General features: G+C 42.0%; 2 pseudogenes; both read left to right on the top strand.

Moving 5' to 3' along the window:
- Window positions 1-38,444: 38,444 nt before the first annotated feature.
- Window positions 38,445-38,563, top strand: LOC148505674 (5S ribosomal RNA; annotated as a pseudogene).
- A 4,593-nt stretch (window positions 38,564-43,156) lies between these two features.
- LOC148505673 (5S ribosomal RNA) lies at window positions 43,157-43,275 on the top strand (annotated as a pseudogene).
- The last annotated feature ends 28,814 nt before the right edge of the window (window positions 43,276-72,089 follow it).

Genomic DNA, 72,089 nt, shown 5'->3' with positions numbered 1-72,089 from the left:
CAGCACAGCAGCACCCCAAAACATTGCATAGCACCCATATTCCCCCAGCACAGCAGCACCCCCACATTGCATGACACGGCTATTCCCCCTGCACAGCAGCACCCCAACACATTGCATGCCTCCAATATTCCCCCAGCACAGCACCCCCACATTGCATGACATGCCTATTCCCCCTGCACAGCAGCACCCCAATACATTGCATAGCACCCATATTCCCTCAGCACATCAGCACCCCCACATTGCATGGCATGCCTATTCCCCCTGCACAGCAGCACCCCAACACATTGCATGCCTCCAATATTCCTCCAGCACAGCAGCACCCCCACATTGCATGACACGGCTATTCCTCCTGCACAGCAGCACCCCAACACATTGCATAGCACCCATATTCCTCCAGCACAGCAGCACCCCCATATTGCATGACATGGCTATTCCTCCTGCACAGAAGCACCCCAACACATTGCATGCCTCCAATATTCCCCCAGCACAGCAGCACCCCCACATTGCATGACACGGCTATTCCCCCTGCACAGCAGCACCCCCACATTGCATGACACGGCTATTACTCCTGCACAGCAGCACCCCAACACATTGCATAGCACCCATATTCCTCCAGCACAGCAGCACCCCCATATTGCATGACATGGCTATTCCCCCTGCACAGCAGCACCCCAAAACATTGCATGCCTCCAATATTCCCCAAGCACAGCAGCACCCCCACATTGCATGACACGGCTATTCCTCCTGCACAGCAGCACCCCAACACATTGCATAGCACCCATATTCCCCCAGCACAGCAGCACCCCCACATTGCATGACACGGCTATTCCCCCTGCACAGCAGCACCCCAACACATTGCATGCCTCCAATATTCCCCCAGCACAGCACCCCCACATTGCATGACATGCCTATTCCCCCTGCAAAGCAGCACCCCAATACATTGCATAGCACCCATATTCCCTCAGCACATCAGCACCCCCACATTGCATGGCATGCCTATTCCCCCTGCACAGCAGCACCCCAACACATTGCATGCCTCCAATATTCCCCCAGCACAGCAGCACCCCCACATTGCATGACACGGCTATTCCTCCTGCACAGCAGCACCCCAACATATTGCATAGCACCCATATTCCTCCAGCACAGCAGCACCCCCATATTGCATGACATGGCTATTCCCCCTGCACAGCAGCACCCCCACATTGCATGACACGGCTATTACTCCTGCACAGCAGCACCCCAACACATTGCATAGCACCCATATTCCTCCAGCACAGCAGCACCCCCATATTGCATGACATGGCTATTCCCCCTGCAAAGCAGCACCCCAACACATTGCATGCCTCCAATATTCCCCCAGAACAGCAGCACCCCCACATTGCATGACACGGCTATTCCTCCTGCACAGCAGCACCCCAACACATTGCATAGCACCCATATTCCTCCAGCACAGCAGCACCCCCATATTGCATGACATGGCTATTCCTCCTGCACAGCAGCACCCCAACACATTGCATGCCTCCAATATTCCCCCAGCACAGCAGCAGCCCACATTGCATGACACGGCTTTTCCCCCTGCACAGCAGCACCCCCACATTGCATGACACGGCTATTACTCCTGCACAGCAGCACCCCAACACATTGCATAGCACCCATATTCCTCCAGCACAGCAGCACCCCCATATTGCATGACATGGCTATTCCCCCTGCAAAGCAGCACCCCAACACATTGCATGCCTCCAATATTCCCCCAGCACAGCAGCACCCCCACATTGCATGACACGGCTATACCTCCTGCACAGCAGCACCCCAACACATTGCATAGCACCCATATTCCTCCAGCACAGCAGCACCCCCATATTGCATGACATGGCTATTCCTCCTGCACAGCAGCACCCCAACACATTGCATGCCTCCAATATTCCCCCAGCACAGCAGCAGCCCACATTGCATGACACGGCTATTCCCCCTGCACAGCAGCACCCCCACATTGCATGTCACGGCTATTCCCCCTGCACAGCAGCACCCCAAAACATTGCATAGCACCCATATTCCTCCAGCACAGCAGCACCTCCATATTGCATGACATGGCTATTCCCCCTGCACAGCAGCACCCCAACACATTGCATGCCTCCAATATTCCTCCAGCACAGCAGCACCCCCACATTGCATGACACGGCTATTCCTCCTGCACAACAGCACCCCAACACATTACATAGCACCCATATTCTCCCAGCACAGCAGCACCCCCACATTGCATGGCATGCCTATTCCCCCTGCACAGCAGCACCCCAAAACATTGCATGCCTCTAAAATTCCCCCAGCACACCAGCACCCCCACATTGCATGACACGCCTATTCCCCCTGCACAGCAGCACCCCAATACATTGCACAGCACCCATATTCCCTCTGCACATCAGCACCCCCACATTGCATGACACGCCTATTCCCCCTGCACAGCATGGCAGTCAGATCCCCTCTGTCCTCCAACACCCCCGCATAGCATGGCTGTCAGATTCTTCACCCCCGCCCGCCCGCACACTTTGCTGACACATTCTCTCCCTCCCCCCCCGTTGCATGTCAGCCAAACACACAACCATTTATAGCCAGCCATATGTGCCCCTAAACATTGGTGGTCAGTGGGGGGAGGGATAGATGGGTACTTACCTTTTTAAATAGCTTGTCCAGGTGTCCGCGTAAATGTGGTATCTGTAGCCTCTGCAAGCTTGGGAATGACTGGAGTCCGGCGGGGAGTGTGGTGGGAGGGGCCGTCATTCATCGTTCATTCTGCCAAAAATGAACGATTTTCTGAACGAAAGTCGTTATGTTGGACAGTCAGAATGGACGATGAACGAAAACTACAAACTACAAATGGGAGCGTGCTTGAACGATTTACGTTCATCGTGCAACCACAAAAAATGTATGAGTTTTTTGAACGATTGAATGATAATGACGTTGTTAACGACAAATTGTTAAAAATATCGTTATGTGTGTACGCACCTTTACCAATCTTTGTTATCAGTGCACTCTTGCACCAGCTGAATTCTGCTTAGCCCGCAAATCTGTTGAAAAACCTTGATACACCCTCTCTACACTTGAAAATACTACGTTAGATGCATGTGCAGTATGAAAAAACACACAAGGTGCAAGACTGATTTTAACTGGCTTGAGTTCTAGGAAGCAGCATCATATTTTAAATATAAACCTCTTGTCCTTTTTGCGGCTTAAGAAATACTGCCCACCCCAGAGCACCTGTGGCCCCTCTTTATATCCCTTTGCTCCTCCACCCCATTTACCCTTTACCATGTTCATATTTTTGTTTATTTGTATCAAAAATGTGAAATACTCATGTGAATGTGCTACCATTTATTTTGCCCGTCCCACGTACTATATCATATTTTTATTCTTGTCAGTTAATAACAAAAGTTTGCAAACAAAAAGACACATGGAATGACCACTGGTAGTCTATTACCTTCTGTAAAGATAGAACACTACACTTATGCATTATACAGTAATATAGCTAATGCGCATGTTTAGAATTCAATGCTATGACACTCTACGCTGACATAAGACACTACACCCCACTCCCCATTTTCTCCCTTTCAATTAAATCTGTGTATGCACCAACACGGTCAATGCTCAGTGACGACCCAAACTTTTATACTAGGCATACATGTAATGTAGCATTCATGCATTAATAGTTGTATACAAGGATGGACTGGGGCTATATTTCAGCCCTGGCAGTCCGCCCTGCACTTGCGTGTGAAGGGGTTGTGGTTAGATTCAGAGGGGCGTGCCATGAGTCACGGGGCTGGCCTCGCTCCACGCCCCCGTCTTTCCCCAACCCAGCACAGCAGCCATCGGCCCATCCATGCCTCCACCCTTTCTGTCTCCGAGATATTTACAGTGATTCCGGAGCCATGGGATGGAGGGTGGGGGACTCTTCATTTCCCCCTCCTCGAGCTGGTCCTTAAGCCGTCGGCCCTTCTGGCATATGCCAGAAGCGCCCGATGGCCAGTCCGGCCCTGGTTGTATGAGCAATTGTTTGATTGTAGGTTACAGCTACGTGGAGTAATATCAGTCCAGCATATGATTATAAAATTAACCAGAACAGGTTAAATCCAATTTCATGTCTAACTTACAAAAGTAAATAATTGAAGACAAATACTTCATCTTGATGTAACAAAAACATGTTTTGCATTAAGCTTCCAGTAATCTAAATACAAGGCCTGTTCTTCTCTGTGTAATCTTGCAATTAAACATAAAATATTTTTTTGCAAATAATTTCTCATCTGTATATAACCCGCAGTCACAATAATTCTTAAAAAAAAAAAAATTGACTTGTAGCTTCAGAGAAATAATGATTTATGTATTGGTGATCTATCAATTTTTTATGTCTTGTTATCAAATGTTGTGATACATGTTGATATGTATTCTGACCGTTGGCAAAAAAAATAATAATAATAATCACAGTTTCCTCATTGGTAATAAAGGGATGGAGTGTAAACAGCCTTTGGCATCGCTAATTAAAACGGCAATTCACAAAAGGAATCCTCAGAATGTTTCTTTGTGCAGTTGCAGAATAATGAATGATTCTGTTCTCATTTGTTGCCTCTGATAAATAAGGACTGAAAGTGTCTGAGAATGTGGAGAAGTTCAGCTGACGAATTACAATGCTTAACACATTTTCTGCCTGCAGCTGGCCCATTTACTCAGGTTCCTTACACAAACCTGATTTTATGAAATAAAGACTGGAAATCACACACAATTGGAGCATATATTTGTATGGTGTGGAACAGCCATGCTATTGCCCATATCTTGTATGACATTTTTTTGGTGTGTTTCACTAGGCTCATAGCATGTGCTACATATACTACTTACAGCAGATGCTGGCTTGTGCAAACAGCACCTTGAACAACAGTAGCAACTTAATATCGACACAGACAACAGTTATGGCATTTACATTTATTCATCAATTTATTTGGTAACAATTAAACTAGAATAATAGGAGAAAAATGGCAAAGAGGAGGGGTAAGCAGATTAACATATACTATCAGGCCCTGCCCCACAGCAGCCTTAAAAGGCATATACTATCAGGCCCTGCCACACGATGTCTAAGAAGTGACAAAAGTCAGACAGCTTGCTATCATTCCCCTCACCTCACCCTAAACCGTGTGGTGCCCATCTCAAAAGGCAACTCCTCTCCTCCATATTCATGTCTAAAGGAGACCTTTCTGGCTAGATGGAGTCGCTGACCCATGGATAGAGGCTATCAGATAAAAATGCCACTGTGGAGGAGAGTGTATCTGCTATGTATATGTACCTGCTATGTATTTGCACAACCAATTATTTCTGATCTGCCAAACTCCTCACCACTTGGAAAAATAGCTAAAGAAGACCAACTAAAGACCTAAACAATGCCCAGCTGTCAGCAGCACAATGCATTATGGTTGGGTGGTGGAAAAAAGGGGGGTTTGCAAATCAGAATCATGCTATGGCAGACCACAGAACCCCTCCCTCCCACCAAACTGAAAACCAAAATAACAGGCAGCATCACAGATAACCTCATGATGAGCTGTATCAAAGCACTCAAATAACCCCCTCCAAAACATTCAGGACCGCTGGATGGAGGTGCCTTGTACTGCTAAAGACATCCAATTACACTTCTTGTGAATCCAAGAATCAAGGACCCCACCAAGAACTGGGCCACTGAGACACCCATGGGGGTTGGGTACTGAAGGGGTGTGGCCAAATCTGGGAGACATGACCACGCCCCCTCAAAAAACAAAATCTCTTTAATGTATGGTGCTGCATGCTGCAAAGGGGGCCAGCAGGTGGCCCAGACTGTGCTAGGCCTTTTCAACTGGCCCAGACTTGGGTAATTAGTACCCACGCCCTCTGTGCCACCGCAAACTACACAACTGCTGCAGGTAATTTCCAGCCTAAAGTATCCCAACAAAAACACTGACTACCTGTAGATCTGAGCAGAAAATTGGAAGAGGGCAGTGCCTGAGGCAATGGGGACTGAGAAGCCCAACATACAAAAGAGTGACCAAACATTCACCAGGAGAATGTCTAAAGTCAAAAAATAAGTAAGAGTAATCAGCTCAACAAAACCACAATCAAAAGGCACTAAACATCAAAGACAGAGGGAATTAAAGGAGGGAGAGAGGACTAGAGATGGGAAAGGGTCAGGGAACTGATCTAAGGTAAAAAAAAAAAAAAACAATTGAAATACCTATTAGGTACCTTTATATTTTTTTCAATATGGTCCCAATACGCCTGCCAGGAGCTCATACCCCCGGGAAGTGAGTGGGAACAGTCTCAGGTACCCACATTCATTGGTGCTGCAAACAAAAGGAAAGGCCTCAAACATATTAGGAAAAAGCCCCTGTGTGAAAATGCAGCAGATGTAATAACACTAACAGGGGTATTCAATTTGGAGCGAAAAGTCCGTGCTGGACTTTTCGCTCCACATCGGAGATTTTCCTGGGCTAAAGTATCAGGCGCACGCCCTCTTTATTCCCGTATTCAATTAAAAAGCTACGAAAACGGGAGCCGGCGAAATAGGATCGGCGAAAAAAACGGAATTTACCTGGAATAATTGTAGGACCCCCCTAAAGCTGTCAAAACATGGGGGATCACTATGGGTACCCCGTTTTAGCCTGCAAATGAAAGTTGGGGTGTTAAATAGCTGCGGCAGGTGTTTTTTCTCCGACATTGAAGAAGTGTTGCAGAAGAGCACTTCCGTTATTGTTTTCATTTTTTTAAGTGGTCCCATCAAATTTGGGGTACATGAAAATGGGTACTAGCATATTTTTATGTCCCTAAAGTAATTTAAAAAAAATTCTGCAAAAATGCGCCTGCTTATTCTAGAATACACCTGCCGCATACTTGCAGAATACCCCCGAACCTATTTCCCTATTTTTAAGCATTTTTTTCCATTTTTTTTTTCTTCACCCCAATTTTTAAATAATTTTTTCGGGGTGTCCCTAATATTTTTTTTTTACTTTTTTTGACACAGTTTATTTTTAAATGACATTCCCAGGGTTGCAGGCTATTTTTTTTAAGCCTGCACCCCTAAACCCCAATTCTGCACTTTTTTTCGCCACCTATTCAGTGGTGAAAAGTTATCCCCGTTTTTTTTCAAAGACTTTTCGAACCTGCGAAAAGTCTTTGAAATTGAATACGGGGATAATTGAAATCAGCGAATATGACGTCATCGGCGATAATTTATCGCCGATTCCGAAATTTTCCCTCCAAATTGAATACCTCTGTAAATATCAAGTGAAGGAGGTGCTATCTCGGAGCACTCCTATGGAAACCCCAACCAGACGCCATACAAAATACAATGCAGCCAACGACATCAGGCACATCCAAGTGTCACTCTCTCTTCAGAGTGCTGCAAAATACAAAAAAAGGATCACATCACTCAACACAGCATACTAATAGGTGGTAAGTGGCCGCAGCCGTAGACTCTGCCACCAATTTGTGTAGCTGACATAAGCCAGGGTAATGCAGGTGTAATGCCCAAAGCAGCAAACAAAACCTACACCCCTATAGCTCATCACTAGATAAGCAAAGGCAACAACACAGGGCAGATCTGCATGCTAATTTAATGCCAACAGGCTGGGTCCAGCAAGAATTGCCAACCTAAACAAGCGATTGTCATAAGCTTTGCAAGCTTATGGATGAATATTAGGCAAGGGCACACAATGAGCAAAACAAAGAGCAACAGAGAAGGAGTACAAAATCCTCTCCATGTAAAACAGAACAGAGCAAGGCTATCAGCAGCAATTGCATAGTAAGCCACCATAAGTATGGGGGTCATATCATGATTTTGCAGTGACAGAAGGCCGGAACACACATCTTACAGTATTTATTTGTTTATTAAGATTGTCTAAAGATGGTGAAAGCAAAACTATGGCACTGCCCAGCAGTGCCAGATTAAGGTCTTCATGGTCCTGGAGCTGAAATTTATGAAGGGCCTATTGTGTGCTGCCGCAGGGGGCGTGATAACTGCTATGAGAGTGTATCTAGTGATATGAGAATGTGTCCAGTACTGTGGAGGTGTGGTCTGTGCTGTAGGGTGTGGCTAGCACCATGGAAGGTATAGCTACTCGCCTACCTTCATCAACCTCAATCTCCCTCCTGTCTTTGCTAGTATAAATCATAGATTAATACCTGTTATATTACTGACCACTGAATAAAAAATAAATAGTAAAAATACATATTAATAAAATGCAACTATTTTTATTTTATTAACAGAAATATACCTGACAATGATAAATTTGCCTTAGACATTGGAGCGCCATATAGACTGCATTTTGCATATTGGCAGAGATCCATTGGGTCCACTCTTCCCATTCCCCACAACAAAATTAACTGTTTGTCAACACTCAGGGCCTGATCCAAACGCTAAGCCGCGAACGCTCGCTATGGGCGATTGTCACCCGTCTGCGCATGTGTCAAAATACGCATGCGCAAACCAGTCACTGCATCTGGGAATTGTGCGCTCGTAGCACACAGACTGGACTCCACTTTGAGTGACAGAATGTGCCGTTTGTGGGTGGTAACTGGGGAAGGTGCTTGTGAACGGGAGAGTGGAGGTGTGAACGCAGGCGTGTCTGGGCGTCAAAACTGAGTTTAATGGGTGTCCATAATTAGCATGGATGCGTCATTGTACACGTCTCTTGGTTGTATTTCAGCCTGCAGTGATCGCAGTGTTTGTGGCGGGATATGGGCTACCGCAAGCGCTGTGTGCAGCTCCGATGGCTCTCGATGTTACTGATTAATCATACACTTCCTGGAGATGACGTGTGCTAAGAAAGAAAAGTGGGCATCATTACACCGGCGTGTGCTCGCTCTGCCGTCGCTCTCTAAAACATAGAGGGCGTCCTTAAACCAGACAGTCCGATCGCGGAATTTGCATACCCGCTCCCTGACCGCAGCAAGAGAGCGCAGCATAGCATCCGGGTCTGAATCGACCACTCAGACTTTTACATTTCTGATGCAAGAAATCCAAAAGCTGACACAGAGCATATTTGTGCGCAGTAATAGCCACCTCCCAGTCTCTGGCCAGGAACGCTCATCACTTTCCCAAGACAGTTCTGAAACCATGCATCTCAATCAGAGAAGCGTCTTTGTGCGTACACACAGTGTGACGCATGCGTCATACCAATTTATAGTGATTTTCATGCATCCACAGTAGCAAAACATCGCTCAAATATGACAACATCTGCATTGTGTGCAGCCCTGAATCAGGCCCATGGTGCATTATATACACATGTATTACGCACAAATATCAGCCAATTTTAAACATACTTTGGATAAGAAATGGCTCACTTATCAGTGACCGTTACCAGCCATCCATTTCATGCCAGATAACCACCTTGACGGAAATAGGAAATTGTCTTTCAATGGGTACAATAGAGTACCCAGAGGAAACAAAGACAAGTATAGTATAGGGAGAATATACAAACTCCACACAGTAGGGGCCATGGTGGGAATGAAACCCTGGACCTCAATGCTGGGAGGCAGTAATACTGACCGCTACACAATCTGTGCTGCCCCAGTGATATATATAATTGCCAGTACACACAGCATTGCCCCCACAGATGTAATATACATAATATTACCCCAATACCAACAGTAGATACAGCATTGCCCCCGCAGATGTAACATACATAATATTACCCCCATACCAACAGTATATACAGCATTGCCCCCACAGATGTAATATACATAATATTACCCCCATACCAACAGTATATACAGCATTGCCCACACAGACGTAATATACATAATATTACCACCATACCAACAGTATATACAGCATCGCCCCCACAGATGTAATATACATAATATTACCCCCATACCAACAATATATACAGCATCACCCCCATAGATGTGATATACTGTACATAATATTACCCACATACCAACAGTATATACAGCATCGCCCCCACAGATTTAATATACATATTACCCCCATAACACTGATATTGGGGTACTATTGTTGTATATATTACATCTGTAGAGGGAAATGCTGTGTATACTTCTGTTATGGGGCAAACATTGTGTATATTATATCTGTGTGGCCAATGCTGTATTTATAGCATTGCCCCCACAGATACAATGTACACAATATTAGCACAGCAGTATATACAGCATTTCCCCATCAAATATAATACGTATAATATTGCCCCAGCAGTATACACAGTATACTGTCACTCTCCAAACTCGTATTGTCTGTGCTTCAGCCCTCAGCCTGCATGCCTCAGTTATGATCAGCAGCTGACCTCACCTCATGCCAAGTCTTCACCTTGCTGCCGGTCAGTCTTCACGCAGCTGCTTCCTGTGCTGCTTCAGGTAGCGAGGCAGCACTGTGGAGGCACTGTGTCATTATGAGTATCCTGGACTAGAGAAGCCCTTTCCTGCACTGCCATCCCGTGTAACCGCCGCTATGTGTGCCGCGCATGACCCACCAGTGACGCGACAGGGGGGAGGGGGGGTCGCGGCTCGTAGCTGGGGGACGGGACCTTGGACGGCCACTGGCAGGCTGCTGTAGCAGGAAATTACAATCCTGTCTACAGCAGCAGATTAGTCACAGATGCTGTGGGCTTGTTTTGATTGGGGGCCTGGAGCTATAGCTCCATCCACCCCATTAGTAATCCTGCCCTGCTGCCCAGACACCAAGCACAGAGATCACAAAAATTTAAGGAAACAGGATGGGTTTTAGTTAGGGATGTGCGCCGGACCATTTTTGCTGGATTTGTTTCTGATTCATTGTCTGGCTTTGGGTTTGGATTTGCCAAACCTGCCATGACTGGTTTTGGATTTGGATTTTTTGACAAAAATTTACAAAAAAAAAGCTAAAATCACATAATTTGGGCTTTTTTTGTTCTTAGGGCGGAATTCAATTGATTTCGTGGCCTGCATCTCCCGTCTAAAGTGATAGGAGATCGCGGGCCGCTATTCAATTGCGCCAGCTTTTCACGCTGATCACACCCATAGAGGTCAGGTTTAGCCGTGTAAAGCAGCTAAACCCGACCAAAGTGCTGGGCGCGGTCGCGAAAATTGATGTTTGGGCGCCCAAACATGTCACTTTTCGCACATTTCAGCTCTCATCCCCCAGGGGCTGCGAGCTGAAATGTAGCGCTTGGCAGCTGATCGCGCCCGACAGGAGCAAGAATAGAATGGCTCCGTCGGGCGCGATAGGGGCTGGAAAGAATTGAATTCTGCCCTTAGAGTATTATTAACCCCAATAACATTAATTTCCAGTCATTTACAGTCAATTTAGACCACCTCACAGCTCACAATATTGTTTTCACCATTATTGGCCAAAAGCTGCAGCGAGCTGGCTGGTTACTAAGCGACAGCCACAGCAGTTTAAAGCACATCTATGAAACATTGCCACTCACAACCACTCACTACTGAGTCACAGTACTTGTGTGTTATGGACACATAGAGGGTTAAGGCCCAAGGAGTCACGGTTCTTGTATACACAAAAGGCTACTGCCCATGGAGTCACGATTCTTTTATACACAGTGGGCTAAGGCCCAAGGAGTTATGGTTCTTGTATACACAGAGGACTACGGCCAAAGGAGTCATGTTGCTTTAATACACAGAGGGCTACTGCCCAAGGAGTCAAGGTGCTTTTATACACAGAGGGCTATTGCTCGAGGTGTCACGGTGCTTGCATACACAGAGTGCTAAGGCCCAAGGAGTCATGGTGCCTGTATACACAGTGGGGTACAGTACCAAAAAATAATATTTTTTTTTCTTTTTAACTTTTGACTGAAATTTTTTGTTTACTTTTTTAAACTTTTTTTTTTTGTACACAGCCACTTGTGAGTCTTGACACTTTAATCAGCAGAGTATAGCGCAGCATACATCAGCGTGCAGTGTGCCCTCTATACACAATCACTTTGCCAGCACAGGCACTTGTAAGTCTGGACACAGTCACTTTAATAAGCAGAGTATAGCGCAGCATACATCAGCGTGCAGTGTGCCCCCTATACAGTCACTTTACCAGCACAGCTACTTGTGAGTCTCTGGACACAGCCACTTAATCAGCAGAGTATAGCACAGCATACATCAGCATGCAGTGTGCCCCCTTACGCAATCACTTTGCCAGCACAGCCAATTGTGAGTCCCTGTACACAGCCAGAGGGTATCACTTTTAGCAGAGCAGTGCGCAGCACGCGGAGCGTGGGAGTGAAAGAACGCAGAGTCCCGATCTCGGCGACTTATGTAGAGGCGAAGTCTTGCGAGAATCCGACATCAGGAGGATGACGTTCGGCCTCACAGTGGGATCCGAGTCAGGCGGGAACACCCGAGCCGCGGATCCCCGCTGTTCGTAGCAGTTCGGATTCCACAGAATCCGAACTGCTCATCCCTAGTTTTAGTGTATATAGAAATAGCAAAACTGTTATCATACTGATTGATAGTAAAACTATACTGTAGTAATTATGTGTACTCATGCAAATAAAACTAATAAAATCTCTCATTTGTGTCCATGTTGTTGTGTACTAATCACACTGAAATGCATATTAAATTGTTGAATAGACTCTATTTGACCACCACTAAATTGCATGAGATGTGACCCACTTGCTCAATAGCACTGTTGGCACCAATATGATATGGAAGGCACTATCATGCATGTCTTCTCTGAATGCCCTGTCCTTTGCCCCTTCTGGAAGGAGGTTTATACCCTTATTACCAATGTCTTGAAATTTACGCTTCCCCCTGACCCAGTGCTGGCCTCACTCCATTGGCACCCATTTGTGGTCCCTAAGTCAGATCACTATCAGGGGTATTCAATATGGGAGCGAAAAGTCCATGCTGGACTTTTCGCTCCACATCGGAGCTTTTCCTGGGATAAAGTATCGGGCTCACGCCCACTTTATCCCCATATTCAATTAAAAAGCTACGAAAACGGGAGCCGGCGAAATAGGATTGGCGAAAAAAAAACGGAATTTACCTGGAATAAATTGTAGGACCCCCCGAAAGCTGTCAAAACATGGGGGATCACTATGGGTACCCCCATTTTAGCCTGCAAATGAAAGTCGGGGTTTTAAATAGCAGCGACATGTGTTCTTTTTACGACATTGAAGAAGTGATGCAGAAGAGCACTTAGGTTATTTTTTTCATTTTTTAAAGTGGTCCCATCAACTTTGGGGTACATGAAAGTGGGTACTAGCATATTTATAAGTCCCTAAAGTGTTTGTTTTTTAAATTCTGCAAAAATGCACCTGCCGCTAATAGCCTATTTTAGAAAACACCTGCCGCATATTTGCAGAATATCCCCGAACCTATTTCCCTATTTTAAAACACATTTTTTCTTTTTTTTTTTAACCCCAAAATCTGTAATTAATTTTTTTGCGGTTTCCCTATTTTTACTTTCAACTTGTTTTGACATAGTTATTTTTTAAATGTCATTCCCAGGGGTGCAGGCTATTTTTTTAAGCCTGCACCCCTAATCCCCAATTCTGCACTTTTTTTCGCCACCTGTTCAGTGGTGAAAGTTATCCCCGTTTTTTTTAAAAGACTTTTCGAACCTGCGAAAAGTCTTTGAAATTGAACATGGGGATAATTGAAATCGGCGAAAATGACGTCACTGGCGATAAATTATGGCAGATTCTGAAATTTTCCCTCCAAATTCAATACCCCTGCAAGTCTTTGGTCATATTTTAATATTGCTTATGTATAAACTATGGAAAATAGGGGCTTACTCTGTCCAATTTTAGGATAGGGCTAAGTCACTCACTTAGTTCTATATAATGTTCTTTTTAATATTCAATGGACTAGGGAGCTGATTCAGACCCTCTTGCTAGATGCATACGTTCGCTCAATGCGTATGCAAATTCGGCTAAGTGACAGCAAGGTAGGCGATTGCACGGGAAGGCATTAGCACGCCCACTATGTCTTGGCATGCGATCACTATGAGTATGCAGACGCCCACCAGCCATTCATAAGACGCCCTCTTGCGCACGTCATCTCCTGGAAGTGCATGAAAACATTGGTACATCGAGCATCATCGAATGCAATCACAGCACTTGAGGTTGACAAAACCCTGCCGCAAGCACTGCGATCACTTCAGTGTGAAATCCCACCAAGTGACGTGTACTATGACGCTGCCTTTTAATTATGCATGCCTCTGAAACGGCGTTGCAACACTCAGGCACGCCTGTGTTCGTGCCTTCACTAGTGGTCTGCCCCTGTCACCACCCACAAACAGCCTCTCCTGTCACTCATTCTGCTGGGCTGTCTATGCTGGGCGAGCGAACGCTTCCCGATCTTTTGCAGTGGTTTGCGCATACACATGCGCACAATGCAAACCATCAGCAGCTACGAGCGAACGCATCCTAGCGAGAGAGTCTGAATGAGCTCCTAGGTCTCTCAATGTCAGCATACACAGTGTTACAGGTTGATAGTATTATTACTCCCCAAGGTATTTTTAGGTGGATCACTTTTTTCAAGAATAATGACTCCACTTCCACTTCCACGTTAATCCCAAAGATGCTTCTGATGAAGAACCTATATGGTTTGAAACGCGTTAAGCTGTACTGACTCGAGAAGACTCTGCGTGTGACAGGGATTAAGATTTCCATCTGGTCTAGGAGGAGGACTTGCCCTAAAGCTTGCCCTAAAGCAGGGTACTTCAACCCACGGGCAACGGGTGGCCCACGGAGCCATTACCCGTGGCCCGCCGATGATTACTGTAGTGCAGACCGCAGTAAGTGCAGTCTGCACTACAGACAGAAACAAACACACTGTCGCCGGCGCCGGCAGCAGTGTGTTTGTTTGATAGCTAGCCAATGAGAGTCAGACAGACTCTCATTGGCTGCTGCTGCTGCAAACACATCGCCACCGCCCGGCGGCTATGTGTGTGTTAATCAGTAGCCAATGAGAGTCAGAGAGACTCTCATTGACTGCTGCGCCCACTGCAAGAGCCGGGCTGGAGCTCACTCACGAGCTCCACCTTCCGGCTCCTGCAGTGGGTAATGGGAGAGACGTCATGACGTCTCTCCCATAATTCAGAGCGGGTCGGCCCGGGAGGACGGAGGAGCGGACGGCGGCGGGAGTGGGGATTCAGGTAAGTTTTTTTTTTTTCTTTACGTGTGTGTTTGTCTGCTGCACTGCTGCAGAGGGGGGTTGGATTACTGCTGGGGGCACTGCATGGAGGGAATACTACTTGGGGCACTGCTGGGTGGGACCACTACTGGGGGAACTGTATAGGGGGGAGGACTACTACTGACGGCACTATATAAAGGGCACTACTGGGGGCACTGCATGGGGTGACCACTACTGAGGGCACTGCATGGGGTGACCACTACTGGGAGCACTATATAAGGGGCACTGCATAGGGGGGACCACTACTGAGGGCACTGAATAAGGAGGACCACTACAAGGGGTACTGTATAAGGGGAACTACAGGGGGCATCTTTACTGGGGGCCTGCATAAGGGGGACCAAAACAGGGGGCACTGTATAAGGGGCACTGCATAGGGAGCATCACTACTGGGGGCCTGCATAAGGGGGACCACTACTGGGGGCACTGTATAAGGGGCACTGCATAGGGGGCATCACTACTGGGGGTCTGCAAGGGGGACCACTACTGGGGGGACTGCATAGGGGGGCTACTACTGGAGGCATTATATAAGGGGCACTACTGGGGGCACTGCACAGGGGGACTACTACTGGGGGCACAGCAGGGTGGGACTACTACTGGGGGCACTGCATAATGGGGACCACTACTGGGGCCACTGCATAGGGGGGACCACTACTGGGGGCACTACTGAGGGCACTGCAGAGGGGGGCAATTATGGGACATAATTAAAATTGCAAGAGGGTGCAGTTATGGGTCATAATTGTGTGAGGAGGGGGCAGAGTTTAAATACTGCAGTATAGCTTAGTGACCCTCGGCTTCGTTTAATTTTTTAATGTGGCCCACCCTGCTGTAAAGGTTGAAGACCACGGCCCTAAAATGTACATCACCTATGAAGTATCCACTTTTAGCAGGAGATAGATTTGCCTGTTGTTTTTTTATAAAATGTGAGTGCATTATATTAATACATCTTAAATTGTTTAAAGCAGTGGTTCTCAAACTTTTTCACTTCAGGGCACCCTTAGTGTTACTACCGGTTTTTCGCTGCACCCCTAGGAGAAAAGAGTGATTTTTCTCTACATTATCTGCATAGGCAAACGCAGGGGGGGTTTCCGTCTGCCTGGAAACCCCCCTCCCCAGACCACACCATGACCGCAATAGAAATAGTAATATAATAGAATGTTACTATCGCTGCATGTTCTTCTCAGTATCACAAACTAAATAATTAGCACCACCTGTGGATCTTTTAACAGGTATCAGCCAGTAATAAATTACCTGTGCACCAACTAGGAGACCTGGAAAACATGCACTGTTAGAGATGTACTGCTATAGAGCCCAATATGTACATATTCTGTATGTCCAGGGCAGTGCTATGTTCTTCTGCTGCTCCTCCAGGCTCCCGGACTTGCTCCAATAGTCTGGAATGGTGCACACATCTAAAATAAATACATTCAGCTCAGGCAGGACTGCCTACTGCCGCATCTAATGGCTTATTGTGATCACTGGTCCTGTATATGCTGGAATTATTACACACAATACACTTTGTATGATGCTTATTAAAGCTGGTTAAGTACCAATTCTGCCCTCTTCATTGACAGGCCACACTCGCTCTAAAATGAGGCATTTTTTAAACCCCTCTCTGAAAATCCTGCGTTTGCCACTGATCTGTTTTCATACTTTGTGATGTTGGTTTAAGTGTCAAATAGTGCTGCTTATAGAGCATTTGGCACTTACCACCTCTTCTTACATCTCCCCACACTGTTACTGACTAAACTGTATTCAGCACTGGTGTGGGGTGGAAGGTAGTATTGAGGACCATGGTAATGATATTATTACATTGTTATAGATATTTTAACTGAAAATAAAGTGCAAAAGAAAAAAAGTAAAAAGTATGTAAGTCATATGCACTTTATCTCTTTTTAAAACATCTACAGTATAACCATGTAATAATATGTTTGCCTTGGTCTGCAATACACCCACCCCACACCAATGCTAAATATACAGATAATTTAACAATTGCACACATAATAAAAAGTAGGGGTAAAATAAATATTAAATGACATATATTAAATTGTAATAAATAATAACTACACTATCTCTACACTTCAGACACTCTCTGACAGAATATCACTAACCTAAGCAGAGGCAAGGAGCCACGCTGTGAGGTGCAGCCTGCGTGAGAAGAAAGGAGTCCAGGAAGTGTAGGAAGGGGGCGGGGCCACACCGCTCTGACTGACTGTCAGTGAGCCAGCCCAGCAGCACAACATGGGGCCGGGTATTTTTGTAAATGGCAGCAGGCTGCTAAGAGAGGCAGCGCGTGGCCCAACCAGCTTACTAGGAGCTGCATAAGCGCTGCTGCTCCCCTGGGAGTGGCGGCGCACAGTTTGTGAACCGCTGGTTTAAAGGGTTTTGCACTAACTTTGTTTTTGCTTTCTTTTTGCTTTTTGGGATTACCTTGAGAGTGAAAGTGGAGTCATTATTCTTGAAAAAAGTGATCCACCTGTAAACACCTTGGGGAGTAATAATACTATCAACCTGCAACAATGTGTATGCTTGTAGAGAAAAATTTGGGTAGAGTCTGCACTAATCAATCAGAACCATTGTTACTGAAAAGTATAATATAGTCTGAAAACCAACATTCCAGTCTTAATCAAAAATTATAATAAAGTAAGACTAATCCTTGGTTGGTGGTGCACCAGAATTATTTGTGAAAACACAATATCAACTGTTTATGCAAAGACGCAAAATAACAAATATAGTCTGACTGGTGCACTCTTAAACAATAAAGAAGCAATTGAAAGGAAAAAATGTATATAGAATTATTAATATTTAACCTTTAATAATAATACAGTAAAAAGGTATTATATATATACTAATTAATACCTGGGGATCACAAACAACAATTAATAACAAAAATACACATAAATAATAAGTATAGTATTAACATATGGCGAAAAAATTCTTCACCCAGTTCCTTAGTATAATCTCAAAATGAAATAAATAAATTATAATTCATCTAGGAACCAGAGTAGATACACCACCTACATTAAATGCAGAGTATTTGAGATGATCTCGTTAAATATCTTAGAGACCAATCAATACAAAATTCAGACAAGCTGTACATTATAACTGAGTCATAATGCTCATCATTCCTAATATCACAATTCTAATTGGAATAAATGTGAACATATATGATACATAACCACCATGTAATTATAATTGAAGCTGGTATCATTGTTTATATAGTTCATATAAAGTATATCTCTTAGCCTGATTCTAATCCTATAATAAACAGGTCTGTAACAAAGTTCCCCTGAAAAACCACAAATAAGGTATATATAACAATCTTTAGGTAAACTTAGTGATGCAAAAAATATCCACTGAAAATATCAATACCACAGGGCAAGATCTATAAATTACAGAAATTAAAGAAATTAAAGGAAAGCCTGGGGATAAGCTATATATCACACCTTCTACTTTCCCTTGTCTATATAAATATTGAACAAGGGATGAGAGAGGAGTGGGCAAGATCCCCAAGGAAACAACAGTTAAAGCGCTTCTGCTGTCCCTGCTCCTGACCGTATCTCCCCTCTGTTACTGTCATAGCATTGCAGAGGGAGAGTGTCAGCCCGGCTTGAATGAGAGAGCGCCGGAGTGAAAGGCAGAAAGAATACCTGTTATACCATCAATACGATATTGTGGCTATAATAAAGATTCCAGCAGAGCTGTTTGAGGTTAGGCTGCCTGTCGCGTATGGCTGCGGGAGAACAGCTGTTCGTGGTGTGTCAGACTTGGGGCTGTTTGTGTATGAACAGCCCGTCGGAAGGACGCGCGTTTCGCCTCTACAGGCTTGGTCACCTGATCGCCGTGTGATAATCCTCTTTCTCCCTCTATCTAGTGGTGCAGTTCCACTAGATAGGTGGTGTATCTTCTCTGGTTCCTAGATGAATTATAATTTATTTATTTCATTTTGAGATTATACTAAGGAACTGGGAGAAGAATATTTTCGCCATATGTTAATACTACACTTATTATTTATGTGTATTTTTGTTATTAATTGTTGTTTGTGATTCCCAGGTATTAATTAGTATATATATAATACCTTTTTACTGTATTATTATTAAAGGTTAAATATTGATACTTCTATATACATTTTTTCCCTTTCAATTGCTTCTTTATTGTTTAAGAGTACACCAGTCAGACTATATTTGTTCTTTTGCATCTTTGCATAAACAGTTTAAACACTGTGTATGCTCACATTGAGAGACCTAGGGCCTGATTCAGATCCGGTCGCTAAGGCACGATTGCTCGCAGCTGCTTTGAGTGAGAAAATGCAAAATGAGCGATCACTCACAACGTACAGCGCAAGCGGGTAAACACCCATCACAGTGAAAATACACCTACCGGACCACGTAACAGAACGAGCGACGACTACACTCGCAGTAGTCTGATGGACGCAGCCGTCACCCTACGTCATGTGTTCTCATCAGAGCTTTCGATATACCCTGTAATTGCTTATGATGCGATTGCAATCAGTGTAAAACCGCATCCTTTTTTTTTCTGAGGCTGGACTTGGCTAATTTAGCTTCAGGCAACTTTGTACATCTAATTATATATTTACTCTCTGAAGATATATATATATATATATATATGTATATATATATATACACATATATATAGATATATTCACACACACGCATATATATATGTACAGATTAGGGGTGTGCACCGGACACTTTTCGTGTTTTGTGTTTTGGTTTTGGATCTGGATCTTTCTTCGTGTTTTGGATCTGGATTGGTTTTGCCAAAACCACCCTTCGGTGTTTTGGGTTCTGGGTTTTGTGTTTTGGATCTGTATTTTTTTTTAAAAGAGCATAAAAACAGCTAAAATCACAGAATGTGTTGATTTTTCTGCTCCTATGCTATTATTAACCTCAAAAACCTTAATTTCCACTCATTTCCAGTCTATTCTGAACACCTCACACCTCACAATAGTGTTTTTATGTCCAAAAGGTTGCACCGAGGTAGATGGATGACTATGCTAAGCGACACGAGTGGGCGGCACAAACACGTGGCCCATCTAGGAGTGACACTGCAGTGGCAGACAGGATGGCAGTTTGAAAACTAGGCCGCAAACAGTACATAATGCAAAGAAAAAAAAGAGGTGCAAGATGGAATTGTCCTTGGGCCCTCCCACCCACCCTTATGTTGTATAAACAGGACATGCACACTTTAACAAACCAATCATTTCAGCGCCTGGGTCTGCCACACGACTGTTCCTGAAATGATTGGTTCGTTTGGGCCCCCACAAAACAAGCTGGCAATTAATGTGTCCCTGCACAAACTGGCTCTACGGAGGCAAGATGTCGTCCTCATCCTCCTCATCCACCGATTCCTTGGATAAAACAGGAAAAAGGGATTTAGGTGTCCCTGGACTGCTTACAATCTTAGCCAAAGTTTCTGAACTTGACAGTAACTTTTTATGAATGCGCTGCAGGTGCCGTATAAGGGAGGATGTTCCTAGGTGGCTAACGTCCCTACCCCTACTTATTTCACCTTTACATATGGTACATATGGCAAGACAGTTGTTGTCCAGATTTGGATAGAAATATTGCCAGACCAAAGAGGTGGAATGTTTGGTCTTCTGCCCAGGCATGACCGTGATGGACTTTTTCATCCCACGGACAACAACTGTCTCCCCCGGAGCCTGATTTAAACAAACCACATCACCATCAGAATCCTCCTCGCCAACTTCCTCCTCAGCGCCAGCTACACCGGTATCCTCATCCTGTTGTACTTCAACAGTGACATCTTCAATTTGCATATCAGCAAGTGGACTGTGGGTGCTCCTTTCAGCACTTGCAGGGGGCGTGCAAATGGTGGAAAGAGCCACCTCTTCCCGTCCAGTGCTGGGAAGGTCAGGCATCGCAACCACCACCACACTTGGACTCTCCTTGGGGATTTGTGATATCTTCTTAGAACGCACAGTTCTTCGCTGTGCTTTTGCCAGCTTAACTCGTTTGATTTTTTTAGTGGGAGGAGGGCTTCCATCGTCATGTGAAGCTGAACCACTAGTAATGAATATAAGGAAAGACCTTAGCCATTCCTTGCCACTCCGTGTCGTAAATGGCATATTGGCAAATTTACGTTTCTCTTCAGATGATTTAAATGTTTTTTTCAAGGTCATTTTCCTGAACTTTGTCATTTGGGATTGTATGTGCCCTCTACTATGACATTGGGCATCGGCCTTGGCAGACGACGTTGATGGCATGTTATCGTCTATGTCATGACTAGTGGCAGCAGCTTCAGGACTAGGAGGAAGTGGTTCTTGATCTTTCCCTATTTTATTTTTATCGGAGAAAGTTTGGTCATCCATTTATGTTATATTGATTTGATATATACGTGCGGCTAAGGCGCACACAAACACAGAAAATATTTTTTTATTTTGTTTGGAGTGTACTTTGGGGGTTACAGCACCCTTTAATGGTCAAGCCAGCCGGCCCTTTACTTATGACACAGGCGCACGCTTGGCACTACTTTGTTGATGCACGTGCGGCTACTGCGCACACAATTCACAAACACAGAAAATATTTTTTTATTTTGTTTGGAGTGCCCTTTGGGGGTTACAGCACCCTTTAGCGGTCAATCCAGCCGGCACTTTATTTATGGGACACAGGAGCACGCTTGGCACTACTTTGTTGATGCACGTGCGGCTACTGCGCACACAATTCACAAACACAAAAAAATATATTTTTTTATTTTGTTTGGAGTGCCCTTTGGGAGTTACAGCACCCTTTAGCGGTCAATCCAGCCGGCCCTTTATTTATGGGACACAGGCGCACGCTTGGCACTACTTTGTTGATGCATGTGCGGCTACTGCGCACACAATTCACAAACACAAAAAAATATATTTTTTTATTTTGTTTGGAGTGCCCTTTGGGGCAATTATCACCACCTCCCTCCTCAGAACATCCCGGACTGGCTCCTCTTGTTCAACTGAAATATAAATATAAATCGAATTAATTTATTAAGTATTTGATATTATATCTTAATATTTGGACACAAAACCCACCCACCATAGCCATGAATATTTTGTGTGTATCCCTTCGCCGGATAGTACTGCACAGTGTTGCACATTGGCAACTGTGGTTAATGCTGCTTTCACATGGCATTATTTTATGGTTCCTAAATTTGATATACATTGAATTATGGCATCTGTGACATATGTACCTTCATCTCCTTGGCCCGGTAATTCTTGGGCAGAAGCAGCCCAATTTGAGCTTCCAGAGGAGTGGGTGTGGAGGCAGCTTCAGGGATGGGTGATAAGGAGTGTGGGGGGGGGGAGGCAGCTTCAGGGATGGGTGATAAGGAGTGGGGGGGAGGCAGCTTCAGGGATGGGTGATGAGTGGTGGGGGAGCCAGCTTCAGGAATGGGTGATGATGAGTGGGGGGGAGGCAGCTTCAGGGGTGGGTAATGAGGAGTGGGGGGAGGCAGCTTCAGGGGTGGTTGGGGAGGATGGTTGGGTGGATGTAACTTCAGGGGTGGTTGGGGAGGATGGTTGGGTGGATGCAGCTTCAGGGGTGGTTGGGGAGGATGGTTGGGTGGATGCAGCTTCAGGAGTGGTTGGGGAGGATGGTTGGGTGGATGCAGCTTCAGGGGTGTTTGGGGAGGATGGTTGGGTGGAAGCAGCTTCAGGGGTGGTTGGGGAGGATGGTTGGGTGGATGCAGCTTCAGGAGTGGTTGGGGAGGATGGTTGGGTGGATGCAGCTTCAGGGGTGTTTGGGGAGGATGGTTGGGTGGATGCAGCTTCAGGGGTGTTTGGGGAGGATGGTTGGGTGGATGCAGCTTCAGGGGTTGGTGGGTAGGGTGGTTGGGTGGATGCAGCTTCTGGGGTTGGTAGGGAGGATGGGTGGGGGGAGAAGGCTTCAGGGGTTGGTGGGGAGGATGGTTTGGGGGAGGCGGCTTCAGGGGTGGGTGGGGATTCGGCATGTCGTGCCCTTTCTCTTCTTCAACGTAATCCTAAGAGTTGGTAAAAAAAATATATATATATACATTTAAAAACTTGGTATGACTCAGTATACATTTAAGAATGTTGTAGAAATATAAATGTCCAACAGTGGGGGTTTTTTTGGTTAACCCCATCAAAATCCTTACTCAGGCTGTGCAGAATTAAACATGATTTTTGAAACATGATATCCAGATCTCCCTGGTTTAGCAGAGCAAAGGCATGAGCAAGGTTTTTTTTAAAAAACATTTTTTTAAAAACCAGAGGATTACATACAGACACCTGGGTCACCCTTGTTACAATAATGCAGAGACACTCTAGAAACTGTAGCCTGACACTCAAATTGGAAACCATCTTCTACATTTAAACAGATATGGCAGAAACCATGAAGATTAACAAATACACAAACACACCTAATGTCTAACAGTTTAGCTAATTTTTAAACCACACTATTGAAATTAGGACTTTAAACTTGTTTGCAGCCATTTTTAAAAATAAAACAAAATGGCTGCAGACCTTAATATGAAATAATCAAACAGCCCATTAAAATCATTAAATTTAACATAAACACACACACAGAAAGGCATACACAACACAAAGCATACACCACACTATGCTTATACAACGCATTACTTACTTTGGCGGTTGCCCGCACGCAGTTGCTCCAGGAGGACCAGGGTCCGCCTCCGGAGATCTGACCACCTCCTTTCAAGCTGGACCACCATCCGACAGAATCCAATGAGGCGAAGCCTCCTCCGCACCTCCGCGTAGTCCCACATTTTTTTGCGGTTAGGCACATGTGGCCTACGGACCCCAGGCATCGGTTTACGACCTCCGTGAGGATGCGTAGCTCACGCCTGCAAAAGCTGGAGGATCTCATGATAGCAATGACAAATATTACAGTGTGCAAACTTTATATCAACTAGGGTGCAGTCTGATTGGTTGGCAATTCAAAAATGGAGGATAAACAAAGGACATTTGTTGATTTAATACATCTATAACAACACAACACCTATCGTACATCATGTGACTCACCTCATTCCATAGCTAGAATATGCCTGTACGGCCAGTAGTACAATCCCAACACTCCGCAGCTCCTTGTGAAAGTGATTGGAATTAGGAGGGCCACTTTTAAAGGGTGTGTTGGTCGCTTGTGCATTGTGTAGTGCACTGCGTGGGAGTGGCGCACAGTAGCAGGCACATACGCAAATTGCTATAAATAGCAACGCCTGGATTTTTGCAATTTGCAGTCATGAATTTTGAGGAGGCCAGTGTAGAGGACTGCATGATTGACATACATGATTTTCTGGATGAATTTGGTTTGGGAATAGCATCAGAAATTGAAGTTGTGGACACACTTTCAGATGTGGCTGAGGAAAGTGTGCCTGAGCCCACACCAGATAATCCTCCTCCAGCTCCTACAAACACATCACCTCCAAATGTGGCTGGGCCATCAGATGGAACGATACAAGATCAAGATATTCCTTGTCGGGTTATGGATAACCCCAATCCAGGTGGCACTAACCAGATTCCAGTTCATAAGATTCCAGTTCAACTTCGGAAAAAAATCTGGGTGAAATTTGCCAAGATCATCAATCGGAAGCACTCCACTCATTTGGATACATATTTTGTGCGTAAAAAGTAAGTTGTTTATATAATTTATGATCTTTGGGAAACTGTCTACGAAGTGTGATTTTTTTTTCTTGTTTTCCCCAAAAAAATAAAAAATTGTTGAAAACCAGATGATCAATATATCCTTTTCTGTCATAACAAGATGTTTTGGTTATAAAATAATTGAAGCTAAATTTTCAAAAGGTGGGGTGACCTTTGCAGCCGACTCAAGACAAAGCTGAATTTGCGGATCAAACACTTTAATGGCTTTGACCCAAATGCAACATCAAATTTTGGGGGCCTTAGATTGGAGGCTAGTGTTGGAGGCCAAAATAGACCATCAGGAGCCTCCACAAGATGACCACCATACTGAGGAATATATAGCTATATTAGGGTCCCAATGTCCAGCAGCTAGGTGAGCAGAGTCACAGATATCTGTAATTGTAGTGTACAAATACCGGCAATTGTGGCAATAGACACAGTATTTCTCTTGCTATATAGAAACCGTCTGTCCTTCCAAGTTGTTATGTTAACTCAGACTGAAAGAGAGTGAAAGATGAAACAAGAGACTCGTTACTGTACTATGCAGAAGCTGGCGGTGACTGTAGCAACTAGTGCTGCATTAAGTTTGGTATCTACCACTTCCAATAATTTTGTTATAGCTGGCAGGTAAAATCTTCTACTAAAACAAATGGATATATTTCCACTGTTAACAAATGGAGAACCATAGGAACGGCACCAATTTCCACTTTTGGCTCCAAGATATAAAATAAACACTATGTAGACAAAAGTGATCAGAGACCCCCACGCAAGCAAAAATGTGTGCTCCTACAGCAGACACATGTTCGTGAAGGTATAAAATGAGAAGTGTAGAAATGATCTAGATAACTCTGTGCTTCCTACATTGTGGCAGCTCTACCGAAACAACAAATGTTTTTTATCATGATGACAATGCCACCTGTTATGTTTCAAGGGCGACGCTGGACTTGTATACAGAAAATTCAGTAACCTGGATGGACTGACCAGATCAGAGTCCAGATCTTAACCCCATTGAGAGCCTCTGGGACGAATTGGAGTGATGGGTGTGTTCTAGGCTGACTCAACCTTCTTCAGAATCACAGTTGGTCACTGTACTTAGAGTGGAATGGCAAAACATACCACCTGCTGTTGTTCAGGAACTTGTTAAAAGTTTGCCAAGATTGGTGTCTGCAGTAATCACTGCACGTGGTGGACCAACAAAGTACTGACGTCAATAAAATCTTGTTGATCTACTTGCTGTCAGTTTCCAATCACTTTTGTTTACATAGTGTAGATATTTTCAGACAAATGTTTGGTAAATAAGATCCTTGTAACACGTTTCTTCTGACAAGCAGATTTTCTCAAAGGAAATGGATGTACCAGGTAACACCCCATCTAAATTATATTTGACACAATGAAATAGTTAATACTGGTTCAATTATTTATACCTGAATAACCCTTCATTTGAAAAAACTTTATATATATATATATGCAGAGAAAAACTGAAGGGCACTCAGCAGGACTTAAGCAACGTAAGTAACCTAAATGAATAAACCAGGCAAAGCCAGTATGTTCATCAACATTTCAGCTTTTATCAAAGCCTTGATAAAAGCACTAATCTGCTGAAACGTTGACGAACATACTGGCTTTGCCTGGTTTATTCATTTAAGTTACTTACGTTGCTTAAGTCCTGCTGAGTGCCCTTCAGTTTTTCTCTGCATATATATATATATATATATTCAGCAAAATAGTGGTATATGGCGCTAGTTCTTAATAATGTCACTTATAGTCTTATGTAAAAATAAGTGATGCAGCACTCCCCAGATCTTCAGGCTGGCAGCTCTGTCTCCCAAAAACTGTAGTTCAAGCAGTTATATCCTATAAAACAAAAAGTGGAAAAAGAGCGCCTCCTAGTGCAATCTCGTATAAACCTTTGGACCCTTCACCAATCTATATCACCTATGTGGTGAAGGGGTACCAGCATATGAGAATCACTGGTCATTCAGCACTTTTCCTTCCTCATCCAAGCAAGGAGACCCAATCAAATATGTGCCAATCTCAGCAGTATATGCAATCAAGGTAAAGAAAAAAGGACCATAGTGTAGTATATTACACAAACAATTTTAATACACACATAGAACAAAGTAAAAATGCCCGTACAATGTAAATAATAAAGCAAGCTTATCTGTAGATGATCACATCACAGGAGCCCCAGGCAGTAAATCACAGCAATAACCTCAACGCGTTTCGTCCAATCATAATTCACAGGACTTCATAAGGAGGATAAGAGAGGATCATAACAAAGGCCTATATACCCTAAATAATCCTTTAATTAGTGGGCGTGTGTACCGCCACTCCGCAATTGGAATTGCGTTCCAGGATCCGGAAGTGAACCGGAAGTGCGTTCCACTTAATGAAATGGAAATGGATATTCATAAGTCCATTTTAGGACTCACTAAAATACTTGATATGGCCCCTATTAGAAGCGGATCGCCCTCTCAGAGCTCACCGGCATGCCAGATATGCTGAAAGGGTCACAGTGCCCCCAGCTCCAACAGCTGCATGTAGCTCCGGCAGGCTCCGTTTCTTAATGGTGGCGGCCATTTTATTGAAGCGCATCCTCTAGTAACCACTCTAGTGGTGACTAGCGCCATTTTGCCTTAGTCTATATATCAATAGAAGCCAAACAATAGTCAGGATGATAGCAAAAACAGTAGGACCAAACATCCATCACTTCTGGACTCTAAGTATTAATTAATATATAATGAGCATATAAATATAGCAAGGAGAATAAAACTAATAACAGGTCATCATATATAATAATAGAATGGGAAAGATAAAAACCTCTAAGGATCATAAAATCGGAAATGATCAACAATAAATCAGAATAATACAATAGAACAAGGACTGTAATACAAAGAGAAGGGGAATAAATAAGATGGACTTATAAAAACACAATCAATAACTAAACAGTAAAAAATTTGAATAAAAACATAATAATCTTAAGAACACCAAAAACCTAATCTAAAAATGGGGCAATTTCGTAATTATCGTTCAAGCCATTGGGAAACTTATTTTTACATAAGACTATAAGTGACATTATTAAGGACTAGCGCCATATACCACTATTTTGCTGATTGTATCATTTGTTCATCTTTGGGTATTGAGGCTGCTGATCCTATATTATACCTTCGTCAATTATGTTCCAGAGAACAGGAAATAGGAGAAGGGAAGACCTTTGTGAAAGAATATTTTATGAAAATAGTGATGAGCAATCTATTAGGAATGATTCCCTGGATGATCAGTTCTGGGAGATGGAGAAAATATTTGCTAAAGAGATTAGGACATGGTCGGATATTGCAGGTTTGGAACAGTATATTAAAGTAAATCAGATCCCTAGGGGTCTAAGGATCATTAAACAACTTAGTTTTAATAGTCATAATGAGCAGTTTCTCAAAGATTGGCATACCATACTGCATGATTGTTCCATGAAGCTAATACAGTTAATCATTCAGGGGAAAAAAGGGATCTCACTGAAATTGAAAATGAATTAACTAACAAGGAAGCTTTAATGGAAAACTCTAAGAATAGTGAGGAATACAAGGTCAATGAGGTCGTTTTAGTCAAAAAATTGAAACAAATAGAATTAGAGGTGATTAAAACAAAAGAGAAAAAGTTCTTTAGAGATAAATTGGACTATCAAAATGGCAAAGTTAAGAAATGGAATGGGAATATGGAGAAACGTAGAGAGAATTCAAGACAGAGGGGACAAGGAGAATGGACTAAAGTACAGTCTAAATCCAAACCTACCTTTAAGCGACTCCCAACTCCTAAAAGAGTGGGTTTCGTGAACCATAATCGTTATTCTACATTAAGTAGATTGGGATCCAATAGTGATTCCGATTTTTTATCCCCAATGGCCTCAGACATGAAAGAAAGACCAATGGGAAATATGGGATGTCAAGAACTGTTGAGACGATCATCACCACTAAAAAGAAGGTTGGCAGACGACAAGGGAGAAGGGGGGGCCTTAAGCGAATACAAAAAAAGACGAAATCTACCCAATTAAATGAAGCTATAGCTCTAAAGGATAAAGGCATTTTTAATCTCTTATCAGCTATCTGAAGCTGAGATTTCAATGTTACGCAAAGGGTTGACATTTGCCCCCACAGCATAAATTTATTAGGAAACTAACTTTACGTAGACATTTCTTGAAAAAGGAGCCTATAGAAATAACTAGTGTTATAAATTGCTCCAAGTCAGGACTAAAACCACCTTCAAAATACTACCCGTTAGAATCCAAAAGTAGTCAGATAGAGATGTTTATGAATTGGTGAAAAAAGAATTATGTGATACAAATAATACTACCCAGAGAATAGGTGTGAAAGATAATTTAACAAACTTTGAAACAAATGCTATAAAAAGGCTAAAAAATAATGATGAGTTAGTCCTCAAACAAGCCGATAATGGGGGAGGACTAGTCATCATGAATAGGAAGGATTATGAAACTGAAGGTCTCAGATTGTTAAATGATGCTGTTTCTTATTAAAAAAAAACTGGATACAGATCCCACAAAGGGATTTGTGGAAAAACTTAGGATTATTCTGGTAGATGCATTGAGACAAGATATTATTAGGAAGGATGAATTCCAATACCTGATTGAAAATAACCCAGTGATACCAATCTTTTATTTTCTCCCTAAAATTCACAAGCGCCTGGAAAATCCCCCTGGAAGACCAATAGTGGCAGGCATCAACTCCTCAACAGCACATATTTCAGAATATGTAGAAATATTTCTGAAGAAATATGTTTGTAAACTGAAGTCGTATACTAAAGATACTACAGCAATATTACAAATTCTGGAGAATTTTATTTGGAAGGAGGATTATCATTGGGTTACTATCATTATACACATCTATAGACCATGAAAAGGGAATAGAATCGTGTAGAGAAATCCTACTTGTAGATCCTATCTTAAGTGAATCGCATAAAAATTTTATTTGTATCTTAATTGATTTTTATTGAAACACAATTATTTAAAATTTTTAAGTGATTTTTATCTACAGATATGTGGAACAGCAATGGGGACTATTTTTGAGCCAAGTTTTGCCAATTTACATATGGGGAGTTGGGAGAATGCTTTCATCTATGGGAACAATGCATTTAGTGATAACATCATTTTATACCAATGCTACATAGACGATATTTTAATCATTTGGAAGGGTCCTAGATCTAAATTTGATGATTTTATGGATTTTATTAGTGTGAATACATATAATCTATCTTTTACGTATAAATTTGATGACCACCAGGTGGAATATTTGGATTTAGTTTTAATGAGTACTAATAATGTTATCCAAACAACATTTTTTATCAAAACTGTGGACACCAACTCCTATGTACATTTCAAAAGTGGTCATGCTGATAAATGGAAAACAAATATACAATTTTCACAATTCTGCAGGATTAAACGTAACTGTAGTGAACAAGACAAATGTGAGGAACAACTTAAATTATATTCGGATAGGTTTAAGGAAAGGGGTTACCCTGACAACCTGTTGATTGATTCCAAGTTAAGAGCAAAGAATATGAATAGGTCTGAGTTATTAAAGTATAAAGAAAAGATAAGAAATAATGACAATGAGGTCCTCTTTATCACTACATATAATAAAGAGGAAAAGAGGATACGTAAAACCCTAACTAAGCATTGGGATATCTTGAAAATGGATGGTGTACTGAATACAGTCCTACCAGATAGACCAAAAATTGTTTTTAAGAAAGCCAAGAATTTGAAAAGTATACTGGCTCCCAGTCAATTAAAGGTGAACACACAAAGAAATGAGAATAACTGGGAGATTCAAAGAAAAGGCTTTTAAGTGTGGCCACTGCATTATTTGTAAATAAGTTCATCCGCAAAACAAATCTTTTATGAATTTTGATGACTCAAAATTTTTTCCAATTTATGAGTTTATGAACTGCATAACAACATGGGTGATTTATATGCTAGAATGTCCGTGTGGATTGAAATATATTGGCAAAATGAAGCGACCCCTGAAAATGCGTATACAGGAACATGTACGTAGTATTAAAAACAAATTGGACAATCATAGTGTACCTAGACATTTTAAACAGTTTCATTATTCTGAATTGAATGGTTTTAAATTTAAAGCCATAGAACACATCAAGATTGGAGAACTAGGTGGCAATTTAGATAATAAATTATCTAGATATGAGATGTTTTGGATATACTCTCTCAATACTATGTTTCCCAATGGCTTGAACGATAATTACAAAATTTCCCCATTTTTAGATTAGATTTTTGGTGTTCTTAAGATTATTATGTTTCTATTCTAATTTTTTACTGTTTAGTTATTGATTGTGTTTTTATAAGTCCATCCTTTCTCTTTGTATTACAGTCCTTGTTCTATTGTATTATTCTGATTTATTGTTGATCATTACCGATTTTATGATCCTTAGAGGTTTTTATCTTTCCCATTCTATTATTATATATGATGATCTGTTATTAGTTTTATTCTCCTTGCTATATTTATATGCTCATTATATATTAATTAATACTTAGAGTCCAGAAGTGATGGATGTTTGGTCCTGCTGTTTTTGCTATCATCCTCACTATTGTTTGGCTTCTATTGATATATAGACTAAGGCAAAATGGTGCTAGTCACCACTAGAGTGGTTACTAGAGGATGCGCTACAATAAAATGGCTGCCGCCATTAAGAAGTGGAGCCCGCCGGAGCTACACGCCGCTGTTGGAGCTGGGGGCACTGTGACCCTTTCAGCATATCTGGCACGCCGTTGAGCTCTGAGAGGGTGATCCGCTTCTAATAGGGGCCATATCAATTATTTTAGTGAGTCCTAAAACGGACTTATGAATATCCATTTCCGGTTAAGTGGAACGCACTTCCGGTTCACTTCCGGATCCTGGAACGCAATTCCAATTGTGGAGTGGTGGTACACATGCCCACTAATTAAAGGATTATTTAGGGTATATATAGGCCTTTGTTATGATCCTCTCTTATCCTCCTCACGAAGTCCTGTGAATTATGATTGGACGAAACGCGTTGAGGTTATTGCTGTGATTTACTGCCCGGGGCTCCTGTGATGTGATCATCTAAAGATAAGCTTGCTTTATTTTTTACATTGTACGGGCATTTTTACTTTGTTCTATGTGTGCATTAAAATTGTTTGTGTAATATACTACACTAAGGACCTTTTTTCTTTACCTTGATTGCATATACTGCTGAGATTGGCACATATTTGATTGGGTCTCCTTGCTTAGATGAGGAAGGAAAAGTGCCGAACGACCAGAGATTCTCATATGCTGATATAATTGTGGATTATTCCACTGCATAAGGTACCCCTCCACCACATAGGTGATATAGATTGGTGAAGGGTCCAAAGGTTTATACGAGATTGCACTAGGAGGCGCTCTTTTTCCACTTTTTGTTTTATATATATATATATATATATATATAAAGTTTTGTCTGCATATTTCTACCCGTGGGTTTGTTGTGGCACGGGGCATTACCCCAATTTTTCTTTTTGGAGAGTGCCGGACCTCTGTTTATTGTGTATATATATATAATGTATATATATATATATATATATATATATATACAGTATATATATATATATAGGCATTTTTGAAGAGCACCTAATTTACCAATATTGAATGGTTATAAATTAATAAACGTATTTATATTATCAACTGCATGGAGTCATGTGTCTGAAGAGTACACCCAAAACAATTTTTCTAAATTCAGTAAATTCAATAAAATAATTTTATAACCAATTTAATTGCATTAAAAGCAAAATTTATAATTTTACTCTTGTTGTTTCCTCATTGGAGTCTGATGTCGACCAGTTCGAACACTGTAAGTGACAAATTATATCAACCAACGCGTTTCATCAATCATGACTTCTTGAGGGATGTTTGGTTTTAGAGCCTCAGGCCTCTCATAAAATTGTATAATATATGCAATATAGGTTGAGGTTTCGCTTTAATCCTCAAGTGACAATTCTGTTTTACTGTAATATGTGAAGCTTTTTAAAGGTCAGCTTCTAATAAGGATTAACTGTTAAGCTTTAAACTGATTTTGTATACATATCATACAAACTCAGCACTCATTTACTTTTCAAACTGTAATTTCTTTGAATACAGGTTTGGTTTTCAATATTTTCTTTGAATCATGCAAAAATTTGTCAAGCTAACCAACCACTTCACGGTCTTCCATACTAGCCAGTCCATACACTGACTCTCAGATATATGATCTCTGATCTGCCACATTTGGCTCAAGCTTGCACATATTTTAAACATGAATATGGGTCCTGACTTAAAGATACAGGACCACACCCAGGGATATCAGCTAATAAGCACCTGGGGATAAACTGACAAAGTTTGTCTTGCATTTGAATAGCAGATGCCCTAGCCAGTGCGACCACAACATTTAAATAAATTACAGGCTAAATCCAATACATATACAGCAGGTAAAATAAGTGTTGAACACATCAACATTTTATTATTAAATACAGTATATTTGCAATCCACACATGCAAAGAAATCAAACCATAGATGTCCATGAATTATGTTATGTGTAATAATTCTGGCAGCTTTATGTTCTTTCTCTGAAACCAATTGAGAGTGTCCTTGGTTGTGTGTTTGGGATCATTGTCTTGCTGAAATGTCCACCCTCATTTCATCTTCAGCATCCTGGTAGATGGCAGCAGATTTTTATCAAGAATGTCTCGGTACATTTTTCCATTCCTCCTTCCTTCATTTATATGAAGTATGCCAGTACCATATGCTGAAATACAGCCCCAGATGTTCCCACCTCCAAACTTCACTGTTGGTATGGTGTTTTAGGGGTGATGTGCAGTGCCATGTGTTCTCCAAACATGATGTGTGTTATGGCATCCAAAGAGTTAAATTTTGGTCTCATCTGACCAGACTATATTCTCCCAGTATTTCACAGGCTTGTCCAAATGTTGTGCAGCAAACGTTAAATGAGCTTCAACATACTTTTTCTTCAATAATGGAGTCTTGCGTCGTGAGCGCGCATACAGGCCATGGCGGTTGAGGGCTTTCCTTATTGTTTTCTTTGAAGCAATTGCACCTGCTAATTACAGGTCTTTCTGAAGCTCTCCACAAGTGGTCCTTGGCTCTTGAACAACTCTTCTGATAAATCGTTTCACTCCTCTGTCAAAAATCTTGTGAGTAGCCCTGGTCGTGGCCGGTTTATGGTGAAATTATGTTCTTTCCACTTCCGGGTTATGGCCACAACAGTGCTCACTGGAACATTCAGAAGTTTAGAAATCCTTCTGTAACCAATGCCATCAGTATGTTTTGCAATAATAAGGTTGCGAAGGTCTTGAGAGAGCTCTTTGCTTTTACCCATCATGAGATGTTTCTTGTCTTACACCTTGGTAATGAGACACCTTTTTATAGGCCATCAGTTGGTACTGAACCAGCTTATATTAATTGCACTGACAATTTCTAATTACTGATAGATTTCAGCTGATGTCTTGGCTTTCCATGTCTTTTTGCACCTCCCTTTCTTCATGTGTTCAATAATTTTTCCCTGTGTCATTTCACATCATTACACATAACTGAATCTATGGTTTGATTTCTTGGCATGTGTGGATTGCATGGGCTGTTTCTGACATTTGGTGAAAATGTCATTACAATAACCCCATTACAAATATATTTACTGAGAAAAATGTTGATGTGTTCAATACGTATTTCACCCGCTGTATATATGGGTTGGGTATAAAATACCGATGGCTTAAAAGCCTAATGATGGAAGCCCAAGACATCATAATCCCGACACCGGCTGGTAAGTATCTTTAACCCTCTCATCTCCGCCCCTTAACCCTACCCCTTCCTTGGGGGTGCCTAAACGTAAGGCTCGGGGGGTGGTGCCTAACCCTAAGCCCTCCATGTGGTGCCTAACCCCACGTCCTCGAACCCTAAACTTGATCCTTCCAGGGGTGTGCCTAACCCTATCCTCCCCCTGGTGGTGCCTAACCCTAACTCCCCATTTCCCTAGCCTAAACCAAGGGGGGGGAGTGCCTAAACCTAAGTCCCCTCGGGAGTGCCTAAACATAACCCCCCCTGCGGCTAACACATCATGACGCCTGGCTAACCTACGTTCTGTATGCTTGGCATCAGGATTTCGACGTGGGGCTATTGATAGGTGTCGGGATTTAGATGCCTATCTTTAGTCCCATGCCAGGCTTTCAGTGTCGGGATTCTGGTGGTCGGCATTTTGACCGCCGGCATCCTGACTACATCCAGTATATATATATATATATATATATATTTAAAACAAGGAAGGTGCCGGCGCCAGCTTCTATGCTCGACAGAGGAATCCAATGACCACAGTTAATAATACGTTTCTCCCAAATGCAACAGGGTGTCAGCTAAACCTAGTGTGTACAGACCTTTGGATGAGGCCTTTAAGTGAAAATGGTGTAAATTTAGGGTTTTGAGCGATTGACGTATATTTTGTGATATTCCACATATTTGGCGATAAAACACATCTAAAAATGTAAAATAATTATGGTTTAATATAAAAGTCATAAGATCACATAAAAATTCACGGTGAGTGTTCTCCATAGTTACATCCTCTTCCATAACATCTCTACATGCATTCACCCCTTTCTCATGTTCAATACATGTATATAAAGCTTGTACATCAATGGTAATCCATTTATTGTTATCCCTCCATTCAATTTCTTCAATATATTGTAATAAATTTGTGGTATCCTTAAGATAGGAATCTAGCTTGACCACATATTTTTGCAGGAAGACATCTACATATTCTGAGAGGTGTGAAGTTAATGAGTCAATCCCGGCCACAATTGGTCTGCCTGGCGGATCTATCAATGATTTATGTATTTTGGGCAGAAAGTAAAAAATGGGGGTAATAGGATTGGTTGTCTTGAGATATTGGTATTCTTCCTTACATAAAGTTCCATCACGGAGGCCACATAAAAGTAGAGTTCTGAGTTCCTCAGTGTAATCTTCCAAAGGGTCCTTTGGTAATATGATATACAAGTCTTTATCCCCCAGCAGTCTATTGGCTTCTTTCACGTAGGCTTGTCTGTCCATTAACACCAATCCTCCCCCTTTATCTGCTTGTTTAATGATGATCCCCTTATTTTGTTGAAGTTCTTTAAGTGCATATTTTTCATTGTTCTTAAGATTCTGTTTAGTGACCTTTTTCATGTCCAGATCGCATAAGTCCTTCTTCACCTTCTCAAAGAAAATTTAAATGTGACTACTTTTAGATTCCAACAGATAATAAGTTGATTTATTTTTTAGTCCAGATTTTGATAATGGTTCCTGATAGTTCCTGATCGGAGCTGTTTCCTTTCTAATAAAATGTCTTTTCAAGGTCAAATTTCTCACATACTTATTTAAATCGATGAACATATCAAATTTGTTCATGTGTTTGAAGTCGGGGTTATAGTTCAGTCCTTTGCTAAGCAAGTTGATTTCAGGTCTGGTTAAGTGTGTGAGGATAGATTGTAAATTCCTTTGCTTTTGAGGTCTACTGGAGGTTCCTCCTTTTTATGATCCTTCCTCCCACCGCCCCGTTTTCCTCTCTATCTCTCAATCTTTTTAGCGGTGAGGCTAGTGTGGTGGTCTCCCTGAGCAGGGGGTTCCCTGGATCGTAGACTATGTTTGGGCCTGGTGACAAAAAATGATGTTCAGTGTTGCTGTTGGAGTCAAGTCTCTGTAATGCTGAAAATCTGTTTTTTGTGTTAATCCAGGGTTTGGGTGATGGTCTCCATGCTTCACTCCTAAAACCATTCAAGTCCTTGGATAGGAATTGTTTCCCAGGATATTCCTCTCTGTTCCGATCATTCCTTCTCATGTAATTGGTAATATTAAATCTATTCCATTGCTTAATATTATTATTGGCATAGTCCTGTTTGTCCCTTAGGAATTTATTTTCTTTACCTTTAATGACTGCTTCTTCAATTCTTTCAAGCTTCTTGTTTAGAACTTTTTCGTTCTCCTTATAGTTTTCCTCAACTTTATACTCCTCCATCATGCTTTCTTTGTTTTTTATTTCTATTTCAAGTTCCATCATTAAACTTTTCTTCTCACTAATTATCAATTGCATCAATTCTATTGAACATTTATGTAGAATATTGTCCCATTTTTCCATAAAACTAACTTTTTCTACACCAAAAGTGGGATTTTTTAAAAGTCGTAGGCCTCTTGGTACTCTATTAACTGAGATGTAATGTTCAAGGCCTTTTATATCCCACCATGCTTTGATTTCTTTAGTTAGAAGTTTTTCCATATCCCAAAATAAATTGGCCAGATTTTCAGTACAAATTTCTGGAACAGTAGTTGTGCTATTCTCATTAAAAATCCTCTGGCATAAGTCATTTCTTTTGTTGGCTCTTTCATTATTTCTGAACATTGTAAAGTCTGACTAATATATTAAGGAGGCAGCCGGTAACACAATAATCAAAAATACACATTTAAAACAAGGAAGGTGCCGGCGCCAGCTTCTATGCTCGACAGAGGAATCCAATGACCACAGTTAATAATACGTTTCTCCCAAATGCAACAGGGTGTCAGCTAAACCTAGTGTGTACAGACCTTTGGATGAGGCCTTTAAGTGAAAATGGTGTAAATTTACTAGGTTTTGAGCGACTGACGTATATTTTGTGACAAAAGTGCGATAGTGTAATACAGATCTAGTGCATAAATTAATAAATAAAAATATATCGATGTGATCAAATATTAAAATATTATCAATTTAATAAAACATATATCAGGACAAACAAACACACACAATTAAATACTTATACATGCCTTAATACTAATCATAGGATTTGGCAAAATATTTCATATATAGGCATGTTTGTGCAAATGTTGTATATAAAGTGCAATCGTAGTGCTAATAAATAATCAATAAAACAGTTCAAATTAAGAAATAAATATAGCAGCACAGGAGAGTATATAAAAAAGGATCAGCAAAAAACTTTAAGGCTAGATTCAAATATTTTTTTAAATGCTTTAAAATATATATATATATATTTGAATAGCTTGAAAGAGTTCATGTAATGCTTATCTGTGTTAAGTTCATTTCAGGTAAGAGTCAGCTGACCCAACGCGTTTCATCCATACATGGACATCATCAAGGGGTACTGATGGTCTGGGGTTATCACTATTTATACCCCTTTCTCAAACAGGACTCCATTCCCTTGTTTCACCCGCGGGTGAAGTCACTTCCGGTTTCTGGCATCCAGCAGCGTGCTCCAAATTGTTACTCTGTTACAAATTTATGTATTATGTGTTCCTGTTTAATTTTCTTATATGTTACATTGGTTCCTGCAGCCAAACCATGTAGCAATGGGGTCTGTAGTTCTCACATTCATTTGCCAGCTTATGTTCTCTGTCGCGTCATTTCCGCCCACCTCTTGCATCACATCTGCCTCCACTCTCTCCCATGTAACCCTGAGGAATTAACATTCAAGGCAATAGAACAAGTTAACTTGGGCGAAAGAGGAGGAGATTTGGGCAACAAACTGTCAAGAAGGGAGATGTTTTGGATATTTCAGCTTAACACTATGGCCCCGACTGGTTTCAACGAGAGTTATGAAATTGCCCCTTTCCTGTAAGAGGATGAGTTGGTTAACTGGCGATGGCTTTGAAGTATCTACAACCTTACCATTGCAATTACGCCATATCTCGTCTGATCTTGGAAGCTAAGCACAATTGGGCTGGGTCAGTACTTGGATGGGGGACCTCCTGGGAATACCCAGTGTTGTAGCTACAAACATCCCCAGTTGGGTGAATGGCCACTCAGTCCGTTAACAGAGTATGGGCACATCATAACTTGTGAAGCATGAAATAATCACTCAAGCAACTAATGATCTATAGTATGGACTTCTTGGACAGTTACCTGTTTTTCAAGTCCCAGTTCATCAATGGACAATTTTTTCTATATACTTTTTCATGTTTTACGAAAATGTATTAGATATATGGTGATATGTATGGTCAAATAATATCATATATAGATTCCTTTGGTTTAGCCGATCATTTCCATACTAAACCTTCCCTTTTATTAACTGCTGGTTTTTTATTTATTAATTTATATGTCCATTCAATATATTGGCCAGTAAAATGTTCTCCTTTTTATTATTAGTATTCACGACTACAACATAATGGTGACCCTACCAATGCCCTGATTGATGAAGACTGGGTGATTTTTCCGTCTCCTACGCAAGCGCAAAACAGACTCTGAGACGAATAGCACATTGTCACTCTTTTGAGGCGGAAGCCACTTTATCTAACAGAAGAAGAACACCATGCATGCGCTACACGCACCCTGAGAGAAGCCATAGAGGCACTGAGAGATAGCTGGGACAATGCGACGGTGAATGGGAGAGAGCGGAGGCAGATGTGATGCAAGAGGTGTGCGGAAATGACGCGACTGAGAACATAAGCTGGCAAATGAATGTGAGAACTACAGAGCCTATTGCTACATGGTTTGGCTGCAGGAACCAATGTAACATATAAGAAATTTAAACAGGAACACATAAAACATAAAATTGTAACAGAGTAACAATTTGGAGCACGCTGCTGGATGCCGGAAACCGGAAGTGACGTCACCCGCGGGTGAAACGAGGGAATGGAGTCCTGTTTGAGAAAGGTGTATAAATAGTGATAACCCCAGACCATCAGTACCCCTTGATGATGTCCATGTATGGATGAAACGCGTTGGGTCAGCTGACTCTTACCTGAAATGAACTTAACACAGATATGCATTACATGAACTCTTTCAAGCTATTCAAATATATAAATGTTTTTTAAAGCATTTTAAAAAATTCTTTGAATCTAACCTTAAAGTTTTTTGCTGATCCTTTTTTGTATACTATCCTGTGCTGCTATATTTATTTCTTAATTTGAACTGTTTTATTGATTATTTATTAGCACTACGATTGCACTTTATATACAACATTTGCACAAACGTGCCTATATATGAAATATTTTGCCAAATCCTATGACTAGGATTAAGGCATGTATACGTTTTTAATTGTGTGTGTTTTTTTGTCCTGATATATGTTTTATTAAATCGATAATATTTTAATATTTGATCACATCAATATATTTTTATTTATTAATATATGCACTAGATCCCTGTTGCATTTGGGAGAAACGTATTATTAACTGTGGTCATTGGATTCCTCTGTCGAGCATAGAAGCTGGCGCCGGCACCTTCCTTGTTTTAAATTTGTATTTTTGATTATTGTGTTACCGGCTGCCTCCTTAAGATATTAGTCAGACTTTACAATGTTCAGAAATAATGAAAGAGCCAACAAAAGAAATGACTTATGCCAGAGGATTTTTAATGAGAATAGCACAACTATTGTTCCAGAAATTCCTACTGAAAATCTGGACAATTTATTTTGGGATATGGAAAAACTTCCAAATAAAGAAATCAAAGCATGGTGGGATATAAAAGGCCTTGAACATTACATCTCAGTTAATAGAGTACCAAAAGGCCTACAACTTTTAAAAAATCCCACTTTTGATGTAAAAAAAGTTAGTTTCATGGAAAAATGGGACAATATTCTATATAAATGTTCAATAGAATTGATGCAATTGATAATTAGTGAGAAGAAAAGTTTAATGACGGAACTTGAAATAGAAATTAAAAACAAAGAAAGCATGATGGAGGAGTATAAAGTTGAGGAAAACTATAAGGAGAACGAAAAAGTTCTAAACAAGAAGCTTGAAAGAATTGAAGAAGCAGTCATTAAAGGTAAAGAAAATAAATTCCTAAGGGACAAACAGGACTATGCCAATAATAAAATTAAGCAATGGAGTAGATTTAATACTACCAATTACATGAGAAGGAATGATCGGAACAGAGAGGAATATCCTGGGAAACAATTCCTATCCAAGGACTTGAATGGTTTTAGGGGTGAAGCATGGAGACCATCACCCAAACCCCGGATTAACACAAAAAACAGATTTTCAGCATTACAGAGACTTGACTCCAACAGTGACACTGAACATCATTTTTTGTCACCAGGCCAAAACATAGTCTACGATCCAGGAAACCCCCTGCTCAGGGAGACCACCACACTAGCCTCACCGCTAAAAAGAAGATTGAGAGAAGGAGAGGAAAACGGGGTGGTGGGAGGAAGGATCATAAAAAGGAGGAACCTCCAGTAGACCTCAAAAGCAAAGGAATTTACAATCTTTCCTCACACACCTTAATCAGACCTGAAATCAACTTGCTTAGCAAAGGACTGAACTATACCCCGACTTCAAACATGAACAAATTTGATATGTTCATCGATTTAAATAAGTATGTGACAAATTTGACCTTGAAAAGACATTTTATTAGAAAGGAAACAGCTCCGATCAGGAATTATCAGGAACCATTATCAAAATCTGGACTAAAAAATAAATCAACTTATTATCTGTTGGAATCTAAAAGTAGTCACATTGAAATTTTCTATGAGAAGGTGAAGAAGGACTTATGCGATCTGAACATGAAAAAGGTCACTAAACAGAATCTTAAGAACAATGAAAAACATGCACTTAAAGAACTTCAACAAAATAAGGGGATCATCATTAAACAAGCAGATAAAGGGGGAGGATTGGTGTTAATGGACAGACAAGCCTACGTGAAAGAAGCCAATAGACTGCTGGGGGATAAAGACTCGTATATCATATTACCAAAGGACCCTTTGGAAGATTACACTGAGGAACTCAGAACTCTACTTTTACGTGGCCTCCGTGATGGAACTTTATGTAAGGAAGAATACCAATATCTCATGACAACCAATACTATTACCCCCATTTTTTACTTTCTGCCCAAAATACATAAATCATTGATAGATCCGCCAGGCAGACCAATTGTGGCCGGGATTGACTCATTAACTTCACACCTCTCAGAATATGTAGATGTCTTCCTGCAAAAATATGTGGTCAAGCTAGATTCCTATCTTAAGGATACCACAAATTTATTACAATATATTGAAGAAATTGAATGGAGGGATAACTATAAATAGATAACCATTAATGTACAAGTTTTATATACATGTATTGAACATGAGAAAGGGGTGAATGCATGTAGAGATGTCATGGAAGAGGATGTAACTATGGAGAACACTCACCGTGAATTTTTATGTGATCTTATGACTTTTATATTAAACCATAATTATTTTACATTTTTAGATGTGTTTTATCGCCAAATATGTGAAACAGCCATGGGCACCACTTTTGCGCCCAGTTTTGCTAATATTTTTATGGGCTGTTGCGAGAAAAAATACATTTATACATATAATCATTTCAAAAACAACATAGTCATGTATAAAAGATACATTGATGATATCCTCATCATTTGGAATGGTTCAGAGGAAGATTTTAAACAATTTTTAAGTTTCATTGACAGCAACGTTATGAATCTTAAATTTACATCTCATTATAGTACTACATCGGTAGAATTCTTAGACATCATCCTGAGTGAAGAAGAAGGGAGAGTGATTACAAAGAATTTCATAAGGGAGGTAGACACAAATAGTTATTTACATTATAGAAGTGGACACCTCAAAAAATGGAAGAACAACATCCCTTACTCGCAATTTCACAGGATTAAGAGGAATTGTATGAAAGAAAGAGATTGTAAAGATCAGATTAGACTGTACACTGAGAGATTCACCGCAAAAGATTTTCCAGCAGAGCTTCTAATTAAGGCAGCAGAGAGAACAAACTAAATAGAGAAGAGTTGTTGAAATATAATGACAAAAAAACTGAGAAGAACATTGTACCCTTCATCACGACCTACAATGGACATGAAAACAAAATCAAGGGATGCCTACAGAAGCATTGGAACATTTTACTTATGGACCTGGTTCTTAAAGATATTCTACCCCCTAAACCCACCATTCTTTTTAAGAAAAGCAGGAATTTGAAAGACACTTTGGCACCAAGCATGATAAGGGATGTGACCAAGATGAGAAATGACAACCTTTCCCCATGCTTGGGGTGCTACAAATGTGGTAGATGTAGTATTTGCAAATATCTACATCCACGGAGAAAAGTTTTTTATAGTTTTAATGATTCTAAAGAATATAAAATTAAGAACTTTTTAAATTGCAATTCAACATCAGTGATATACTTATTGGAATGTAAATGTGGCCTGAAATACGTTGGGAAAACCAAAAGACCCCTAAAACTAAGAATTCAAGAGCATATTCGTAACATCAAGAACAAAATAGAAGTGTCAAGAAGGGAGATGTTTTGGATATTTCAGCTTAACACTATGGCCCCGATAGGTTTCAACGAGAGTCATGAAATTGCCCCTTTCCTGTAAGAGGATGAGTTGGTTAACTGGCGATGGCTTTGAAGTATCTACAACCTTACCATTGCAATTACGCCCAATCTCCTCTGATCTTGGAAGCTAAGCACAATTGGGCAGGGTCAGTACTTGGATGGGGGACCTCCTGGGAATACCCAGTGTTGTAGCTACAAACATCCCCAGTAGGGCGAATGGCCACTCAGTCAGTTAACAGAGTATGGGCACATCATAACTTGTGAAGCATGAAAGAATCACTCAAGCAACTAATAATCTATAGTATGGACTTCTTGGACAGTTACCCATTTTTCAAGTCCCAGTTCATCAATGGACAATTTTTTCTATATACTTTTTCATGTTTTAAGAAAATTTATTAGATATATGGTGATATGTATGGTCAAATAATATCATATATAGATTCCTTTGGTTTAGCCGATCATTTCCATACTAAACCTTCCCTTTTATTAACTGCCGTTTTTTTATTTATTTATTTATTAATTTATATGTCCATTCAATATATTGGCCGGTAAAATGTTCCCCTTTTTATTATTAGTATTCACGACTACAACATAATGGTGACCCTACAAATGCCCTGATTGATGAAGACTGGGTGATTTTTCCGTCTCCTACGCAGGCACAAAACAGACTCTGAGACGAATAGCACATTGTCAGTCTTTTGAGGCATAAGCCACTTTATCTAACAGAAGAAGCACACCACGCATGCGCTACACGCACCCTGAGAGTAGCCATAGAGGCAATGAGAGATAGCTGGGACAACGCAAAGGTGAATGGGAGAGAGCGGAGGGAGATGTGATGCAAAAAGTGGGCAGAAATGACGCGACAGAGAACATAAGCTGGCAAATGAATGTGAGAACTACAGAGCCTATTGCTACATGGTTTGGCTGCAGGAACCAATGTAACATATAAGAAATTTAAACAGGAACACATAAAACATAAAGTTGTAACAGAGTAACAATTTGGAGCACACTGCTGGATGCCGGAAACCGGAAGTGACGTCACCCGCGGGTGAAAAGAGGGAATGGAGTCCTGTTTGAGAAAGGTGTATAAATAGTGATAACCCCAGACCATCAGTACCCCTTGATGAAGTCCATGTATGGATGAAATGCGTTGGGACAGCTGACTCTTACCTGAAATGAACTTAACACAGATAAGCATTACATGAACTCTTTCAAGCTATTCAAATATATAAATATTTTTTAAAGTATTTTAAAAAATTCTTTGAATCTAACCTTAAAGTTTTTTGCTGATCCTTTTTTATATACTCTCCTGTGCTGCTATATTTATTTCTTAATTTGAACTGTTTTATTGATTATTTATTAGCACTACGATTGCACTTTATATACAACATTTGCACAAACGTGCCTATATATGAAATATTTTGCCAAATCCTATGATTAGGATTAAGGCATGTATAAGTATTTAATTATGTGTGTTTGTTTGTCCTGATATGTTTTATTAAATTGATAATATTTTAATATTTGATCACATCGATATATTTTTATTTATTAATTTATGCACTAGATCTGTATTACACTATCACACTTCTGTCACAAAATATACGTCAATCGCTCAAAACCTAGTAAATTTACACCATATATATATATATATATATATTTATATATATACAAATATTATATATATATTGACTCCACACCTCCGGCACTCCAGGGGATTACTTGCTCAGGTGCCCTCCTCAGGGGTCAGCACCCCTCAATGTACGAAACCAAAGAAATAAGGCGGCACTCAGAGACTTTTCAATGAAGTGAAAATAATAGTGAAAAATGTGCTGCATAAGTCAATGTTTCGGGGACGTGCTCGCCTTCTTCATGACTAGTAAAACATCATACATGAAGTGAAACATAAATAGGTGCACTTACCAATAGTGATCCCCCCATCTGTGTGCATCATGGACGCGCTGCCCGCAGCTCCGGTCCCTCCACTTACGAGTACGCTTCACTGCTAGACCGAAAGTGAAGTAGCGGGAACCGGCAGCGCTGCCATTGAAACAAAATGAACAAAAAAAAACTTTTACTGCAAATACTTAAACACATCAAAAAACATGTAAATCGTAAATACAGTGACTTCAACGACTATTTAAGACATGTGTACAATAGTATCACATGATTACAGTGCATGAATAAAGTGGAATAGCTGTGTGCAAAGTATCATATCTAGTATTAAAATATCCATAAAATATATATATATATATATATATATATATATATATATATATAAGAAGAATATTTGTATTTAATAAAAATAATTATTATATTAAAAACTGCACAGCCATAGTGACACCTCTTATCTTAAAATATGTCTAAACCTCATAAATACCAGAATCTTGTATCAAAAATGTATGTGTAATAATATTTCTTATTAGATAAAATGTATTAATCCTAGAGAATCATTTAACCCCCTAGGTTTGACTGTCTAAGCGAAAAATCCAATTTGATTCTAGTTGTAAAAGTTTACATGCTCTGTTGACGCCTCGGGTCGATTCAGGTACTGTACCTAATCTATAATTTTGTATTTCAAAGTGGCCATATTGTGCTTAAATTCTGCAAAATGCTTTGCTACCGGTTGTTCTCCTGACCGTGACTGTAAGGCTATAAGGATGGCTGATCTGTGTTGTGCCATCCTTACCTTAAACTGGCACTCTGTGTTGCCTATATAATATAGCCCACAAGGACATATGATAATGTAGACTACAAATTTCGAACTGCAGGTTAAGAGCCAATTTATCTTATATTTTCTCCCAGAATGTGGGTGCACCCACTGTACCACCTACTGCCAAATAATTACAAGTAGTGCAACCTGAACACTTAAAGCAGCCGTTTTTACAACGCAAAAATGTGTAGGGGCTTTCTTGAACCCTGTGATGTCCATCTTCATCACTATGTCTTTTATATTCCTCCTCCATATATAACTTGGCATTAATCTAGTGTTACCCCCCAAATCTGTGTCAAAACACTTTTGCCCACCCTCATTCGGGAAAGCGTCACAACATCAAACAGGTGCTTACCTGCACCACAAGGTTTGTCATATATATCACCCGATGCCCTTGCGGTCTATTGTACATGGGAAAAACCACCTGACAATTTAAGGAGCAAATGGCCCTGCACCGATCAGCCATCAGGGCAGCCCTAGATGGAAAAGAGCAAGACCAACTGGTGGCCAGACACGTCAAGGAATCCAGACATGGGTTGGCAACCCTCAAATATAAAATGATTGACGGTGTACCTCTATCGCTAAGAGGTGGTGACAGAACCAAGGCTCTTCTTCGTCTTGAAGCTAGATGGATCTACACCTTGAACACAGTGTCACCCAATGGTCTCAATGAGACATTACCTTTAAATTGTTGTCTTTAAACCATTATTTACGTTAATTGCCATATAGTGTATGGGTGAGAAGGGGTTGCTCTGGTGATTATTTATGGTACATTATCGTTACTAACATATAAGTGTTTTTGAAAGGAAGATTACTGTTTTTTTGCTGTCTATCACACAATATACTGATTTAACATTTATTTTTTTATCCCCTATAATGTATCTCTCTATATGCCCATTTTGAGCTATAGCATGCACTTGCACATACTCCTTGAAGGTAAAGGATTGATTAATGAACATACTTAGAGGTATGCCATTTTTATTTTATTTTCATTGGATGTGTATATTGCTTTATTTCCTGTATTTGCATTATGTATATGTGCAGGGTACTTATCAGTGCACCCTGTTATGCGTTTCTCTGCCTGCATGCTGTTTTACATTACTTAATTTCTGTCCAGCATGACAGGGGTTAATTGCAGGCCAGGTAGCCTGATTTCCAAACAGCTGGTGAGCTGCAGGTGCCTGGAGGCGGTGTCTCTGTGCACCCTCGGCACTGATAGCAGTTCTACATTGTTTGTTAGTTATTTCCTGTTGCTATGGGCTGGTCGGGCCTCTTCTGATGTTATCAGTCAGCGCCTGATGATGCAGGAGTCAGCGCCGGCAGCATGCACAGGAAGGTGTATCCACTTGGTTGATTGGTGAAGGGTTAGGTCTAGACTATAGAGCGCTGATGGACCTGTGATGTCACACCCACATGACCCGACCTAAAAGGGGGAGGGGCAGGAATGCTAACAGGGGACCAAAAGTGTCCCCTCGCGGGCTCGCTACGCTCGCCACGCTGCGCTCGCCACAAATATTTATTCCCCCTCTATGCTGTAGTGGATGGTAACGCAGGAGCAGTCCAGCCTCCTGCAACGGTCTCGTGGTGGATACGTTACAGAGGTCCTTTAGCCACATAGGAAATAGCAGCAACCATTGGTGAAGGGGTATATAAGGTAGGATTGTTTATTGTATTTTCATGCCTGATGACGGTTTGTGATTAAAACCAAAACATTGCAAGTATGTGCTGATCTATGTTTTGTACTACAAGTCCCAGAGTGCCTTACCTGCAGTTGGATTATTTAATTTTTTAGGTTGTTGCACCTGGGCCAGCTCTTCAAGAAGGGTGAGTGTCGGCTGTGTTGTTAAAAATTAAATTACTAGGAGACCTAGGTCAGTATCCAATTAGCCCTGAGCATTTTCATGCGCTAATGGATTCCCCCGGGGCTGTCCAATTAGCCCCGAGGTCTGGCCTATAAAATAATCCCCAAAAAGTGCCAACACAATGGCGAAAACACATAGGTCTGTGAACTAATCATGGATTCTATATGTTTTCAGGCGAATTATCCTATTTGTTCACCTGAAACAAATAGAATATAGTGAAAAAGGGATTGCAGAAAAATTAGATTTTTCAATGAAAATTTCTGTTTTTCGTCCATGAAAAAATATTGGTGCTAATTGGATATCCCCCATATATTTATTATAAAAACACTGTTCTTAAAAGAAAACGTTTTAAAAAAATAAACAATTCCAATAGGCATCCATAAGCCTATATATTCTTTTAAATAACCAGGCAACACATATCTCAAACAACACATATCATCCCATAAGGGAAAATGAACATGAGCACAAAAAGGAGGGAATGTATATTATACTAGGGGAGGATATGGAGTCTCAGTGATAAAGTTCCAGTTACTGGATCGAAACAGGTCAGAGACTGTGGTTAACCACTATATTTGTTGATATCTCCGTGACTGCGCTGCCTCTCAACTACCCGGCTCATCTAAACAGACGGTCAGGACTGTATTATTGACATTGGGTCTCTCAGCAGTTGCTGCAGCAATACACCTAAAACATGCTTTAGGCAAGCGAGATGCTTTGTGTGTCTGCTTAAAAGAGAAGCGAGGATTAATATCAACCTTAATATTGCAAGATAACTTCTGTTCTAGGAGCATCGTTACAACAATAGATTAGATTGGTAATTAGCCTCCTATACAATTTTGATGACCTATTTGCTTGACATTTATCATTCTAAATGCTGGAGTTTATTGGTATTCTCAGACATCTTATATAAAATAGTAATTTCAGTTGGAACTACAAGTTTTTTTTATTGCAAGAACATTCAATTCATTATACAGTATGTACACATTCTGACAGTTGAAAAAAAACTTGTATTACATGTAACACTGTTTTACTTGGTTCTAGAATGATGGTAATTAATTAATTAATTAATTAAATATTTTTATATTGACCTAAATTATATGTTAGTGTCTTGATTATTTATTCTGCCATGTCATGCATTTTATTCTATGAGCGCAGTGCCATCCATTAATCTTTATAGCATTTTTCGAAACATACACTGCACAAGATAGTGAGTATGGATGGTATAGAGTCTGTCCTATCTCTTATTTACAAATTGTGAGTTCTCACATTCCTCTGCAGGCCCAGTGGCATCACAAGGGGGGTGCGGGCTGCACCCGGGTGTCACCTGCCGAGTGGGGACACCAAGGTGCTGCACTGTAGTATTAAGTGCAGCACTCGGCTCCTGACACTGTGAGGGAGCCGGCACTGCACACAGGATAGGGCAGTCTGCACCTCCTGCACAGTCCCCTCGGTCACCCCCGGTAAAAAGCACGGAACAACGGGGTTCTGACGGCAAGGCCGCTCCTCCTTTCTGCGAGGCCACGCACCATTTGCGTCGGCCGAGCCTTGCGCACAGCCAAGCCACGCGCACAGCATCCCTCCTCGTGCCTGGTGACACCACGGGGAGGGACGCCACTGTACAGGCCTCTCAGCTTTTGAGCTTCTTACAGGAAAGCAGTATTAGGGATATTAGATACAGCAAATAAAGATGTTATGGTAGAAATCTCATAAAGCATATTGTTGACCAATTAAAATAGCATAATGCAAAAATTACATCTATTGTTCACCAGTATTTAGGTACCATAAAGATGTCTAAAGAAAAAGAAAAATGCAATACTTCATAGTTTCCATCTTAAGTAATGGTTCTTGTTCCCACAGCTGAGAGCAAGAGCCATAAAATATTATCTGCCAGTTTAATACTACAAATCAAAGTCGGACTGGTTCGCAGGGGTACAGGAACCCCCAGTGGGTCCCACTGCCTAAGGGCCCACCCCCTCATCTAGGAAACAGGTTCCATACTGTGCACTTGAATTATACATTATACATATGTTACATTATACTGCACAGGACTATGGTGTATTTTCTACACTGCATTGCTGTTATTAATCTGGTACACTATCATGCATGCACTAGCTGTATTTGCTATATATTTATATTTTGTAAAGGGCCTAGATCATGCACTCTCTAGTGCAGGGGTAGCCAACCCGGTCCTCAAGAGCTGCTAACAATTCACATTGTTCAGATCACCCAGCAGGTGATGGTTTCATTACTCACTAACACATTTTAAAAGATCCATAGGTGGAGCTAATCATTTCACTTGTGATTCTGTGAGGAGACTTGGAAAACATGCACTGTTGGTAGATCTCGTGGCTGCCCACATCCCTAAGTATGGGACTTTATAGCCACATTCCCGTGGTGGGCCCTTCATGCCCCAGTCCGAAACTGCTACACTTTATAAAGTCAGACCATGATCTATAAGAAGACAGAGCAAATCTACCATATCAACTTACTCAAACTGAAGGAATAGCAAGTGAGGCCTAGAGTGGAGGTTAGAACATTCTTTATCAAAACAACAATTCTTAGTTTGCATATCCAACTTGTCTACCAATATCAAGAACAAATAGCACTACATCATAGTATTTTATAATTTTTCATTTGAATAACTTTTTTTTTTTAATATGGCCAGAGGATCTACTATAAGATGGATATGTCATTACTAAAGATGTGGTAAAACCCCAGAAAACTGCTGTTTACTGCAATACATATGGATCCCCTAATGTAATAAAAAGGTTTGCAGCAGATATTTGAGATGTCTGCTGTGAAGCAGAGGCACAGCAAGAATTCCATGGGGTTGCAATATGCCCATATGCATGAAGCTCTGGAAAGCATAACTTTATGGAGCTTCTGCCAAATAGGAAATGCCATCTATAGGTCATAAACCTGGAAGTTGGCCACACTACATTGATCTGCCTAGCTGAAATGGTTTTAAACTGATCATTACAACTAGCTTCATATAGTTAGAATTACCAGGCTTCCTATACAGGAGCAAATAGCTACATGAGTGAGGTGTATGACTGCAATGTATGAAGTTAGGAGTTTGTGTACCAGGTACGGTATGCTGAGGAAATGTGCATTTTATATACAGGGGAGGGGGATGTACTGTAAATGAAAGTACTTGAGCTAATCAACCAAACCTGCCTGTCCTGTCCCCAATACATTAGTACAACACTGACCTTCTCAGAAAAAAGCCCTGCAGAATAATATAGGAAAAACAAAAACATTTGAATGGATGGTGGTGAGTAGCAGACCCAGGGCATTTGGTTTGCTTGTAAAATATGCATTTGCTGTTAAGCATCAATAAAACGTAAAAAAAGCCCTTCTGTAATATAGCATAAACTACTCTCCATCTTGTGTATGAAATAAAAACATTGCTAAAACATGCACACAAAACAATATACACAGTCGAGTCACATTATTACGACCACCAGCTAATGGCCAGAGTAATCGCTGTGTGCAGCACGGACAGCAGCTACACTGGCTGGGAGTGACTCAATAAGGTGCTGGTAGGTTGGCACAGGTATCTGGAGCCATGCTGATTGCTGACTGCAGTGCATCCCACAGCTGACATTGTCTTGCGGAAAGATCCCAATCGCCTCAGAGAAGACAATCAGCATGTATGTGCTCTGCAAGGATGGATTCATAACCAAATTGGTTGAGGGTGCCTTTCACATGGACGAGTGGACACAAAGAATGCCATGAAAACATTCCCTAGACCAAAACACTGCCACCACCAGCTTGTGTCCTTCCAGAAATTGTTTCAGGGTGTTTGTTCTCTGTTTCTTGCCTGACACTCCAACATCCATCCGATTGATGAAGCAGAAAATGTGACTCATCGGAGAAAGCAACCCTTTGCCAATCAGCGGAGGTCCAATTCCGATAAAGGTGTGAAAATTGAAGCCTTTTCCGCTGATGCACCTTCGTTAGCATAGGTGCAGTGACTATTCGTTTTCTTCGGAGCCCCATACGCAGCAGAGTTCGCTGAACTGTCGTAGACACACGTCTGGTGGCCCCCAGGTTAATTTTGATGGTGAGCTGCTCCACTGTAGCGTGTCGGTCAGCCCTGATGCACCTTTGTAGCCAACGTTCACCTCTCACATCAACGGCACGTGGTGCTCCACAGTTTCCACATCGATTATTCACAATGGTGCCATTTGTCCAGTCACGATACACCTTCACCACAGCAGCACGCGAACAGTTCACAAACTACGCTATTTCAGAAATACTGCCACCCTTGGCCCGAAAGCAAATAATCATCTCTTTTTGCAACTCGGATAAATCTCCACTTATACACATGACAGCAACGAGAGATATGTGTGCAGACAGCCTATCGCACACCTTATATACCCACCAAGCCAGCGCACTGCATGTGACGTACTAATGTGACTCGACTGTGTACTCTGTATATGTACATGCAATAAAGAAAGCCCTTATCAGCTTCAATAAGTAAGAAGCAGTTAAGTAGAGTCGTGACTACCATCATCATCAGGCACCCGCAATTTATCCAGCCTTTTATAGGCATATATGTGCCTCTGTGAAAAATTCAGCAAACCTGCCATTACTGTACTCTGCCTATGTTAGAACATGCTTTAATCCGATATCCCTCCTATCCAGTTGCATTTAGACATAAATGTCATATTCATGGAAATATTCTTACGCAGTTATGCTTATATTTGTGCAGACATTTTCTGGGCATGCTCAGTACCAATTTCTGTATTTTGCATTATGCAAATTGGTGTAAATCCAACTCCACATCAGACTCTTAGGGCCAAACTTGCATGTTTTTCATGCTCAAAACACTCTCACGATTTAAACTCTCATCCAGATTAATCCCCATTTTGATAATACAACTTGACCAATGTAAAAGTGTGAGAGTTTACTGCTAAACTCTCCGACGTTCCAAACTCTCACCAATGCCAAATTACAATGGGGAAAATGGTGAGATTCCAAAGCCAAATGCTGAAAGAAGAGAGAATACACTACAGTGAGCTGCTACATTGGACAATAGAAGATCATATACAAATATAATAAAATGGACACTAGATGGAATTACACAATGTATCACATGGAGCAATGCCAGAAAGTCATTGTGCTATAACTAATGAAATGACAAGATGCATGAAAATTTCACATGGATTAATATTTTATAATATAGAGTCAAATAGGGTAAGCTGTAGAGAAAACATATTTAGCTCTGAATCCCACAATGACTGCTGCTCTTGCTGGCAGCTGTTGGCACTGGATTATATGATGCCTGTATGACAGAAGCATTGGATGGCTGCTGTAAGGGAAGTGGCATTATATTATATATGAGACCAGCGCTGCCCCGGTATTTACAGTTATGGCTGGAATTAGCCTATTGTGGTTGTAGAAATATGCTGGAATATGGAATGATTATGCTACAAGAACCAGCTGTTTAGAGACATGTCATTGGACAAGAGGAGTAACTTTAAACATATTTGGAATGAAACAGTGGAATCAGTTACACAGATACGCACCACGGACCAATGGGAATTGCTGTACAGATATATTATATGGGTTGAGTTGTTGGGATATGGCATATTTTACTAAAAAATATGCCCTAAACTTGTATTTAAATTTTGAATTTGATTAGTGGAAATATTATGAGATTTGTTTCTAATATTCCTGTTGCATAACAACTGTAAGTATGTGAAATAACCAACCTGTAGAGAATATTGCACTTCTAAAATGTGAACATAATGAATAAAACAAAAGTATCCTCACTCATTGCCCTCATTGATTTTCACTGATTGCCACAGTCCCCAATGAATACACCAGCACTGTCCCTCTTTACTATGTGAGCACTGCTCCTTCTCCTGACTGTACTAGCAGTGCCCTCATTCAGGATACTGTGCCTGCACTGATAATAATCAGCATTGTTCCTACTGAACATGCCAGCAGTACAGACTCTGATTATAAATATTAGCTGGAAAAATATAATATCACATGAAATAACAGGATGAAAAGTATGCATAAATTGCATTTAAAAAATTACAGTTGTTAGAATATATTGCTTAGAAGAATAGGTTATCAGTATATTTTAATAAAGTGAATTGAATTAGGAATATCTTACATAAGAAGATGAGGACGTGCAATGATAACCTACATGACACAATCAGAGCTGTTTCACTGATATTGTATGTTACAGTCATAATTTAGAATGGTCATTAAATGAACTGTATCTTTATGAAAAAATATGGATTTCATGGCTGATATCATTGGGCAATAAACACAATTATATTAATGCTGTATATTTTAGAGCCAAGTGACAGGACTACACAAGCTGTGTAAATTGACTGCTGTTATACAGGGCTATCAAGTGACTTGTTTTCACATACACCAAATCAACACTGCATATGTTGTGTGAATGGAGCCCAGGTGGTCAGTCCCCTGAGGGTCACTTCAAAGATTAAAAACTTCGGCCTCACATGAAGCCCACGCCTGGGAGCTCAGCTTTGTCTCTCGCTCATCATCACAAACTACTTGTGATTTATAACTAAGGCTTTGGAACCAAATTTTCTCAGGACAAGATGGTTGCAAATAAATGTGACTATACAGTTCCCTACAAGACATTAATGGTAATATATCTGAGTAACTTATAAGGGTAATGTCTCTCATTGGTTGAAAACCTTTAATTTCTACCAATTTCACAGCAATTTTTCTGACTTTTTCTTAGCGCAATTTGTCTGACTTTTCTTAAAAGACAGCATTATTTAATAGAAGAGGGTCTCGTGCTAAGCCCGCTCTCAGACAACAGTTCTGAAAACAGTTATTGTTTGTAACTGATCAATTAAATAATTCAAATGTTTTGATGTTTATCAGACATTTATAGAGGGGTTGGGTATGGGTTCCTGGCGGTCGGGATGCTGCCGGTCAGAATACTGACAGCGGCATCCCGACAGTTAGAATCCCCACACCCGTAGGTAAGTATACTACCACTAACCCTAAACCCTACCCTAACCCTCCCTCACCGGTGCCTAAACCTGACCTCCCCCTAGTGCCTAAACCTAACCTCCCACTCCCCACACCCTAACCCTCCCTTCCCAATGCCTAAACCTAACCTCTGCCTAGTGCCTAAACCTTACCTCCCCCTAGTGCCTAAACCTAACCTCCCCCTCCCCGGTGCCTAAACCTAACCTCCCCCTCCCCGCACCCTAACTCTCCCTCTCCAGTGCCTAAACCTAATCTCTCCTAGTGTCTAAACCTAACCTCCCACTCACTGCATCCTAACCCTCCCTCCTCAATGCCTAAACCTAACCTCCCCCTAGTGCCTAAACCTAACCTCCCCCTCCCCGCACCCTAACTCTCCCTCTCCAGTGCCTAAACCTAATCTCTCCTAGTGTCTAAACCTAACCTCCCTCTCCCCGCACCCTAACCCTCCCTCCCCAATGCCTAAACCTAACCTCCCCCTAGTGCCTAAACCTAACCTCCCACTCTCCGCACCCTAACCCTCCCTTCCCAATGCCTAAACCTAACCTCTGCCTAGTGCCTATACCTAACCTCCCCCTAGTGCCTAAACCTAACCTCCCCCTCCCCGGTGCCTAAACTTAACCTCCCCCTCCCCTCACCCTAACTCTCCCTCTCCAGTGCCTAAACCTAATCTCTCCTAGTGTCTAAACCTAACCTCCCACTCACTGCACCCTAACCCTCCCTCCCCAATGCCTAAACCTAACCTCCCCCTAATGCCTAAACCTAACCTCCCCCTAGTGCCTAAACCTAACCTCCCCCTCCCCGCACCCTAACTCTCCCTCTCCAGTGCCTAAACCTAATCTCTCCTAGTGTCTAAACCTGACCCTCCCACTCCCCGCACCCTAACCCTCCTTCCCCAATGCCTAAACCTATCCTCCCCCTAGTGCCTAAACCTAACCTCCCCCTCCCCGCACCCTAACTCTCCCTCTCCAGTGCCTAAACCTAATCTCTCCTAGTGTCTAAACCTAACCTCCCCCTCCCCGCACCCTAAACCTGACCCTCCCCCTTTAGTGCCAAACCCTAACCCTCCCCCTAGTGCCTAACTCCTAACTGTCCCCTAACCCCCGATATTTACCTCCGGGTTGCTGGTGGTCGGGATACTGGAGCCAGGATCCCGACGCTGTTAGGATTCCGGCACTAGTATTTAGATTGTTGGCATCCTGCATTCCAGGATGCTGACTACATACCTTATAGACATCAGTATATAACATATTTTAGTCATTTGTACGCAACGTAAGATTTCCTAGAGTTGACATAACTTTATTGAAATTGAAAAAGCCAAGAGTACCAACAATACAGAACAAATAACCATAGGAACAAGCTACAGTAGAAAAACAAAAACGGTTCAAAAAGAGAATGCAAAATAACGTTAAAGAAAACTGTCATATTGACTAGATGGGATGTGAGAAGTACCGGAGAGTATAAAGTCAGCCAAACATCAGAGCTGACATAAGTAGCAGGAATCACAGTTTGCATAGGGTTTTATAATCTAACAGAAATAATCATACTAGTTTTAGTGGTGCAAGTTATATTAAGGCCCATTATATTATTATTAACATTATTATTCACATTTATTTATATAGTGCCAGCATGTTCCATAACACTTTACAACTGTGTAGATCACATTAAAAATAAAACAATTATATATAGGCAAAGTTCTGACACCATGAGAGACGTTATACAGTATGTTGCACTGCATTTGTGGAGTGAATCTATACACAGAAAAATAGTCATTAATCCAGAGCTGCATGTTATGGAGAACAGGGCCTGCTTCAGAGCAAGTAAAAAAAAAAAAAAGAGTAATTTCCATCTTTGTCAAAACCATGTTGCACGGCAGGTGAGGCTGATTTTAGAAAATTGAGAGAGATTTAGGGTATATATACTAGAGTGCGGGTTTATAGAAGTGGAGATGTTGCCCATTGCAACCTATCAGATTCTAGCTATTATCTTCTAGATTGTGCTAGATAAATTATAAGTAGAATGTGATTGATCGCTATGGGCAATAACACCACTTCTGATACCCTGCACTTTAGTAAATATACCCCTTATAGTGTATGCACAAAGCTGTCCAGTATTTGATCACTACATGAAAAAGCAGATTAGATTTTTCCTGCAGGCAAAATTAAAAAAAATGCATTTGTACCTGTTGCAGTGCAACATGGTTTGTTCCAGGAGCAAATTGCTCCTTTTTTTTTTTATTTGCTCCTAAATCTGATTCAAACCAGCAGTTGTCAAGTTCTGCTTTTGCTCTGTCATACTATGAAAAGCCTTTCCGTACTGCATTCTTAATTTACAGAAGCATTCTGATATTCTTTATAATCTCGACCATGCTTGGCGACTTTCTGACTGCCTGCTCTGGGAGGGGGCAACCAGATTGGCACAGCAGCCGCATAGATGAGAAGCACATGGTGGCATGATCACATCATTGTAGCACCGCCCCCATTATACAGTGTCGAGAACGCAGGCATTGTAAAGCGCGGACGTGGCTACGATGTTGCGATTCAGCACAATTAACATCATGGGCCCCCCTGGACAGTACATGGGCGGCTGCATGGGGTTGGCAGCCGGCTCCGGGAGACTTGCCCACTCTTCTGGGCAGAGGCGTATCTATAATGGACGAAGAATGTTCTGTGCACACGGGCCCCTGGGTCCAGGGGAGCCGACACCGCACACCCTGCACCCATATTTTCTAATATGTACCTCTCCGAGATCCCGCATCGGGTGTCTCAGCCATGTACAAAATGCTGGAAAATGGGCATTTCCCAGCATGTTGCACATGTGCAGCGAGGAGCGAGGAGTGCCCAGAGTCTACTGCTGCAGCGATCAGCAGTCAGTCTGCTGCTGGCTGCCGGGGAGAGAGGAGGGTGCCCAGGAAGGGGAAGGCACGCATGTCCCCTCTCTAATTATGCCCCTGCACCTGGGAGGGCTGCTCTGGGAGACTTGCCCACTCTTCCCAGCGGCTGGGAGTCCCACACAATTTTTGGGAGCCTCCCGCCCGTTTCGGGAGAGTAGGCAAGTGTGATCTAGACTGATTATATTTTAATTCTTCTGTGTGATGTACAGTAGTTGAGCAGGACTGAGAACATTTATGTCTCTTGTGCCAGCTAAACAAACTTTCACTGGCAGAATGAGGGAGGGGGGTTTCACAGAACATTTTTTAAAATTTCACATATCTTTAATTAATGGAGTGGGAAGATTTATATGTTGCATTGTCTATATAGAATAGTTCTATAATGTACTGGGAGCTGTGATATTTTGCACAATATTTATGGGAGTTGCATGTTACTCCACATCCCAACTGGTAGATTCAAAATTGGAACCGGGGTGTGGCTGCATCAAAGTGGGTGTAGTAATGCCCCCAGTGGGCATGGGCACTGTATGGAGGGGTCATATGAGCCAGAGTTAGGAAATGCATATGAGTATTATACTGTACTGTGTAGAATAGGCTATGGATAGAAATATGTTGCGTTGTATTGTGGAGTGCGAACAGTAATACTATATGTTGCAATTTAAATTATGTACTACTTCTATAAGGCAGTATAAGGTATTATAGGAATAACTTTATAATGGTAATATAATATAAAATATATGTACATATTTATGGGTTACTGAACTTAGAATTGGTCAAAGTGAAATTATTGTATATAAAATCATTACATTTTTGTTTAGTGCACAAAATCTATTATTCATGGGTATTGCTAATTATCACGTTCCTGTTTAGTATAATGTGAACCTGTCTTCTCCTATAAATATGATATGTTTCCTGTTAAGTTGACAAACCCTCCACTCACACATTAGATTGTGTGCTGTATAAATCTTTGTTTCAGATTAAACATCCCATTTGCTAACAATATTTGTAAAATGTTTAGGGTTTATAAATCACTTTAGGGACTCAGATGGGAGGTTTATCTTACTGTAGACAAAACAAACTTCTTCACCACAAAGGGGAGATTAAAGGAACATGGAACACTTTACAGCACTGCGCTCAAACTTTACAGAGATCATAAAAGCACAGGTCAGGTTTAAACGTTAATGACAGAGTGATTTCATTCTTTGTTTTTTGTAATATTTTTCATAGGGCAAAGTCAGTGCACAATACATTATTTTAATACATTTTGGGTGACATATATTTAAGTAACATTTACTTTCATTGTGTTTCATTACAGCAGATCTGCAATGCCCTGTTGACAAATGTAATATCTAACAGTGGTTGGGTTTAAAGCAAAAGGGAATGCTGCAGTTATTTACACAAAAATATGTGTTTTTTATAAACTAAACTTTGGCCCCACTTTCTTTGTACATCCTATAGTACTGGGTGCTGAATACACAGTGACACAAACCTCTTGTCAGCTTCTTGCACTTTAGTGATGTCAGAGATAGCTGACAAAGAATGTTTAATGATTCACATCAGAAACCAATCAGATTCTAGCTATTATCTTCTAGACGGTGCTAGGTAAATGATAGGTAGAATCTGATTGGTTGCTAGGGGCAACAACTCCACTTCTAAAAACTCTCACTTTAGAAAATACACCCCGTAGTCTCAGTGGCGTATCTAGAGTGTGCACAGAGTCTACTGCGCATGCACAGAATGCCGGAAAATGGCCGCCGCTGCCATGTTATGGCATTCTGCGCATGCGCAGTAGACTCCGGGCACACTCCAGTGCCCGGAGCCTACTAATGCTCTGATGGCTGGCCAGCCGCGTCAGTCGGCTGCCGGCCACCGGGGAGAGAGGAGGGGGCCCTGCATGGGGAGTGCACATGGGCCCCCTCCTCTCTTAGTCTAAATTCTCACATACAGTGCTAGCATCTGTTTTTGTCAGTAGCCAATTAGGCTACCATTGTGTTTTGGGATTGTGGAATGAAAAGTGAAGCACAAATTATGTACATATCTGCACCTAAGTTAAATGTAAATAATGATTAGGTGCCTCCCAGGAAATTAATAGGGGCACTAATAATAACATATGGAATATAAAACATGATGCACCAAGTAAGAAAAGCGACTTTCTTTTTCTCTAATGAATCAAATCTGTACCCAAACAAGACTATTTTGTAAATGACCGTGAATGTAACTTAAACAACAAGGCAATCAATAATTAGCCTGTCCTCAGAAATGCCCCACTGTACCTAATCTTATCAGTGTATTTTTGTGGAATCAATAACGACATGCAAATTAGGATTGTCATGTTGTGGTGGTAAACTTCTTGCACTTTATATAAATTAATTTGTATTTATCTAATAAAATGTGTTATAACTGTTGACTCTGCACTCGTTCTTATCAGTGAATTTAATTCTGTTTTATACATACGTTAGACCCACACTGACTGCACACTTTTTCTAGTTTCATCCAGGAAAATTAAATACAATTTAATATCATCAAAGCCCTCAAAAATTGCCTATAACTGCTAAAGAGAACTCTTGTCTTGCTTCCGTATATCTCCTTATGGGACAAATTATTAACCACTAATATTTTTTCGAAAAATGTCACCAAAATTTTAGATCTTTTTGTATTATCAAATTATATAAATAATAACTAATTAAACATGATTCAGCATAATATTTTTTAATAAATATGTTAATTTGTTAATAAATCAAATTTAAAAAGCTTTAAAATGTAAAACACTATTTTATAGGTAAAAAAAACTTTAAAGTAAAACTTATCTTATGGAAAACACATTTTGGCACAGAACATTATGTTATAGTGAGGGCTGGATGTACTAAGCATTGCATCCGTGATGCGGTACATCCCCCTTGAGTTCGGGATTCAGGAACTGACGGCCCGATTCAGACCCGCTCGCCAGGCTGCGTTCGCACGCAGCCTGCCAATGATTGCAATCTGCGCATGCATCGCAGTGCGCATGCTTGAACTAGTTCATGTAATCAGGAAGCGTTCGCTTGCTGCACATAGACAGCTCGCTAGAATGAGTGACAGCACAAGCCGTTTATGGGAGGTGACAGGGGATTGGCGTTGAAAACGGAGGTGTGGTGGTGCAAATGCAGGCATGTCTGAGCATCTTAACGCCGTTTCAGAGGCATGCATAATTAAGATGCAGCATCATAGTACACGTCACATGGTTGTTTTACACTGAAGCACTCGCAGTGCTAGCGGTAGGGTATGGTCGATGTTCGCTTCCGATGGTACTCGATGTTACTGATTGTTGCATACGCTTGATGGAGATTGTTGCATACTTTGGCTGAGTGCGAATGCATCTAGCGAGCGGGTCTGAATTGAGCCCTGAGTTCCTGCTGAAAAATAGCACTGTATATATAGCCCCAGAAAGAGCAGTACTCCATATAAAGCATTATTGGTGAAAGAAACTCAAACTGGCCACACCGTGTTCAATGGCGGCGCATGCATCACTTCCGGTCCTGAAACCAGAAGTGCATCATGATATACATATTGCGTTGCCATTGGGACTTGGTTGACATGTAAACAAACCACCATCGCATTAAAATATAATGCTATGTCAGCCCACTGTAAAATCATGTAAAGAATACAGAAAAGGCAGGATACATTGCCCACTGGAGAAGCTTCTTATCCCAGTCTCCTCCCCGTAGATCATTTTGTACTTGATCACTTATGATGTATCATAGCATCGAGAGGTTATGTTTCGCCATCACAAAGTGTTTCATAACTGATTAGTCGATTTCCTTAGCACTCGAGGCTTCCCATATGGTGAAGCGGTGTAATGCAATAAACCTTCTATCGGATGAGGTGTTGTCATGTGTGCCAACCACTTATCATACTAAGATAAAATAAAGACACTGAGACGTGGATTTGGCAGATAACTTGATGGCGATTTATTGGAGCAATAATAATTATTATTTATTTATTATTTATTTAAGGATGTATGGTGGCAAAGAAAGGACGGCCAGAAATCAGCCAAATCTGCTATGCCCACACACAAACAACAAAAGGCATAGCAGGCGTAGATCGCCCAGAGTGCATACACATAACCATGTAAATCATGTCAACAACAAAAGGTAACGCTCACCCCCATCTTGACTTCTCACCCGTTTAGGTGGTGATACTGCCCCCCGTTAGGTTGGTACAGCCAACTACCAGTCAACGAAGGGAGCGCCCTTAAATCATAATTGCACCCGGACTGGCGACCTGCCGTTCTTTCCCGCCACAGCAAGGTTCTGCCTATAGAACCGCCGCACCACCACCATACCAAGTACTACCCCAATAACACCAACTCCTCAAAAAGATCCCCAATAAACAATGACAAACCCTCCTCTGCTAAATGAACTTCATCAGGTCTATACATATAACTAAATCGAAATTGAATGTTCTTATGGTAAATGACACGGCCATAATTGGCCATCACAAATTTGGCAACTGCGAAATAAAGTTTCTTCCTAGCTTCGTCATTAGCAGGAAAACTCCCAACCCATGCCAGACCTGTCGAGGTACAATGCAGGACCAAATTAATTTACACAAGGGCCAGGCCGATAGCACCCTCACCAAATCGTTGACAATATCAACTCGTAATTCTACAGTGGACCTCTGCCCTAAGTCGTTGTCTCCTAAATAAACAACCAAAATACGGGGCCTACCAAAAAGCCTTGCATACTCTAACAGTTTAGGACAAAAGGAATGCCATCTCATACCTCTGGAACCTATCCAATGGACCCTAGCTGAATATTCAAAAATTGGAGCTTGATCTGAACTCATAAACCTAGCAGCCCAGAAAATATATGAGTGGCCTATCACCCAAATGTCCTGCGTGTCAAAGAGCAATCCTAAAGGTGGAGGAAAGCAGTAAATAAAAATTAGTAATTGTCATAAAACAATAAAATTTTATGGTGTATTAGTGGGATCTGATAGAACATAAGTGAGTATCTGCCAAAAAGAAAAATTTTCTATTGGTCGCCGACTTTACTATTTAAAGTGGCTAAGACAAACAGAAGACACAAAGGGGAAGAATGGGTGGGGGGGGAATTGGGAAAAAACAGGTGAACTCGGCAAGAGGTAAAATAAAAACCTGCTGAGGGATGGACTATGGCCTAATTAAATTATTGAGAATAGCCGAATTGAATCCGTCAGTTCAGGTAAAAATTGTAAAATCCCTCAAGACTCCCATTGCCAGCAATGGCGAGTAGCTAATCCCGAGTAGGACGGACAGGGGTAACAGACAAGACAAGACAGGACAGTACATGAGACAAGACAAAAACCAGGCAAGCATAAAATATAAACGTAACCGGAACAGACTGTGAAATGACTTTAAACAAAGGGCCTTCACGCCTAGGTCGAATGTAACCTTTATAACTATCCAATTTCCAACGTCCTAGGGCCTTAATTTCTGATGCCAAGAAACCCGCAGCTGCCGCCGAAGTTGCGGCTCCGATCCGAAACGAGTGTGTACCAAAATCTTGAGGCGGAGGCCTAAAACTGATACACACCTCTTCAAAAACCAACCAAACTGGTATTTGGTAAGCGGAGTCCTGTCCATATGCATGAGTCATAAACCAGTAACATCCGGCCGCAATAACTCATACCGCATAGCTAGTGCCACGGGGCAGATCTGTTCGTCCCTAGATGGACCCAACGAGATCCACCTACCCCTACCAGTCTGGTCGGTCTTCGACCGCCGAATCCTACAGAGAACAGACCTCTCACTGACCAGGATATCCGAGAGGAGCATGGCCGCATCAACCCATTTGGATGATGCCACCAGCTCCGATACCCTCAAAGTGCCGTGAAAAGCCTCCGAAAACACCACTTGAATCAGGACCGCCTCATACGCAGTAAGAGCCACTCCGAGAACCGCCCCTAATACTGCCGGAAGCAGATGAGCGTCCACAGGTCTCCTACGGTCAGCTACTGGCTGGGAGACCCGTGCCCAACCCTTTAAAGCCTTCACAATCAGAAAACTTTTAGCAAAGTCAGGTTGGCCCTTCAATTTACAATAAAATGCAATGCCCCCCAAAGAGCGTGCAACAGAAGCCCTGGATCTGCCAGCCAAACGGAGACTCCAAATAAAAGAAAGCATCGAACGATGCTGACTCTTACCTGCCTGTTTGCTGCTACTGTAATAATCTTCCCATTCATTCCATGCCTGCCGATATGCTCGCAACGTGGAGGGGGCTAGAGACTGTTCTGCTAAGCCCTCCATGCCGGCTCGATCACCTGCTAAACATAAGAGGGGCAAAGCACAACGTCAGCACCAGGGGCCACAGATCGGAACCTAGACCACTGTAAACGTGATAACGCATCGGCTATCTCATTCTCCACCCCAGGAACGTGTCTTGCCTTAAACATGATGTTACAGCGCAAACATGTGAGCACAGCTGCGCTAGCAAGCGCAAAGCCAGCAGGGAAGCCGCACGTTGCTGATTGTATCGCATGGACCACGCCCAGGTTGTCACACCTGATAATGATGCTGCGATTGCGTAACCATTCCAAGGTTACCATCCCCAGATTTCCAAGGAAACCATTATGGGAAAGAGTTTGAGAAGGAGTAAGTCCTTAGTCAAACCCTTTCCCACCCATTTTCCAGCCAACGGCCAACGCACCAGGAGCCATCAAGGTAACATCCGAACCCCGTGGTGCCTGCTGAGTCAGTGAACAGCTGCAGCTGCAAATTGTCAGCAGCTGGAGACATCCACAACCGAACGCCATTAAAATCCCGAAGAAACGAGACCCAGACAGAGAGGTCCTGCTTAATCTCTGAGGATAAATGTAGCAAATGTCTCGGTTAGTGACACCAGCCGTGGCCCTTTCCAATTTACGTGAAAAAACTCTGCCCATTGGAATTACTTTACAGGCCCAGGAGGGATTGCCCCTGCCGCAGGGTAATTCTACTGGAAGCCGTGCATTCCGCTATGGCATTACACAACTTGACAGGCTTATCGAGAGGAATGCGACAAGAACCCGCCGAGGCACAGATCTCGATACCCAGGAATGACAAGCAAGGGGAAGGGCCCTCCGTTTTGTCCACAGCAACGGGAACTCCAAATGAAAAAACAGCGCTCGTAAAGAAAACAAAAGATAACTGCATCTGCCTGAACCGGAAGGGCCGACACAGAAAGTCATCGAGATAGGGCTATCCCATGACTACCGCAAAAAATTAAATAAATAAATTCCGCGCACCAGTGTAGGAAGGTGCTAAAACGCTCGAAAAACGCACAGGACACAGAACACCCCATAGGCAAGCATTTGTCTATGTAATATCCGTTGTCCAAGCTAAAAACCCATAAACTGGAATGACTCTGGGTGCAAAGGAAGTAGACGAAAAGCTGACTCAACAACAATCTTAGCCATCACTTTGCCCGGACCATAACACCTAATGACGTCCAAAGCATCGTCAAAGACTGGTACACCACCTAGGAAACCTCAACTGGTATGGCATAATTTACTGACGAGCCTGGCGGATAAGACAGATGTTGCATGAGCCTGTATTTTCCTGGAATTTTCTTGGGAACCACTCCCACCGGGGAATTCACAAGATCCCTAATGGGGGTTCTGCAAAAGGCCCTGCAATGCGTACCCTTCATAGGCAGGACGCGAAGGCTGCGTGACCTCCAGCAATGTATATTTGTCGAAGTAGGAGCATAGCTGAGAATGGAGCTTCCCGGTGATAGCTGCTTGGGGCAGTGATTGCAATAATAAGCTGTGCACCCTGTAGAAATTCACTGTAGCACATGTATTCTGTCTATTTTGTAAGTTAAATGCTCAGAATACAGTATATAATACAATCTCCTCTATTGACTGATAATAATAATTCAAAGGAGATAAAAGCTAGATCTTAGGTGCTATACATAAATAAAGCAGTGTCAAAGCCATTACCCCTTACTGTCAGATAACGCATCACTAAAGCATTCTATTCCCCCAATGATACCTCAATGCCCAGCATAATACTGACACTGTTTGCTGCAACTGTTTTCTACCATTAAGAGGGCATAATCAGCACTTAGACCAGCTATAAAATACATCATACTATTGTACTGAACGAAATAATTCTGGCATATACAGCACCAGCAAACACAGTAAGCAATTATATGTAGAAGTAGGGCCATCCTGTCTGAGCTGAATCTTTTTATTTCATGTGCAGGCTCCTTTACAGATCATTTGAGCAAGTTGGGGAATCTGGGAGAGGGCAGAAAAAGAAACCATGCTGCACTGCCCTGGACATAGATGCACAGATTGGTCCCCGTATGTACTGGATGGTGTATTATCCAGTATTAATAATTGATCCAATAGGTGGTCCATATCAGTGCACCCCGAACAGTGCATGTTTTCCAGATCTCCTAGTTGGTGCACAACAATATTCATTACTGGCTTTTTAACTTTTTCTACTGGCTGACACATTTAAGAGATCAACAGGGACTGTAGTGCTAGTTATTTCATTTGTGACACTGAGGGGATCCTAAAAAACATGCAACTTTAGTATTATATGCTTTTTTTTATTGTAGTCATCATGGTGTAGGCTGAGGGGGGGGGGTTCAGGCAAGGCACTCATAAACCCCTCCTGCATTTGCCTATGGTGCTGGCCACTGCAGCCACAAAGATGATATTGACTAGGGGCATTAAGGACTGAAGGGAAGTACCCCTCCCCCGCACTGGCACACCTTCCACAAAGCAGCAGCAGCCTGAGGGGGGATAAAACTATCAATAGGGGAACCACACCTGTAGCCCCTAATAACATGGGGGCACTGTGGAGCCAGGGACCAGGGTCTGGGTAGGCTCATTACAAGGCAGGACATAGCTACCCCTCCCCCAGCAGAACAAGAAATCAGAAAAGACAGTGATTGAGGACAGAAAGGAAAAGTAAAAGCAATGATATGAAGTAAATGAAAAGAATGACTAAATACAATAAGGAAAAGGAGGAGAGAAGAAGAGAAGGAGAAGCACTAAGAGAGTTTTATTAAGGAAAATTACAACTGACAAAATGCACTTCCCTCTCCTGGAGGAATCTGGAACAAAGAGGCTTTGGCCCACACTTTTAGCCCACTATATAATGTTCCTGTTACAAACCCGCCCCTGCTTGCCATAGGCTAACTCCCACAAGTAATTTGCATACATGCCTGCCCCCATCCTAGAGGTTTAAAACACCTCTTTTCTTATGCAATCTTTCGGTTTCTCTTCTATCCTTAAAGGGCCTTACAGTTTTGTCCTATTTAACTTTCACTTTTGGACTTTGTGACATGAATTGCTTTTGCATTGTCTCAATATATCGCTCTTGCTTTTCAGTGAGCAATGAAAGCTGCCTTTATTGTATTCTCTATAAGACTTTGCAGTAGGCTGACATATTATGTTTTAACGCGGTGGTGGTTTGTTTACATCACAAGCGTCACTATGCAACGTGATCCGCATGTCCTGTTTTAGGACCAGAAGTGATGTGGGCACCTGCGCCGAGCCTTGCTTGACCAGTTTCATTCGCTAATGGTGGATTAAATAAGGTAATAGTTTGAACTGTACTGTGTACTGGTGTCTGCCCTGAGGAGTTGGTAAAGCAGAATCTCCTTATCGTGTTTGTTGTAAAGCCCGACAAGTGCCTTCTTCTTGGTAAATTTGGCAAAAAAGCAGCCCCCATAGAAATTCTGATGCTTGCTGCAGTACCCTGCACATACAGTCGGGGGATATTTAATATTTGCAACTACCCCCATAAAATGGTGTTTTGGGGTATATCCTACAATATTAAGGGCATATATTTTAATTATTGGGTTCTAGACCCGATAATTATAATATTTTATAGCCACTATTTGTGGCAGTAAGCAATTAAAACTCATTGCTACTGTATGTATTAAAATTAGGGATGAGCGGGTTCGGATTTCTGAAATCTGAGCCCCCCGATCCAAGCCGGGAACCGAGCCAGTTCAGGTTTTCCCGCCAGACTCGGTTCCCGGAATGAGGCAAAATGTCATCCTCGCGCTGTCGGATTCTCGCGGGTTTTGGATTCTATAAACGGTCCCCGCGTCTGCACCATTTTTCTCTCCGGCTGTGGACAGTGAAGAGGGAAGGTGGGGGTTTGCTGTGCTGGTTCTGCTGTTGTCCATAGGGGCTGTGTCCAAAGTTCATAGGGGCTAACTGGGCTGTCTTGTGCAGTGCTGTTGTCCCATAAAGGCTGTGTTGTCCATAGAGGGAGGGTGGGGGTTGCTGTGCTGGTGCTGCTGTTGTCCATAGGGGCTGTGTCCAAAGTCCATAGGGGCTGACTGGGCTGTGTTGTGCAGTGCTGTTGTCCCATAAAGGCTGTAGTCCTAAAGGGGTGCTGTAGTGTTGTCCAGGGGTGCTCTGTCCATCAGGGGTGCTCCCCCCAAGTGCAAGAGAATTTTTTTTTTCTGTTTGTGTGCACATTAGCCGCACATGCATCAACAAAGTAGCAGCGCCAAGCATGCGCCTGTGTCATAAGTCAAGGGCCCTCTAGTCTGTTGAAGGGTGGTGTAACCCCCAAAGTGCCCCAAAAAATAAAAAATAAATCTTTTTCTGTGTTTGTGTGCACCTTAGCCACACGTGCATCAGCAAAGTAGCAGCGCCAAGCGTGCGCCTGTGTCATAAGTCAAGGGCCGGCTGGTCTGTTGAAGGGTGGTGTAACCCCCAAAGTACCCAAAATGATTAAAACATTATAAAAAGTGTTTATTTTTCTGTGTTTGTGTGCACGTTAGCTGCACGTGCATCAACAAAGGGTGAGGACGACATCTTGCCTCTGTAGAGCCAGTTTGTGCAGGGACAGATTAATTGCCAGCTTGGCCCAAACGAACCAATCATTTCAGCCACAGTTGTGTGGCAGACCCTGGTGCTGAAATGATTGGTTTGTTAAAGTGTGCATGTCCTGTTTATACAACATAAGGGTGGGTGGGAGGGCCCAAGGACAATTCCATCCTGCACCTCTTTTTTTTCTTTGCATTATGTACTCTTTGGGGACTAGTTTTTCAAACTGCCATCCTGTCTACCACTGCATTGCCACTCCTAGATGGGCCAAGTGTTTGTGCCGCCCACTTGTGTCGCTTATCATAGTCATCCAGCTACCTCGGTACAACCTTTTGGCCTAAAAACAATATTGTGAGGTGTGAGGTGTTCAGAATAGACTGGAAATCAGTGGAAATTAATGTTATTGAGGTTAATAATAACATAGGAACAAAAAAAAAACAAATTCTGTGATTTTAGCTGTTTTTATGCTTTTTTCCAAAAAAATACAGATCCAAAACACAAAACCCAGAACCCAAAACATGAAAGGGTTTGGCAAAACCAATCCAGATCCAAAACACGAAGAAAGATCCAGATCCAAAACCAAAACACAAAACATGAAAAGTGGCCGGTGTACATACCTAACTAAAATACTATCACAGGGACTCCTTCGGGAACCAGGCGCACTACTGCACATGCGCTATCTGCTGACTGCACATATGCAAGCGGATAGTGACTTGGAGCGATCAGTAACCCATAGCTACAATGGTTAATGCCATCTGGAGATGGCAATAGGTGCTGAGACCAAGCTCATAAATTCGGTAAATAAAGTGAGTCTCTACGGGGAATCAGTATGACTTACCGCCGGTCCGACAGCGGCAGCCCGGCAGGGGTGAAAACCCTGATCGTCAAAAAGTAAGTATTCACTAGCCCTATTCTACCCCCTCACCCTAACCCTCCCTTAGGGGTGTCTCACCCTAAAATCCCCCCCAAGTGCCTAACCCTAATCCCCCCCTGTGACCGGACGCCTTTCGCCTAGGCCGGCCCTGGTCACGGGGTATCGCTTTTGGACTCCCACTCACCGTCAGTGACCGCCTGTCACCAACTCCGCCCACTGCACCGTGGGCGTGTAACGATGATGCCACCACCAAACTCTACCATCGGCATTTTGAACCGCTTTTTAGGTACACTCAGGCTCCTGCCTCGGCACCTGGAACTGCTTCTGCTGTGTATGCGTTTGACTAGCTGCGGCCACACCCCCTGATTGGCGTCGGCTGATTCCTCCTGATCCCTCGCAATGGACCAGGTCTGCACGGTAGCTTGGCAGAGGGCTTGAACTTGGAGACACGGAGCTCTTACCCAGAACAGCCGGAGAACGGAATAGCATTTGGCGCAATTCTGATGGTCGCAGGATTGAGATACAATTGAAGTCAGGCAAGATATTTATTGCTCAAAGTCTTGAAGAAGACTCGTCCTTCCAGATGAAGGGGTACATCGCATACAAGAAAGCTTATCAAGTCAGCAGTTCTTCTCCTCAAAAAAGTTACAGGGTTGTCCACATACAGGGCTCACAGGCCCTCTTTTTATGTCATTCTTAAACACAATATCACAGGGGGGCAAATCCACCGTGTGTTCCTTCTAGCCAATCAGGCTCTCTCACAAAACATAAATAAAGACGTCTTACATTTCACAGAAATGAAATCAATTTCCTTGATAGCACCCAAAAACATTTGGTTTCCTAAGCACAAAGTGAGTTAGCATATACTGTTTCTGAAAAGGTAAATATAATGCAAATTCCTATTGCATTCGTCTTTTCACATGTCTATGACTAAACCAGTTTGGGCTTTCTGAGTTTTAGCACCTTCTAAGCTCTTACACAACATAGAAGCTTCCTAAACACAAACAACTTGTCTTTTACAACTTTGCTTGGTATCGTATACAGACACACAGATGTCTCCCTAGCCCGCATTTCAAAGGAAAGGCTTCTTCAGTCACCACCTAACCCTCCACTGCCAGGCTAGGGTAATTACCATATCCATCCCTAGGTGAGGATGTCTAACCAGCAGTTTGTCTCCAAAGGTCAGGACATTTTACATTTCTATAAGTGCGTTTACACCCATATTACATACAAAAATATATTCAAACATGTCATAGACTATACTACTCCACTTTATACACCAATGCATTGCAGATGCAGTGCTCTACCGCAAAATATGTGTATATTAATACAGTTACTATGAACCATGTGCAGTGTGCTTTTATACTGTGTCCACTTTAACTGTTTCAGCGCTGGTCGCAGTGGGAACTGGCTCTCCCTGTCCCGCAGCGGCCATGACACACTCTACCTACACTCCCCCAGTGCAGCCACACTCTACCTACACTCCCCCAGTGCAGCCACACTCTACCTACACTCCCCCAGTGCAGCCACACTCTACCTACACTCCCCCAGTGCAGCCACACTCTACCTACACTCCCCCAGTGCAGCCACACTCTACCTACACTCCCCCAGTGCAGCCACACTCTACCTACACTCCCCCAGTGCAGCCACACTCTACCTACACTCCCCCAGTGCAGCCACACTCTACCTACACTCCCCCAGTGCAGCCACACTCTACCTACACTCCCCCAGTGCAGCGGGTCCAGGCCGCTGCATATAGAACATTAAAAACAAACTTATCAACACTCAGCACGTAGCACAGAGTATACATTTACAATGGGCGCCTGGTGCCTTTTTGTCCATTTAAAAATGGCGGCACAGCACGAGGGTTAACCCCTTCAGTGCTGTGGCAGCCATTAACCCCGTGTGGCCTGTCTTCAGCCATACCTCCTAAGTGACTAACCCTAACCCCCCCTTTCCCTAGCCTAAACCTAACCTCCCGGGGGGGTGCCTAACCCCAAGCCCCCCACCGGGAGCCCCTAACCCAACCCTCTCCCCACCTCCGCGGCTGTCCGCGCCCGGCTTACCTTCGATCGGTAAGCCCTGTGTCGAGCTCCCGGCGTAGGTCTAATGACAGGCATCGGGATTTCGACAGTCGGGAAGCCAACGGGCGGGATTACGTCCATCGGCTTCCCGACTGCTTCCCCTCTACGGGGGCTGATTTTGCAAGTGTAAAATGGGGGAATGCAGCAGATCTTTCTGATATCTGCTGCAGTCCCCCGTAGATACATTTGGGGGATACTTAATATTTGTGGGAAACTACAGTTTTTGGGGGACATCCAGTAAATAATAATTGATAAATGGTCTCCTAAGGATGCTCTGTCTATAATGATCCTTTGTATTTAATGTTTCCGCTTTACCACCTTCTAATAACACCTGCATGACTCTTCCAATGACTTATCTATTTTAGACTACTCATCCTCATGTCATTGGCTCCTGCCATTTATATTTGGAATACATTGTATTAACATTCAAGGATTTTTTTTGGCAATTTGATTTCCAAATGGCCCATTCAACCCCTAAAGAAGTCTTCAGCAGCAGACTTTTAAAACTTGTGTGTGTATTATTTTGTTATACTTAAGTTGTGATTCACCAACTTGCCATTAATCATACTGGTGATTACCCCTATTTGATAATTATTACAATGGTTATGACAGATTGACAGACTATCCATTTGTGCATTTAAAGGTTTTCCTAAGGAGAGGCACATTCAGCAGTCAGGTGACTCTCACAGAGGTTAATTATCAGGTCCCTAAAACTTTAATTTCATGATAAAATGTCTTATTATCAACAGCGTTACAGCATAACAGGCAAAGACCGCCATGATGAGGGTAGCAATGAACAGAG

Source organism: Taudactylus pleione, unplaced genomic scaffold (assembly GCF_031769625.1).
Source record: "Taudactylus pleione unplaced genomic scaffold, aTauple2 ptg000444l, whole genome shotgun sequence".
Taxonomy (NCBI): Eukaryota; Metazoa; Chordata; class Amphibia; order Anura; family Myobatrachidae; genus Taudactylus; species Taudactylus pleione.
Note: the sequence above shows the minus strand (reverse complement) of the source record. Positions and strands in the feature narration are given on the sequence as shown.